At 34.2% G+C, this 70,534-nt stretch overlaps 1 protein-coding gene and 1 long non-coding RNA gene across 2 annotated transcripts; both read left to right on the top strand.

The window, feature by feature from the left end:
- The first annotated feature begins 1,701 nt into the window (after positions 1 to 1,701).
- On the top strand, positions 1,702 to 6,010 carry LOC130054374 (uncharacterized). Its single transcript, XR_008802684.1, has 3 exons — positions 1,702 to 1,790; positions 2,369 to 2,420; positions 5,827 to 6,010. It is a non-coding gene; the product is annotated as an uncharacterized LOC130054374 (long non-coding RNA).
- A 16,183-nt stretch (positions 6,011 to 22,193) lies between these two features.
- Positions 22,194 to 52,708, top strand: LOC125669351 (receptor-type tyrosine-protein phosphatase epsilon-like). The gene is made up of 26 exons (XM_056161495.1): positions 22,194 to 22,314; positions 28,483 to 28,701; positions 28,783 to 28,920; positions 29,139 to 29,279; positions 29,453 to 29,593; positions 29,910 to 30,050; positions 30,344 to 30,487; positions 34,491 to 34,628; positions 36,700 to 36,832; positions 37,026 to 37,105; positions 37,695 to 37,873; positions 38,290 to 38,377; positions 38,458 to 38,528; positions 38,751 to 38,787; positions 38,994 to 39,091; positions 39,282 to 39,410; positions 41,471 to 41,619; positions 42,122 to 42,257; positions 44,708 to 44,866; positions 45,012 to 45,105; positions 45,622 to 45,692; positions 46,243 to 46,377; positions 49,825 to 49,944; positions 50,051 to 50,202; positions 50,463 to 50,598; positions 50,700 to 52,708. The coding sequence occupies exons 1-26, from the start codon at positions 22,209 to 22,211 to the stop codon at positions 50,769 to 50,771; spliced, it is 3,207 nt and encodes a 1,068-aa protein (XP_056017470.1). The 5' UTR covers positions 22,194 to 22,208; the 3' UTR covers positions 50,772 to 52,708.
- The last annotated feature ends 17,826 nt before the right edge of the window (positions 52,709 to 70,534 follow it).

The raw sequence follows: 70,534 nt of genomic DNA, 5'->3' as shown, positions 1-70,534 counted from the left end.
TCTCTTTCATGGTTGAGGCATATGTGTACGTGAATGTACCTGTTACAAGCAAAAAAAGATGCATTGCAAGTATCTTAAAACTTCTAAACTTAACATTTCTTTGGTGGAAACATAATCGTTTTCCTGATTTAGCAGTATAAACATGATAATTAAATAAAGTGAATTTATTTTATGAAGAAAGTAAATCTTATTCATTGGATCTATTGGGGTGGGGGTGTATACTAACCATTCATAATTTTTTGAAACGTAAATATTTTCTTAATTAAACGCATTGATGCATGCAGCACACCTAAGAAGATTAGAATTAATGAAAAGTACATAACATATATTTGTATGATAATCAGTTGGTATATATGTAATGAAAAATTTCAACTTTTTCTTATACGATATGATTTGATGATAATTATGGATTATAAGTGGAGGGAAAGCAATAATAAAAGGAAATTCCAACATGACTAGATGTAGTACAATGCATGTATACCATTGGCATAGCATATTATACAAATATGTACCAGTAATAATTTAAAAAGTTGATCACAAAACTGCAAAGAACATCAAGAGACAGTGCATTGTATTTAATTGGATCATCCCTCTATTTTGTATTGCTTGTAGGAGTTATGAGATTGATCACTGTTCGTTATCTTCACCTTGCATGCAATACAGGATTGTATCATACATTATAGGACGACCTGTAGAAAAATTGAAATCTTAAATCAAATATTAAATCCACCATATTAGGATTATATTGCATTACACTGTAATTAACTATTGTTTTTTAAAAATACATCAGCTATATTTTGTCTTTAAGAAAGTTTTGGTGTTTCATTTATAGTATTACATTTCTCAACATAATTGAACAGTTATGTCTCAGAAATCAAAATTGACCCATGAGCCAAAAACAGTTCTAGAAATCTAGTAGAAGATTTTTTTTTTTGCATGGTCATACACGGATTGTTTTCTCAAGTTTGGTCAAGTTAGGACTCAATGTCGGCATTCAGTATTATTTAACCTAAAGTAAAGATTTTTTAAGCTCTCTTAAATGAAAAGCTGTGTACAATGTTAATTATTTTACATGTTTTAGTTTGTGCTATATTTTATTGAATATCTTTGTGAAAAGAATTGTGAATTAAATACAATTGTAACTGATCAAATATATTACATATTGATGGAGTTTTAAAAATTTAAAAACATTATAGTTAAGGCCTCAAATAAATATTGTTGTGTTTCTGACCCTAAATTAAACACACGACACCTAGTTTTTAAAACAAATATTGTTGAAGAAATCATTGAAGAAACATTGTTTGAGGGACTTGACATCTATAATTCAATTCATCTATAATAAGTAATTTTGATCAAACTTACTTTAAAAGTTTCATTGACAATAAGTGAAAAATGAGCCCCTCATCTTCAATAAAACATTATAATATGTTTAAATGGAGATTGTGATCAGAATGTTAAAACTTTGTTCATAGTTAAAGACCAAAATATGAATTATAAATCCTAATCTGAATTTAGGCTGGTATATTCGACTCGTTTACGGTACAACTTAATACGAGGAAGTGTATCGTAAAGAAGCAAATTTTTTTTAATCCTTAATCAACTTGCCATTATTTTCACTTAAATGTTTTAGGAAACATAACAATTTATATTTTTAGCCTAAATTTCAAATCACATTACATATATATGCATGTGTCTGTTTTCAGTATACTTTTTGGGGAATTTGAGTGATTCACCTGACCCTTTGAACAAGGCTATATTGAGGTCTTCAAAGGAATCCTAGATTTGTCAAGGTATCATATTTTCCTATAATTTAATGTAATGATTATGTTTTCAAGATTTTATTGTAGATTATTCTGTGACCCACAAAGCAAGATCATCTATCTGTCCTTAAAGTTTTGGCCAAGCTATATACACTGCATGCAGATAATTATATATTTCTTTAAAATGTTATAGTATTTAAACATCTTTATATGGTTGTATATGTACATGTAACAGAAGTTATGAAATCTGTGTTCAGTGTTTTATCATGCAAAATCTAATTAGGAGTACAACTATACATTTACAAACTATGTACAAGACACAAACACAATTTCTACCACAAAACTTTCATCAGATACAAGTCAAAAGATTTAAGATTATAAAAATAAAGCTAATAATTGTACATATAGCAGATCTTAGAAATATTTTCATGAAGCACGAATCCTAAGATAATAAGAGATGCATTATTGTTTATGCTATCACTTTGCCTGTATTTCTGTCTTGGTTGAGTACAGTACACTTGCAGATGACACACACTGTTTCATGGAATTTCATGATATCACATTTTGTTACATACTGAATAACTGCATGATTTTTTTCCTTTGAGAAGCCATATATGTTTCAATTGCTGCCCAACAAATACCAGTGTCTTAAAGTAATTTGTAAGTATTCAGTATCTTAGTATAAATCGAAAGTATTTTGAAGCATGATGTTACAGTTAGTTTATTTTGTCTCCTCTCTTCCAGAGGGAGACATTCTGTTTTTGTACTTTCTGTCTGTCCGTCTGTCTGTCACAAATTATTGTGAACGCTTCTCCTCCTATATGGCTTATAAAACAGACTTGAAACTTTGTACAATGCTTCATTGCAATCTGTAGATGTGCATTTTGTTGGGATGGGGGGATCTAATTTTTGCCCTAAAAGTTATAGTGGATCTAAGAGGAGTAGAAGATGTTTAAATAGCTTGTGGATGCTTCTTCTCCGATATGGATTATCGGATAGACTTGAATTTTTTTTTTACAAGACTTCAATGCCATTTGCAAAGAGGCAAATTATAGGGACAGGGGGTCCAATTGTTTTCTTAAAAGTTATAGTGGGTCTGAGGGGTGGAGGGTATAAAATAGTTTGTGAACACTTATATATGGCTTATGGGAGTTCATAATGTCTATGCTCCTGCTCATGCTTTCTCCTCCATACCATGCAGTACACTAAGGGTATTTTCACAAGGAGAATTTCCAATTTAGGGAGCAGGGATGACATGTGTTTTTCCTAAAAAAAAACAACAAAAAAAAAACAATCTCTAGTTTCAAATTATGATTGTGGTATTTTTGTTTCTCTTCTATAAAATGTTAATTATATCAAAAATATATGTTTTGAAAAAAATATATAATATGTATGTAAAGTTATAATCAAGACTTTTCTTTCTGGTAAATTAGGCATAGTGTATATACAGCGTAGATAGAAATGAATCACATCACATAGAAAAATTCTAAATCCATTTTAGCGCACATGAGCTGAATGCTCGAAAAGGCAATTCTGATCACTTTTTGCTGTCATCAGTCCATCTGTGCAACAGTTTCGACTTCCCTCTCCAGAACCATAGTGTTAATTTCAGCCAAACTTGTCACCCTTCAAAGAGGAGATAATCAGAAAAATAGAGTGGGATCATTGAAAAATCTTCTCAAGAACCACTGAGCCAGAAAAACTGAAATTTACATGGAATCATCCTGGCATAGTGTAGATTAATGTTCAATAAAATCATGGTCCCTGGGGATAGGATTGGGCCACAATATGGGATCAAAATTTTACACACTGATTTATATATAGAAAAAAATCTGCTTTTGTGATTCGACACATTTAGTCAATTCTTCTAATCATAATTTTTACAAGTGTCCCTACATCCAACCTGACGAGCTGGTATGGTGACTCAATGCTATTTACACAGACTTTCACACGTATGATAGAATTTCATACAAAGGATAAAATTAAAGAGAAAGAAGATACATGGGAAAATTACTCTAGCTGCTGAACAAAAACATAAAAATAAGGAAAAACTTTAAAAAAAAAATAAATAAATAAAAAATTGCTAACAATGGCTATGTTGTTTTGTTCACTCTGTGAACAATATAAAAGTCTTAACGTTTTGGTCACAAAATCAGTACAAATATATATTCATGTACAAATTACATGCTGATGTAGCATTTATGCCTATAATCTTCTTATACATGCACATTGTGATATATAATCATTTATTCAGTTTTTAAACAATTTCCATTTTTCATCAAATTGTTCTATGCAGTTCTTTCTAAGAGCTATGTGTCTAGCAATGCGAGGCGAAGATAACGAACAGTGATCAATCTCATAACTCCTATAAGCAATACAAAATAGATAGTTGGGCAAATACGGACCCCTGGACACACCAGAGGTGGGATCAGGTGCCGACGAGGAATAAGCATCCCTGTTGACCGGTCACACCCGCCGTGAGCCCTACATACTGATCAGGTAAACGGAGTTATCCGCAGTCAAAATCAGTGTGCCAAAAACGGTTTAACAATCGGTATGAAACACGTCAGACAGCATTTGACCCAATGATAGGTAGTATTGACGAACTAGATCGTTATAACGACCTAGAATTTGCAAAATGCTGACTTCAATCGAGACTGTTGAAACCCCTGTACCATCAACTTGTTTGTCAGTAGCTTACCTCGATTTAAAAACTGACCATATGCAGAAAAAGGTCTTGCATATCAAATCAGTTGAGATATATAAACACCATATGCAGGTGATCATGGAATATTGCTACATGAATATGGGAAATTGACGATGGAGAAGCTGAAATCATCCCGTTTGTCTTACAGTTGAGTTGTCAGTTTGCCGTCAATGTCTACTTTCAATAAAATATCTAAGTATGAAGCAGAAGTGGACGAATCTGTGGTGCCCTTTATTTCGAGCTCACGGGGATATATCAAATCGACATATGAATGAAAGATATTATTGTTAATAGACAAAACGTCATCGATATATCTAAATGTCGAATTGAAAGCCAAAGCGAGATATTTTTTCTTCTTGCGTAGAAGTTTTTGAATAAATTCTGCTTCATATGAATATAGAAACAAAAGAGCAAAATTCGTACCCATGGGAATTTATATATTTTTATCGCTCACCTGAGTTTTCAATTTTCATCTTCTCCAGAACCACCGGACCAATTTCAATCAAACTTGGTGGCCTTGAGTGAAGGGGATTCACGTTTATACAAATGAAGGTTCATACTACCTTCAAAGGGGAGATAAACACAAATATACAAAAATAGGGTAGGGTCATTTAAAAATCTTCTTCTCAAGAACCACTGGGCCAGAAGAGAGGAAATTTATATGAAAGCTTCCGGGCATAGTGCAGATTCAAGTTTGTAAAATCATGGTTACGGGGGTAGATTGGGGTCACAAACGGGAACAAAGCTTTACATGAAAATATACTAGAACAATATCTAAATATGGGCCAAGGTAATTCAGGTTAGCAATATGGCCCATGGGCTCTTGTCTTTAATGCTATTGATACTAAATTGAAACTGAATAAATATTTACAAGGAGTAATTAAGGCAGGTCTTTACCAAATAGGAATTATTTTCATGATTTCAGGGGTAGGGATTTTGGTTCCAAGGTGATTATTGTCCTTATCATTTTTTTAAAGCTTTCTTTAAGTTCGCTGATACAGTATAAAAATTCCGTGCATAATTAGGAAAAGCAGAAGCGGATGCACCAAAATTGTGAATTTTGCTACCCGAAGGTTTTGACTTTAGGACGGGTCCAAATTAGTATATCATGTGTTGATTTCCATAGATTATATCACACAAAGTCTTTTATGTTGGTACTATAGAGAACCCTCACTGCTACGACCCTTAGCACTAAGCATATATCTAAATTTGTGGTACCTCACCTACAGCCGGTGAAACCTCAATATGAGTGAAAAATTCTCGACGGACGTAAAAACAATCAATCAGTCTTCATATTTCATACTGGAAAATAAATTTTAGATACCTTATATTGATCGTTGTAATTTTTTTGTCTTTCAGAGATTCATTTTGAGGAAATATCTGATGTGCAGTGCACATTCCAAAATGAATTCATCAGTTTACACCATGATCTACCTTCAAATCCTGTATATAATCTGACCAGGGATACTCTAAAGTGCAAGTCACAGACAAAAAGTTATAAGGATAACTTCCAAAATTTTTAAGAACTTGTTATAACTTTAAAATGTATATATGTAGATATACTGATATTGAATTAAATTTTAGAAAATTTCAGCATCTGTTGTTTTATATATATAGGCATACTGTAGAGATTTTCCACTCTAAATGTTCAGTTTCTTTAATGCTTATGGCTAAAAAGAACTTTTATACAGATACATTGGTGTAACATTGTCCTAATATCTGATCAATACATATAGATAAGAAAACTATGTATATTTCAATATATGTGGGACATTTTCAACCATTATATTTCCATTTATGAGCAGTATAACTTGTACATGGTACTTCTTAACCAACTTTAATACTGAATAACTATAACTACCTGCTTGCATGCATTGCAGAGCACAGCCGTAGTAATGATTCACATTTGCTGACGAATTACTTTAGTATGAAGAGTACAATTGGTACGTGAAGTTTTAAATTTATGAAAACAGACAAGAAAATGCATAATAGGCTTTTCACAGATATTTCTTAAGATATGTAGAAAATATGTATGCAAGGTGAAGATAACGAACAGTGATCAATCTGATAACTCCTACAAGCAATACAAAATAGATAGTTGGGCAAACACGGACCCCTGGACACACCAGAGGTGGGATCAGGTGCCTAGGAGGAATAAGCATCCCCTGTTGACAGGTCACACCCGCCGTGAGCCCCATATCCTGATCAGGTAAACGGAGTTATCCGCAGTCAAATCAGTGTGCCAAGAACGGCTTAACAATCGGTATGAAACACGTCAGACAGCATTTGACCCAATGCGAAGTTGTATTGACGAACTAGATCGTTATAACGACCATAGAATTTGCGAAATGCTGACTTCAATCGAGACTGTTGAAATCCCTGTACCACCAACTTGTTTGTCAGTAGCTTACCTCGATTTAAAAACTGACTATACCCAGAACAAGCTCATTCATATAATTTGTATAAATCCTGCTAATCTACCTTCTTCCTAAGTGAGGTGTATGGTACGTCATATTTATATCTATTCCTATAAGGATTTCGTATATAATTTATGAAATACTCCTATATTTGATAAGATATCTAATAAATCTGATAAGATATCTCATACAATTTACAGTTTATAAAATATCTAAGATATATTATAAATTATGTAAAATTTCTCATAAGATTTATAAGATTTCTTGTATATCAAACATGATATCTTATAATGATTATGAGATATCTTATAAAAATAGAAGATATCTTAAATATATTTTAATTTGATATCTTATAAAACAAAAGATATCTTAAATGTTTTATAAGATTTCTCATAAACTTTATAAATTATCTTGCATATCTTATAAGATAAACAATTTAAAAAAAAAAATCTCATAACTTTATAATACATGCAAGATATCTGATGTGTTTTATGAGCTACCTTATTAAAGTAATTTCATATGATACATTATAAAGTTTACAAGATATCTTATAAAAACTCGTTTTTTAGATATCTTATAAAATATATAAGATATCTTTTTAAGTTTGAGATATCTTATAATATATTACATATGTTTTATAAGATATCTTATAACATATATGACATATATTGTTAGGAAATAAATATAAAATATATCCGATCTTTTATCAAACATCCAATTATAAAGGATACAATTAAGATATTTCATAAACTTTAGAGGATATCTTATACGATTTATAAGAAGTCTTGTAAGTTTTATAAGATATCTTATAAAATCTATGTGATATCTTTAAAGAGGAAGAAAACGACAGCCATAGAAGCGTAGTAATAATGTCTAACAATAATATCAATTTCATTTTTTTTCTGTGACATTGACTATTTACTGATAATGTGTTACATTATTTTGTGCAGTTTATATGAGTCGCAATTATATTGTAAGTGGGGGAATCACACATATTTTCTTCACCAATTTTATTTTCAATCCAAAATATTCAGTTTTTGTAACCAATGCTAAAGATGATTTAATTTTTTTAAAATCCTTGACAAGAAAAAAATTCTTTTGTCCTGTGACTTGCCTATTCTCCTGTGTTCGAAAAAAATTCTTCATTTCTTACTTCGGGGGGAAGGGGGACTTAATTACTACTTACTACCAAACCTTACCTTTGATTTCGTAATTCGGGGAGGAAGGAGGTTGATATATATACAAATTATCCATCGATACATGTTTGCAGTTCTGTCTTTACCCTAACTAGCATTATAAATGAAAGTGGAAGAGAGCAGTCATCCCAATTTCTCTATTTGCTTATGTTATAAACAAGTGAATTTTACCCCCCCCCCCCTCCCCAAAGACAAGAGAAGAAAAGACCCCCATGGCACGACAGTAAGACTTTAAATGACTCTAACTTCTTGAACTTTTCACCATTTCACAATATCGCCAGTAATGACAGTACTTAATTGGATTTTCTACGTAATTGCAAGGTATCAGGACAACTCGCCCCCTCTTCGGGACAACTCACCCCTAAGAAAACTCGCCCTCAAGACAACTCGCCCTCTCTCATGAGATAACTCTCCCCTTCATATCATACATGTTTACAATTATTATATTTGGTCTAAATCCAAGAGGTGTATCAGCAAAAATTAATAAATTTCTTATAGATAGTATATACATCACAGACAAAAAAGATATGTTCACATCAACACACATTTTTATGCCAGACGAAATACTTTAGTGAAAATCAAGTGTTTGGGATCAAATTCATCATCAGCTTTATGTACATGTAAAATATATAATGTCAGCGGAAACAAGTAAGCGTTTGGTAGGAAGAGTATTAGCTTGGTCTACGGCTGACGTACTATAATTATCTATAATCTGCGTCTGTTGTTAATTCTAATTGTTTGATTTCTCCCAAGCTATTATCAATTTACTTCAAACGTTAAGGTACTCACCATCAGGGTACTTTTCACTTTGAAATCGCAGCGTAAAAAGAATCAGTAAAACAAAGCCGTTATAAAATTTCTAACATGGGGATTTTATGATTTGTCAACGGGAATTAGTTGAGAAACACATTAAAAGATAATTACATGTATCAGAATATTCATGTAAAAGTCTTCGTCATGAAATGGTTCATTACAATGTATGATCCTGCCTTAACGTCCATTGTCATTGTAAATTCTCCGGAAGGAAATGTTGAAAAACATTAACTCATCACGGTCATTCAATGCCTCTACAATTACAAATATGACAACTGTTGATCACCTTATTTTCTTCAGTTTAGAATAACACTTCCTTGTTGTTTTAAGAATTCTAACACGCAGGCACTTGTCTTTTTGATATTATTGAGACTGACTTTGTCATCTGAATACCGTAAGTAAACAATTTTCATACCATCTCTATCTACGTGTATCTTATTAGTAACTCTCTGGTTTGTGAAGTCGACTAAGTACTGATGATAAGGCACAGATACACTGTGCTAACAATCATATCGAAACAAGGAGCGTTTCTGTGAATGGTATCTCCAAATCAGATTTTTTCCAGATATATTATCGAAGTGGATTTAAGTTTAACATATCCTTATTTACCATCATGCATCAAACTACAGTTTACATTTTGTAAATATTTCCAATCAATTGGTTTTCATTTTGAATTATGAATTGTACTGGACAGTAAACACCCGGAATAATCCACAAAACGTTACATGTCTTTTACTGTTTTAATTAATTAAATATTTCCTCAATCAAATTTTAATAATCAATTTGATGACAAATATCAAACAGTCGTGTTCACACAAACGTGCCAAAACTGCCTCCTAGGGATAACCAAAGCGAATAGTTAAGTGACTCACGTACCCCTATGGCGATCCATGAAGGATACTGCCTCTGCGGGAATTCCTTAGCGAGGTTTCTCATTCCTCTACCGAAAAAGACAAGCTCGAATCCATCCGTTATAGCGTTAGACCCCTCATACAGACTCTGCTTGCAAACTGTGAAAAGCTTATATTGATCCCAAAATATTCATCACAGGCCATTTCCTGCTATACTAAGCAGTGCTAGTCCGTTATATCCGCTGATCCACTACACCCCAACTTACAGCACTTCACAAATTCATATAATCAGAGAGAGAGAGAGAGAGAGAGAGAGAGAGAGAGAGAGAGAGAGACAGACAGAGAGAGACAGAGAGAGAGAGAGAATATATATAAAGCACTAAAATGACCAACAACACAAACAGTGTGGAGTTGTCTAATTTTCGGGACGAACAAATAAAATCCACTGTATTTACATAGATATGAAATGTAAATTAATGTAATTATAACGAAGACAAACTATCATTAAAGCTAAACTACTAAACATGGCGTTTTCATATTGAAATCGTAAGGTTGTTCATGTAAGTATCATATGAATGCTTCTTCAATATTAAGTCAACGAAAACTGTCGAAGGTATGGTCAATAAAAGCGTATATTGGGGTACTTGATGAAAATATTCTATGAATTAGATCAAATTTGTATTTTATAATATGTTGGGGTTAACCCAAGTGTATGTGAGTAATTTGCCATACTATTTTATTTCCATGAATTAAATTGTTAACATCATGAAGTAAATGTAAATATATAAGTTCTACATGTATATGGTATGATTCTATTTTGAACAATAAACGATTTTCTACCGCTAACATGCATAAAATCTCATGCACTCCAGAAGTCGTAAGGCTTGGCAAAAAACTCTGACTTCAGAATTTCGTAAGTTTTACATTAAGATACGATGCTTCTGTTTTACTAACGTGTTCTTAAGTTTCCATCGTAAACTTAACTTGCGAACTATTCGTAACTTAGGATCTGACGCTGTGAAAGCACACTTGTCATGTTCCCTTTCAATATTTCATAGCACTTGTATGTTCAATATGGACGTTCAGCAGCTGATGAAATTAGAGAATTAACAATTTTAAGGCAAATAAAGTTCAATATAGATAATTACTAGAATCTACGAATATTTTTGTACAAAAATGTATTCGTTTTTTATTATTGCATTTGAAATATCAATCGTTTTCATATATTCTTTAAATACATTTCAAACTATTGTAAATGACTACATACACTGTACAATACACTGGAATTATCCTCTTAATCTAGATACTTCACATAACAAAATGTATACATATGTACGAACAGAAAAATCTGCAAATTTTCCGTCTCACCATTTTTCAGTCATATTGAATTTTTCAATATTCATATTTAATTTTTCGAGGCATTTACCAACACATGCCCTGTACATGGTGTATTAGGTGCACACCACAAAGTGTATAAATTTGCTCTTGATTACGGAATGATGTACACTTTGTTGTCGGTATAGACAAATCAAACGCGCCTTGGGTTTTTAAAAGTAGAAATAGGCAAATATATGTTCTACCAACTCGTGGGGAGGGGGGGGGGGAGAAAGAAGTTTGGATAGCATTTTCTTTCAAGCTCTGGAGACGGTCGTTCGGACCCTCGCCTACCCATTGTTGAATCGGTATAGCATAATATTGCAGAATAGGATATATTGGAAAACATTGTTACAATCTCTGTTAAACAGCAAGACTGTGATAATCCTGAAATTTTATAAATGTATAATAATTCCAGTGTAGCGTTGGTGTATTGTGCAAAGAAAAACTTAGAACAACACAATATTGTACAAAATCCAAACATATAATACTAGGGTTAAATTTATATTACAGCATTCGCGTATAATAAAATGCTTTGCAGACCTAGTACATGCTTTTCTGATTTTTGTAAGGATACACTCAGACTCAGTCAAAAGCCTAGAATTTCTTTACTTAGTCTGTCAACTGAAGATTATACGTGTTTTTGAAAACTTATAGCGTTCAATGAGTTCGACATATGACACAGGGTAAGAACTTTGCTTCCGTCGCGAAAGTTTCAATGAGGACACAGCGGTATCTTTTCATTTTTTCTAAAAATGTTCCGAAACATTGAACAGCATTAGGGCAGCCATTTTTATCTAGTTGACAACAACTTACAATGTACGAAAAGAAATCTTAACTTAAGATAGCCCATAGAGTGTCGTAGAGTTACGATGATTTTTTTAACATAACTTAAGTTAAGAAGTTTTATAAGACGGATATTTCTTAAGGTTACGACAAAATTTTAAACTTACGAAGTTTAGTAAAACTCAGTCCTGGATTTTACCAGAATGGCAAATAAACGTAATATTTAGTTTTTTGGTGGAAAGATGGAATAATTGTCTATAACTATGAGTTCGACACTTACTTTCACAACAATTAGGGGACCCTGTGCATCCAGAGAAACGCATGCAGGATCCGTCAACAAAATCACAAATATCGAGGCATTTCTGACAACAATTCTGGGAGTAGTTGAGTCCATACGTTTCTTCGTCACATGCTTGAATATATATGATACAGATAGTCTAAGGCAATGCAAGAAATGAGCAATATTAAGTGTTAGGACCAATATTGGGTAATACGGATGTTATTGGTTTGTTTTAGACATGTTTTTGGCTTCTGTTTGCATTTCTGCATGCGATTTTCGACCATAGAGTAGCGTCCACCATATTTTGGGAGAACTACCTGTGTTACGCAACTTGGTTTAATTTGCCTTGCAAATAACTTCCTTTTTTATGTTTAGAACTTTATTTGATAGCGAACGTTTTTAGGCAATACTTATATGGAAACAGTGATATATGATTGTTTCTGATGGACTATCAACATATTTCCTATTGTGGTTCCACCTCAAACATCTAAAGATGTTTGTTTGCAGTGACTAATCATGGCCCTCGTATGTTGAGATGAAGATTTTTAAATCTGTTTGTCTTTGCATTCCTATGTAAAATTTTCATTCCCTATTGTGGCTCCACCTTACTCCCGGGGACCACAATAAGAACAAACTTGAATCTGAACTACCAGGAATTGCTTGTACATCTAGATCTGTATGGACACTTCAAAAACACATTTTTTACCAATAGAGGACAATATACACCCATATTTTACTACTGTACTGTGCGACGCACGTTGATTAATTTCGGAGAGGACATTCTATGACTAATTCTAAAGCACATCGCATAGTAAGTCTCATTTTTAATTTATTGTAAAATGAAAACTACCGAAAATTATATAACACAAATTAAAGCTGTTTTTACAGGATGAATTTACCTTTCCATATTATCACATACTTTACACGACCATTCTGCCCGATGAATAAAGGCTAGATATTTTGACATCACAGATAGTTGCTTCTTCAACAAAAATGGAAAACAAAATTATTCATATCTAGTGATCAAGTTCAACTCGAACCCATAAGAATTCCAACATACTGTTGGGAGACCTGATCACCAAAGACTACGAAGGTATTGTCAGTGAGGAACTCGAGGACATTTTTTATTTTAATTTCAAGTTCAGAGTACTGTGGAATCAAAGTTTTTTTTTGGATGAGTGATCACTTGATGCAAGGTGAAGATAACGAACAGTGATCAATCTGATAACTCCTACAAGCAATACAAAATAGATAGTTGGGCAAACACGGACCCCTGGACACACCAGAGGTGGGATCAGGTGCCTAGGAGGAGTAAGCATCCCCCGTCGACCGGTCACACCCGCCGTGAGCCCTATGTACAGTGTAGCTTTACAGGGGCATGGACACGATTTGAGCTGAAAGTTTTCAAATTTTATTTTTCCATTTTTAATTCTTACAATGCTTAACTAAGCTACATGTATTTCTAATGACCAGCAAAACTTTGAATGTCAATTGTCGAGTTATATAGAGATACAGAGCTTACAATTCTTTGCTATGTAAATAAGGCTCCTGTCATGTTAATGTTTACATAGTTTAAATATACAAGTTAAAGCAGATTTGTTCAACTTAAAAGTTAATTCTGAACACAATTAAACAGTTTTCAGTGTTTGTCACATTTCATTTTCTAACAAGCAATCTACTGTAACAATGTATATGTAAACAAAAAAAAAAAATTACTAAAGCCTTGTTTACATAACAAAGCACTGCGAGTGCTGTATCTCGCATGCAGGGTGAAGATAACGAACAGTGATCAATCTCATAACTCCTATAAGCAATACAAAATAGACAGTTGGGCAAACACGGACCCCTGGACACACCAGAGGTGAGATCAGGTGCCTAGGAAGAGTAAACATCCCCTGTTGACCTGTCACACCCGCCGTAAGCCCCATATCCTGATCAGGTAAACGGAGTTATCCGCAGTCAAAATCAGTGTACCAAGAACGGCTTAACAATCGGTATGAAACACGTCAGACAGCATTTGACCCAATGCGAAGTTGTATTGACGAACTAGATCGTTATAACGACCATAGAATTTGCGAAATGCTGACTTCAATCGAGACTGTTGAAATCCCTGTACCATCAACTTGTTTGTCAGTAGCTTACCTCGATTTAAAAACTGACTATACCCAGAACAAGCTCTTGTATATCGAATCAGTTGAGATATATAAACACCATATGCAGGTGATAATGGAATATTGCTACATAAATGTGGGAAGTTGACGATGGAGAAGCTGAAATCATCCCGTTTGTCATACAGTTGAGTTGTTAGTTTGCCGTTAATGTCTACTTTCAATAAAATATATGAATAATGATCAACTGGATTATTTCAGCTACTCCATCGTCAACGTCCCATTTTTATGTAGCAATATTCCATTCTCACCTGCATATGTTTATGTCTCTCAACTGATTTGATACGTAATAGGAGCTTGTTCTGCGTATAGTAAGTTTTTAAATCAAGGCAGGTTACTGACAAGCAAGTTTATGATGTAAGGATTTCAGCAGTCTCGTTTAAAGTTAGAATTTCGCAAATTCTATAGTAGTTATAAGGATTTCATTTGCGAATACAACCTATCATTTGGCCAAATGCTGTCCGAGTTTTTTCTTAGCATTTGTTCGAGTGTTCCACGCACAATGAATTTAACAACAGATTACTCCGTTGACCTCATCAAGACAGGGCGTATGGCGGGTGTGGCTGGTCGACGATGGTGCTTGCCCCTCCTGGGCATTTGCGTTTGCTCAACTCTTTATTTTGTATTCCTTGGGGGAGTTATATGTACGAAATTGATCACTGGTCATTATCCTCACCTTTCATATATGCCAATATATTTAAACATTTAGAATAAACGTACGAAATGCACATGTGTAAGAATCTACTGTTTTCTTTTAACATTACAATGGCATTAAAAACCATTCGTTATTTATTTTGAAAGCAGAGAATATATGTTTTTCAAATGAAAGGTGAAGATAAAGATATAAATCTCATATATCATACCTGTAATTTCAAAGATTTAGAGACATTACTTTTACATAATCTTGTTTTGCGCGTTATCGGTAAAATTTGAGCGGTGCGATGTAAAGAGGTTTAATATGTCATTCCACTCATACACAATCATGCGAATAGACACCAGCATTAAAACGTAAGCTAACTCATGCCTGAAGACTGCACAACTTCCTGCCAACTTTAAAGGGGCATGGACACGGTTTAGCCGAACATTTTATTTTTCCAGTTTTATTGTTGACTATGCTTAATGTAAAACTTATACGGTACCAATTTTGATGCACCAGATGTGCATTTCGACAAATAATGTCTCTTCAGTGATGCTCAACCGAAATGTTTGAAATCCGAAATAACTATGAAGTTTTAGAGCTAAATATAGCCAAAAACAGCGTGCCAAAAAGTGGAGCCAAATTCGTCCAAGGATAAGAGCTATGCATGAGGGAGATAATCCTTAATTTTGAAATGAATTTCTAAATTTTATAACAGCAATTAAATATACATCCGTATTTTCAAGCTAGTAACGAATTACTTAGCTACTGGGCTGTAGAGACCCTCGGGGACTAATAGTCCACCAGCAGAGGCCTCGACCCAGGGGTCATAATGTAAAACTTATACGGTACAAATTTTGATGCACCAGATGCGCATTTCGACAAATAATGTCTCTTCAGTGATGCTCAACCGAAATGTTTGAAATCCGAAATAACTAAGATTTAGAGCTAAATATAGCCAAAAACAGGGTGCCAAAAAAGTGACTAAAGTATTTCTGATGGTCAACCAAAATTCGAATATCAAATATTGAGTTACAAGTGAGACACCGCACTCACAATTCTTTCTTATGTAAACAAGGCTCGCGTCATGTTTTTTTTACATGTAGATTGCTTGATAGAAAATGGCATGTTTAAAACAAAATGAGATGTGCTGAACACTAGAAACTATTCATTGATTGTCAGAATTAAGTTTGAAATTAGAAAATCTGCTTTACACGAACTTTTACTAGTAAATATAACTTATATGTAAACCAAAAAAGCTCTGTATCTTCCATGTACCTCGACAACTGACATTCAAAATTTTGCTGACCATTAGAAATACCTTAGTTAAGCATTTTAAACTTTAAAAATCGAGTCCATGTCCCTCTTAGGATGGATTCTTCTCATATTAATTTGTCATGTTGGGGTACATATTGTTTGCAACAACTATAAATTGTATGCATTCTTTTGAGACACGACAGGAGATGTTTACTCCTCCTAGTCACCTGATCCCACCTCTGGTATATCCAGGGTTCCGTGTTTGCCTAACTCTCTATTTTGCATTACTTATAGGAATTATGAGATTGATCACTGTTCGTTATCTTCACCTTTCAAGCAGAACATTGAAATTCCATCACAGCAGATATCAAATATATTTTCATAATACATAATTATGAATAATTTCAAATGTTCTCTTAATTTACAGCAATATCACCATTTATTTAAAGAAATTCCTGTCTGTTTTCACAGCAGAACTGTACAGATTGTCAAACTCAATAAGATATGAGATGCCAAATTTCTTTTGAAAATGTAAGATTTTTGCACATTAATACTACTACTATACTTCAATACTTCTACTATTAAGATTTTGTGAAAGCTGGTATGATAAGGTATCTAATGACATTCAATGAAATTGGCTTATCGGGTCGAATTAGAAGAGAAATTGATTTTCTCTATATTTTACTTAACAAAACATTAGGAATAGGACATTTAACATGTTCCCAGGGATAGCAAGGTCAAGATTTCATACAAATACCCAATCTCATTAAAACCAGATCCTGAGAACCGCTCACTTAGATCGCTACACTAGTGTAGCGATCTAAGTGAGCGGATCTCAGGATCTGGTTTTAATCAGATTGACAAATACCCTGTTGCATTTGTCAGTTACTACCTGTTTCTATAGTTTCACAAAATATTTTTTTTATGTTGTTCAACTGGAAACAAAATTCAGTACTATTGATTTTTTATTGAGGGATTAAAGGGATATTTTAGTAGGCCTTTGATTAACTGAAAATATAGTCCCCTTTAATGTGGATCCCTCAGACCCAATTTTAGCATCGAATGTTGCATCTATAAGTAAGAACAAGTCATGTGACTCAATGACCCACACAAAGAAAATAAAGCCACATACCCGGTGTGATCTAATTTGTCTGAATGATTACATAATCCATTTTAATCAAGCCCATTGAGATTCCAAACCAGGTCTGTAACGTAGTCAAATGCAAATATACATTATCGTACCAAAGTTACTCCCGAAGGTAGCAACAGCTATTAAGATCATCTGATTGTCTTCGTACATATTCCTACTTACCCCAAGGCTGTGTCCACTAGTTGCGAGTCATGTCCTTACATAAGGTAGGAATACCCTAGCTATGAACTACCCTTGTACAGAAAATTTAAAAGTAGTCCGGTTAAAGACTGTAAAATATTTTGAGTAATATCTTTGTTGTTAGAAATAACAAATCATGCAACTGATAGACTATCCAACTTATGTTTTAAGATGCTGATGTGTCGATTATCAGTGTAAATCACCAAACCCAGGAACCAATACCTGGCTCCGGGATCATGAAACTGTCTTAAAGTTAAGTCAAAATTTTGACTTTAAATTAAGATTTGAACTTAGCTAAGATTGCCGACTTAAATGGATCACAAAACGAACTTAAGCAAATCCTAACTAAGATTGTCTTAACTTAAGTCTAAGTCTAGAATCTTAAATTGCTATAGCAACAAGGAACTCTTTTGCGTAGAGGTAACAAAAAGATATAAAAAATAAATGACTTAAACAACATAGTCAGTGTCTGAAACGTCTAGTTTATGATCACTAATGCTGACTCAGGCACATACATGTACCAACACCCCCCCCCCCCTAAATTAATTAAAAAGAAACTTATTTTCGTTATTACATACATGTGCATACAAATTTTGATGTATTGACCCCGTCGCCTCCCTCTTTCTAAAAGTAGTAATGAATGAAAGTGGAAATGTAAGAGTGATTGAAGCGATAATTTTATTAAATTCAATGCCTTTATTTATTTTGTCGACTGTGTACGGACATGTAGCAAAGAAGGATAACTCTAATTAATTTCAAATTCGGGCTCGGACTGCACATTATTCGTGTGCAAATGCAGACTGCAAGTAATGATTGTTTTCTTCTTCCACATTGTCAACAAACTCAATCAGGTAAATACATGTACTTTTGTAGTCGTAAGTTTTTAGTGAAACGGTCGTATGTGTACGTGCTACTTTCACATTTACATCTACTTTACGAACTACGATCAGGCAGTGAAACGCGGACAATCGGGTGATCAATTCTGCGATATTTTGATCACATAAGAAGTCATATTTATGCTTATATATTTGAAAACGCCTGGTCTCAATTTTTCTGGGCTAGCGGTGTTACTTTTCGATTACATGGATTTGACTTCTTTTCCTGTAAACAAACTTTTTATGTCAATACTCTGCTTAAAGAAAAACATTTTTTTTTTCATTATATGATTTTCAACGTCAAGATCCTGTTTTCGATCTACCGACAGTCTATTGTTTCTTAAATAAATGATTTGTCCGCTTCATGGTAGGGACAGACATCTTCAACGACGGACATCACGTTAATTTTCTCTTACTCGCCTCAAAAATGCAACCAGCGCGACCATTTTGAACGAACTTAGCGATAGTCTTAGAAAGTTAAGACAGCTCCAAGGCAGTCTTAAAAATTAAGACAAAATACCAATCTTAAGCCTAAGTGATTTTTTTGTGATCCACTTTAAGACCAGTCTTAAGATTTAAGTGCAACTTTATTGATTTAAGACAATCTTAAAGTTTAAGACAGTTTCATGATCCCGGAGCCAGGTGTTTTGCTGTATGAAGCATGTTAAAAATCAAAATATAGTATAGAAATACAGCTGCCGAGGTTGTCCATCTGTAGGGCGAACTATTTCTCTATGTGACATACTGACTAAAAGTATAAACTACTGCTGTGATCATTTTGTCTTATCTATTGTCCTGAAACTATCTGCATACATCAAAGACGCATCGCATTTTATGATCCTTAGCTCAAAACCACTTGCCAAATGAACTGCGCTCGTTTCTTGCTGAAAGCAGGCAAATCAAAAGAAGTTTGGGAATAGAAAATGTCATTTATTTAGTAAATGAGGAAAAGTATATAAAGTACAGGGGGTCATTAAAACCAAGTATACATGTAAATCAAGATCATATGCTGCAAATGATTAGATGACCCCCTGTTACATACATCTATAAAATTAACATTAAGAAAAAAAACATATATACACAAAATAAAAACATTCGATAGGGGATATAACAAGATAACCCCTTATTGCATTTACAGATGTAAAAAGACTAGCATAAAAATATTGCCTGTCCACAAAAAAGAGTGGGTAGCAATAACATTTTATACAAACATTGGGTACATTTCCCGAACGTCTACTCGCCAAACAAACCTAATCTAATTATGCAATTTGTAAGGGGATTAAGGGTTATCTAAGGGGAACACAGGTAGAGTTTAACAGTATTTTACTAAGATAATGAAGAATTAATAAAGTTGCAAAACATCTTAAAAATAAATTGTATTCATATTCTTTTCAATGCTTTACTTCTTTGTATTGCAAGGAAATAAAACATTGATTGGTTGCATCATGATTAAATGGTGATTTTGTTTTAGATTTTAACAAATTCTGTAATGAAGAATTAGCAGAATAGCAAAACATTATCAATTTTCCCGTTTTTAAGCGATCTGATGACGTACACAGATTCAGCATCAAACTTCCACATTTTGGGCAGTGGTGTTATATGACTTAAGGGAAACTCTGAAAACAGTGAAAGTGACTCACAATAAGGAAAAATTGTGATTCAATGCCTCAAATGAAATTTGTTCTGAGACTGAAAAATATAAATGTATATAAATCAGTGCCAGTGTCGGACGGTGAACAAATGCTAAAACTTTTGTAAAACAATACTTTGAATGAAAATAAATTGTGAAAGTTTCATATCTAAACAGCGCCCTATATGCTGAAATGAATTGTGTAAAATGAATGAATATGCATTGCATTATCAGTGCTTTTTGAAATGTATTGTGCATTCATGAAAATTATCAGTGCTTCATGACTACACATCGTGTCATTGATTATATTTAATGATGCATAAGCATGTTTTTCTACTTTGTTTATATTTATATTTATGCAGTTAAACTTTACCTGCGTTTCCGTTAGAAGGTCCTTTAATCCACCTTCATAATGATATATTGTTTTTGACGGGTAAACGTTTAGGGAATGAACCAAACATTTTTCTTTTTATCTACCAATATAACTCTAGTCCGTTACGACGTTACAATCAGGTATACAAACATGGAATCCTTGCCTTTATCTACCAATATAACTCTAGTCCGTTACGACGTTACAAGCAGGTATACTAACATGGAATTATAGCATGTGTATCACAATTGTATTTTGGACACTATTTCCCGGTCGTGGCAGCTCAGTGGTAGATCGTTCGCTTCATTACAAGCATGTATTTTGATAATGATGTTGGTGGGTACAGCTGCGATAATATCTGGAGTGCTATTGAGTACATATGATAGCAAAGTGCCATAATTCATTTGTAACCCCTAATTGACATTTTTAATTTATTTTACAATGTATATGATTAAGATTTGCAATTTATCTGATGCTTTGCCTGAATAAACATAATAATAATAATGTCATGAGGTCGAGGCCCGCTCGTGCTGTGGCTGCGACAAACCTAAGACATAAACACAGGTAGTGACCCCTCCTTCTCCAAACGCTCGGCATTTAGAAGTGAGAATCACGGGTCTTCCGGATATGACCTATAAATCGGAGGTCCGGTGTCGCGACAGGCGTTGTCACGTTAAAGAACCTTTACCTTGAGCGCTAAGCATAGGTCTAGATTTGTGGTAATTCACCCTTACAGTTGGTGATGTCTCACTATAAGTGGAAAATTCTCAATGGAATGTAATATTTCTTTTCCAAACATTTGTTTTCTTATTCTCCAAAGGGTAAATGTTGGAAAACATTATACTTATTAAATGTCTCAACAATTAGAATTATGACAACTGTTGATCACCTTATTTTCTCAGATTTAAAAATAAAACTTCCTTGTTGTTTTAGGACTTTGAATATGCAGACATTTGTTGTTCTTATATCAATGATACTGACTTCGACATATGGATACCGTAAGTAAGCAATATATTATTTATGTATATCGTACGATTAACTTCGCGTTCGCATTACGGTCTGGTAAGATTAACTTCGCGTTCGCATTACGGTCTGGTACAGTGTTGTTACCAATAAATACATTGTTCTAACAATCAAATCGAAACAAGGGACCTATCCAAGGAAGATATCCCTACAGTTTACAGTTCAGAGCACCACTTACTCAAGTATTCGTTTGCCATCATCCAATTAACTTGTATAGCAAGGTGCAGCATAACTATTGTTTTAGTTGCCTTGTAAAATAGAAATGATATTCACTTTGTTATAGAATCAAACTTGACACCGAAACGCTGGGAAACCCCTATAAATTCAATACATCAATTTCAATTTTGATTAATTATAACGATACATTTAGTGGGTACATGTAGTATTACTTGGTCTGTGTAGAATTATGTTTATGTGCGAACGTAATTTTGGTAATCAGTTATTATTTCTACAATCAGGTAGCAATATAATAGGTTTCTTTCAATTAAAGAGATCATATCTCAGAAAGAAGGGACCGAGCAGGCCACGGAAATAGACGCCTGTCATGCACATAGAACAATAGATACAATCAGGTGTTTCTTTTAATTAAAGAGATCATCTCTCAGAAAAGTGGGACCGAGCAGGCTACGAAACTAAACGGCTACCCAGGAGCTGGAACGTGTCATTTATATCAATCCAGTAATGCTGTAGATGGAGACATTAACACGTGTACAAGGACAAAAGAAATAGGACCAATGTCTCCAGATAAACAGACATGGTGGTATGTTGACCTTGAGAACGTACTCAGCATCTACAGCATCAGAATACAGTTCAAAGACTATGGAGAACAATATGGTATTGGTTTTTATAGTTTAATGATTTATGATTTGATATATAAATGTTTTTATTATCCTTTCATGTCCAGTTCGCTTAAATATTCTCTCCCTTCTTGATTATCATTAATAAAAGTTTAACGAGCTTCCTGATGGTCAGCAATTAGAAATTCCTCGAATGTTTCTTAATTTCCTGGCGGCATGCTAAATCCAGTCCTCAATTATATACAGACATATCCTTTCAATTTTTCTTTATTCAAAACATAGATTGTATGCCAGTCTCTACAATTATACATGTTTTCAGGACCACAAGGTAAACTACTTTTTTAAACTGGTTGTGTTATCCTGTTCAAATAAAGGGCATTATTATTATTATCATCAATATAGTGGTCCATGCTATCAAATTACAGAAACTACTCTACAAGCAGCACATTCGAAACGTCATTGCTTTAGCATTACATAGATAAAAAGGGTCCGTTATATTTTATAAATTAATGCAAATTTATTGGATGTGTATTTTGTAGATTATTACAGTGAAAGCATTTATAAAAACTACAATTCTATATATACTTTAGATTGAGAACTGACAATTACTGTCTTGTAAATGGAAATAGATAATAAGATATTCAATGGAATGATAAATTAAAGACTAGGCTTTTTGACATCATAGACAGTTGCTTCTTCAACAAAAATAAAACGGAAATATTCATATCTAGTGATCAGTCATCAAAAAATTACTTTGTTTAACACAAATTTCTGATTCCACGCACAAGTACTCTGAAGTTGAAATGTAAAAAAAATATGATAGAGTTCCTCATTGACAATATCTTCGTGGTCTTTGCTGATGAGGTCTGTTGGAGTTCGCATTGGCACGAAATGTGTTCCTTTGTTACCTGATCTAGTTTTATATTCCTATGAAGCAGAACTTATTCAAAAACTTCTACGTGAGAAGTAAAAATCTCTTGCTGCGGCCTTCAATTTTACAATTAGATATATCGACGACGTTTTGTCTATAAACAATAATAATTTTCATTCATATGTGGATTCGATATATCCCTGTAAGCTAGAAATAAAAGACACCACATAGTCGTCCAATTCCCCTTCATACTTAGATATTTTATTGACAGTAGACATTAACAGCAAACTGACAACTCAACTGTGTGACAAACGGGATGATTTCAACTTCTCCATCGTCAACTTCCCATATATATATAGCAATATTCCATTATCACCTGCATATGGTGTTTGTATCTCTCAACTGATTCGATACGCAAGACCTTGTTCTGCGTACGGTCAATTATTAAATCAAGGAAAGCTACTGACAAACAAGTTGATGGTACAAGGGGTTGATTATACACAGAACAAGTTCTTGCATATCGAATCGAATAATATCCATCAGCTAATGTAATCCTGATTACGTTAATGGTTCCGAATACACCTGCCAATATAACCCCTTTCCAATGAATCTCACAAGTAGTTGATGATGTAGATATCAACCAATCCACTAAACTATGTTTTGAGACATACTTTGTTTACTACGTTTCTTTTGATTGAGATTCGCATTATAATGGTTGCTATTCTTATCATTGATATTTACTGTATAAATAAACTTTTGTTGTTTTGGGCACAAAAGTATGCTGATAATTTTCTCGGACATGGAAGAGCTATATCTCTTGCAAATACTGAAGTCGTAAATTGGGTGCATATTTGCCGAGTGAAATTTTCTCGGAATGCTATCTAACCGCTAAAATAAGCCAACTGTATCACCCCGAAGGGGAAAACGCTAAACGGGATCAGGGTCTCCAGTTTTCACCTCCTTCCTATTGCTGTTAGGATTCTTTTCTTAAATATAAATTTTTGTAACAGTGATAGCGCTAGAATTACCCACTTGATTTTTATGAAAATGTCATAGATTTTTAACCATATGAACTTTAATTTGTTCAAAAATTTGATTTTTTCTAAGTCATAAGGCCATTTCGTGCACACAACTCCTCCAAAATTAATGATGATATGTAACTGAAACGACTATGGTACACAGTTCAATGATCAAACAGCAGTCATATCTCACCGGATAAAGATGACGGACGTCCAACGGATAACAAAATTGTCAATCCGTTACTCTCCATTCCTTTGAATTTTGTGTTGGTTTCTCTTTCGGCCAACGCGTTTCTATCCAGTGGAAAGTTTTGAGCATGTTAAAAACTTGAAATGGACATCATCGGACTATGGACTCCTGCCGGACATACAGCGGGTCAACTAAAGATGTAATGGACACTAACCACATGTTTACGAAGAAGAAAAGCGTGAAACTGGTGAATAACACGGTTGTCAAACATTACAATGAACACGGGACCGGTGTTTTATAGTAGTCTTTCCTTCTAGCCATGCCCCCTCTCTCCGGAATAATGGTTATATAGCAGTTTTTCTCCCCGGAAATATGGCTTCATAGTAGATTTTCCACAACCAAAATTGGGCTATGTAGTAGGATTTTCCCCCTTTTATAGCAATCCTCCCGGAAACGTACTATATAGTAGATTTATCCCCTCTCATTTCATTCGGATTACGCTAACGGCGGATCTTTCCCATACACATTTTTTCAATTCTGAAATTCTTTTATTCTAAATATCCTTAATGGAGAGTTAATTTCCGAATTCCCCTGATTTGCTTCGTGCGTTAACAACTTTTCAATAACTGCTGGGCCAATCTTTACCAGTTTGATATACAGCATATATAAGAGAAGGCAATGATTGATTGATTTTATATTGTTTAACGTCCCACTTGAGAATGTTTCACTCATATGGAGACGTCATCACTGCCGGTGAAGGGCTGCAAAATTTAGGTCTATGCTCGGCGCTTATGGCCTTTGAGCAGGGAGGGATCTTTATCGTGCCACACCTGCTGTGACACGGGACCTCGGTTTCTGCGGTCTCATCCGAAGGGCCGCCCCATTTAGTCGCCTCTTACGACAAGCAAGGGGTACTGAGGACCTATTCTAACCCGGATGAGCCTGAAAACCACTACTAAAATTGTAAATTTCATGACCCCCGTAGCAGGGGTTCCTGTGTTAGGGCGTGACCATATTAGTCCTGTAGTGAAAATGCATTATTCCTTTAAAAATCTTCTTTACTTTTAGGCCAATAACAGACACACTGAGTAAATAGTAATGATGGGCAAGGAATGCTCTGCCAATTCTACAAATTCCATGATCCCTGGGGTGGGGGTGGGGGATGAGGGTGGGGGGCTGTAGTAATGCCTGGTTGCAGGGAGGCCGGCTAAAATGCTTACATAGTTAAAATAATTTTAGTATTTACAAGTTCAAAACATTTCTTTATTCTGAATGAGATTAAACACATACGAGTAAATAGAAAACCACAGGTTATCTAACGAAATTGTTTATTTTGTAAACAAAGTTGCAGGGTTTCAGGATAGAGAGGGGATAGATGGTCAAAGAGAGTTAATGTATATGATGCTTAAAATGTTACATTTAGTTCCTTTAATTGATATAAGATGAATGCTTAATGGTAATCAAGATGCTGTCTACCCGAGTAATACATTGGTGAAAGACTTTGGAGGGGATGTCTAAAATTCCATCTATCAATCTTCCAAAATGTGTTGATATATTGAACACTGGATGCTTTTTTTAAAGAGGTTTGAATGCATTCTCCCAAATATTTCAATTATAAAAGCTTCGGGGGATTATGCAAATAAAAGTCTTTCAGACAGGTCCATGCATGGGCTCAGGTGACCATCAATACCTGTGGGCCTCTTGTTAAATCAAGTAATCGATGCAATCAAGACTGCAGAATACTGTTGAACATTTATTCTGATACATTGTGAGCGGGCTTACTCTATGTTTCCCATAAAACGCTTTATATATTCCGTCAAAAAGACAACAGGCCACGACGACTTTCATTATCAATACTTTTTTTTTCAATTAGACTGAAAAAATAATAGCTCATGTGTATTAGGTTAGAAATGCTTATCAATCATTATAAGAGGTAGACAGCCCATGTCCACAACACTCACCTGGGTTTCATTTCCTAACTTTGAACAAATCATTGAGCCATTGCTTTTAGTGTTTGTTTCACTATAAAAGGGAATTAAATAGAAATAAATATTTTGAAAAGTTCCGAGAATCTGTAAACCTCTACTACTAGTTCTAGTAGCCTATTATAGTACGTGTATAAGAAAGTTTGAGCAAAGTTGAATTATACCGTAATTGTTGTTCTGGTGAAGAAGAATGTGGGTGGGTGGGTGGGTTCGTGCGTGTGCTTAATGATATTATGGGATGATCCTTTTTTTAAAAACATAATTTTGTATGTTTTATACTTTCTCATCAATATCGTAAAGCATATCTCTAAAAATTTATCTCTCTGAAAATACATGTACATGTATCTACATTCATCCACACTATCAGCAACATACACTTTTCGAGACTCAGATTTATGGAATATCAATATTTATTGTACAAATCCCGACTATCTTTCCATAATATGTGTTCTATAATCAAAACTATACAATACCGGTATATTCTTGTTTAGCCAGTTTGACTTTTCACCTATTGCAAGTGCAATCGTACTTGTACATTGCTCTTCCAATATTCCAGCTGTGCCTGTACTATTGATTCCATTAATGTTATTTTGAAAAATACATAGCATATAGATAGAAGGAAAACGTTGGTACAAAGAGGCACACCCCTTTCCTCTCTTTTTGAATGATTGTGTACATTACTTATGCTATATCTATTGATATCATACACACAGTAAATAAAACTTGATTATTAGGAAGTCACTTGGAGCTCCAAATTAAATGTTCCTTATGTAACGTAAATTATCTCTCTCCGTATCAAATTAGATAATGATTTTACGATTGCAATTGTAATCCATCATGCTTAATAGTTGACCAAAGACAAAATGATCGATCGGTTATAATTTTAAATTTTTAAACTCAGTATTGCAAATGTATTTCTAATGGTAGTTTTTGTCCAGTGCGACAATTTAAGGGCAAAATTATGAATACACGTCGTTTCTTCTCATCAAACGAAATAATTGAAAATATAATTCACAATATGAATGACAAACAGAAAAACTGCTATATCATAAACAGTGGCCTGATTTCTTGGACATTGTCAAGTAGTGTACAACCTAATTTCGGTAAAATGTTCTAACTTTAAAGTTATAAGGCGAAAACTTCCCAGAACAGTCCTAGGCCATTCGATATGTGACATATTGGACAGTGTTTGACGTTTTACTTACTTTCAAGATTTGTGCCATTACATTACATGTTCAACCAAAATAAAAAACCTTTATTTCTTTGTACTCGTACATATCAGTAACTGTTAATATCATTACAAAAAACACGAAACATTCACTCTATAATCACGGGGAGAATTTTAATAATGTCGAAAATGTAAGACGAATATTGATATTGAGGGGCAGATCCAGGAATTTTGAAGAGGCGGGCGGGGGAGGGGGTGGCTCTACCATTAACTTTGGTTTTCAAAGGAGGAGTTCCACCCTCAAAAAGCATGCGTTATTTTTACCTTTTTTAAACACAATTGTCTTACGAAAGGAGGTTCAGGGGGTCGGATCTCCCCCCTCTGGTTCTGTCACTGTATCAAAAAATCTTTTGACGTCTCAGATCGTTGGTCTCAAGAGGGGGATGTTCTATTGTTGAATGAGATACTTCGTTCTGAAAAATTTCACAAGGCTGATTCAAGACTAAAATCACGGATTGAAGAAACCAACAAGCATTTTTTATCTATTCAACAATTATTAAACCTAATTTCTTCTGTAAAATGAAAATCAAGCATCGATAAACAACGGATTTACTTCATATCGTATTATCTGAAGTTGTAATTTAATTTTTTTTTTTTTATAGAAAACTGACTTAGATCAACCAAAGCGTGTCCCGCTACTATATTCTCATTTTTGCTATTTCAGGGAAGTTTGTGAAAGACGAAAGTCGGATTTTAATTAACTTTACGATGTTTACTAATCATGTAAGATTCTAATATAGGTTATGGACTTCACCTCACATATGAAACAATATCAAAGGTGCAAGCAGTAACTCTGGAGCAAGTGTTTCGGAGTTTATTGGCAAACATTGTTAATTTATAATCATAGATAATTATTGAAGAGAACGCAATTCTCTTCAACTTACATAACTGTTTGATATCTTTAATTCATAATTTCAGTCATGAGACAAAGAGGGCGTTTTGCTGGTTTTTCACTCTATGTGTCAAATACAACTGTAAAGGAGGATGGGTATCTATGTTATAAGAACGGACAGGAGTTACCGACCTTGGATTTCAATACAACTTGCGTCAAACATGGACGTTACGTTATATTTTACAATGAAAGACTTGACGGAACAGAAATAGTTTACACTGAATTGTGTGAAGTAACCGTGACAGGTAATATTGTGCTACTTCATTATACAGTTTAACCCATATAGTGTGTATATATAAAGTGCTATATTTTCTCTGTATCTTTAGGTTGTAAAGAATTCGGTGTGTATGGACATGACTGTAATCTACCATGTCCAAACAACTGTCAGGAATTGAGATGTGACATTGTCAACGGAACATGTTTGGGTTGTACTGCAGGATGGGTGGGAGAGTTTTGTAACAAATGTAAGATTACATGTGTGATATCATGCAAATAGTATTAATACTTTAATGTAGTATATACATTTAATATAAAATGAAATATGACAAGTGTATGATGTAACAAATGTAATAGTACGGTTAAAGCTTTATTCCTATATCATTGACACTCTAATGCAAACGAGTTTAATTGAAAATCGGACATAAAACGGAAAAACTTATCAATATAATGAAGTTTTTCGTAGCATGTCCAGCTGGATATTACGGTCTATGGTGTAGATCTAAGTGTACTGGACACTGCAGAGACAACCTGTCCTGTAATCGCACCACTGGACAATGTGACTATGGCTGTGGTAATGGATGGACAGGGATACATTGTAACACAGGTAATTCATTTGTTATTATCTTAAAGTGTTAAGTATCTACGTTTACTAACCGTTAAATATCAATATATTTTAAATTTGATGAATACGGCAAGAAAGTAGCAATGGATAAGAAACTGAAATGTGAATCTTTGTTGAAAATTTATAAATTGTTGGATAAAATCATATTTTACCAGAGTGTCCTGCAGAATCATACGGCCCTGATTGTATGTATAACTGTAGTGGACAGTGTCTGAGTTACCTCCCCTGTAACAGGACAACAGGAATATGTGACGAAGGCTGTAATCCAGGATATACCGGGGAACTCTGTGACAAAGGTGAGATGTTGTAAAGGCATTCTTGTATTTGTCAAAATACGAGTTATTTCTAGGTTTGATAGAGTAAATTCTAAACAGTGATTGTGCACTCGTATTTGTATGAACATGTACGTTTGTTTGTTTACTCAGCCTTATCCTGTAAACCCATTAATTCTTCAATCAGATCGGCGACACTTATTGCGTTAAATAAACAATTTCGTTTGAAATGCATTTGCATGTTTATGTATACATATATATGTATGTGTATGTTTAGATGATTGTATGTATGTATGTATGTATGTACTAGTAATAGTCTGATAAAATCATGTTTTATCAGAGTGTCCAGCAGAATCATACGGCCCTGATTGTGTGTATAACTGTAGTGGACAGTGTCTGAGTTACCTCCCCTGTAACAGGATAACAGGAAGGTGTGACAGTGGCTGTAATCTAGGATATGCCGGGGAACTCTGCGATAAAGGTGAGATGTTTAAATTGTAGTTTAGAAGCATTCTTGTACATTCTGATAATTCATGTAAATGTTTTGTTTCTCTGTTGTGTTCTTTTCTACTATAACATTAAAAACTTCTCAGTTATATATTAAGATCCGAATGTAATTTATCACTTTTAATACAATCATTGCATAGGCAGGGTAATAATTTGAAATTGTTATCATGAAATGATTTTGTATTTACATATGGCAATACTTTGCAATCTGTTAAGAATATTTTTTGATATTAAGAAATTATAAATAATTATGTTTTACATTGACAGTATGTTCAGATGGCCGGTACGGATTGAATTGTTCAGAAAAGTGCAGTCTCCATTGCCGATCTGAAAGTAATCATTGTAACCATAGAGACGGACATTGTGAACATGGATGTGACGATGGATTCCAAGGAAGTAAATGTGAAGAAAGTAGGTATCCAGTTATTGATGAACAAAGTAATTTGACAGTCTTTAACGAATTTCATATAATTTTTTTTACCCAAAAATAGTATTCATATACATTTGTCTATTTTCTATCTTCGATGGGTTGTTTCATGTACAGTTACCAAACATTTTGCAAGCATAATTACGCTAGTCAGTATTCCATTATCAGTTGAATATATATATGCCTGTTTTGGTGCCCGTATTTTGTATTTCGTGGTGTTACAGGTAATATGTACATATCGCTTTCTAAATGTGTAATTGACATGTGCCTATTTTATCTGTTTTTTATCTGTTCGTCTGTTATAATTGTTAAATTTCGGGTGATACACAATACATCATAAATAGTACAGAACGGTATGTTCTTCGTTGTTTGGTTTCTGCGTGGCGTCAATTGCATCTACGTTCCTGCTAGTAGTCATGCTTTGTAGGTCTATATCCTGAGTTTGTTTCCTGTTTTGGTCATGAGGTATCGGGTTGGGGCCAAAATGGCCATTGATTAAATTTGTTAATAATTAAGCATTTTTAACTTCTTGATAACTACCACTCCAATTCTTTTCAATTTTTCTATGAAGTAGCTTTGGGACAAGGGACATAAATTGTAAATTTCAGGACCCCTGCACTCCTTGGGCCTTCGAGGCAGGGCAAAATTAACCAAGTTTTAAAACTCTTTATAACCACAAATCTGTAAGAAAAACTGAATAAATAGCTTAATGATGTAAAGCAGGAAGGTGTCGACCAATATTGTAAATTTCATGACCCCTTGGGTAGAAGTTCTGACTACAGGGCGGGACCAAACTTGGTATATAATGTTTGTGATAAACATCTTCTTTAGTGTTATTGATTCGAAATTGAAACTAAGTGAACATTTAGAAGTGTAGGTAGTAGAGCAGAAAGGCCTTCAACAAATTGTAAATTTCGTGATCCCTGGGGTAGAGGTTCTGACTCCAGGGCGGGGACAAACTTGGCATCTATAATATATATGTCTAAAACATCGAAACAATATCTTATTTAATGTTATTGATACTAAATTGAAACTAAATACATATTTTTGAAAGAGTAGGTAGTCCTTTACCAAAATTGTAAATTTCTTGATCCCAGGGAGTAACGGCTTTGATTTTGGTTCCGGGTTGGAGTAATCATTATTATAGTGATTATTGTCTTTATCATTTGAAAGAGATCTTTAGGTTTGTTTATACGGTATAAAAACTAAACGCATATTTTGGAAAAGCAGACAAGGATGTACCGAAATTGTGAATTTCACAACCCCAGGGTTTCATCATTATAGGCACTATGGGGGGGATTTAAGTTTTGAGAACATATCTTTTCTTATAACGTTGCTGAATATCAGAATTTAGCTTAGATATACAGAATAGAATTTTTTCCTACAGTTCATAGCCCTCGAGACTAGTGATACTTTTAACTAACGCTTAGAGGACCGATAAGGTCTGTGAGTCTCTTGTTGTTTGCGCGTTCACTGCTAAAGCTCTGTCTGTGAGGGAATGCTGAAAATCGTGACATCCCTCACGTACAGCTTGACATTTAGATGAATGCTGATGAATCAATTTACAAACGCTCTCGGATCAGAAAGTTAGTGAGTAACCATCGTAATTATTAGCATAGTAATACTGTGTCAGGTGTTTTACATTAATTTATTATGATTGTAAGTTAAATATTTGGTTCTAGTTGTGTTTTGTCACGACCAAGACCAAATGAGACAATGAAATCGCCCTTTTACAGGATTACCTGTTAAGGGTATCCTTGAACGAAAGGAGTCTGCACATGTTAATTTAAAAAAGACTAAACCTTTTAGGAGAAGTAGTACTTTTCGATAGCCTGTCATAACCAAACTTTGATTGATGTTAACCCCCCCCCCCCCCCCCCCCCCTCCCCGACCTTTTGTCCCGAACACACATTTCGTTTTTATTTCTGTTACAATATGAAGAAAAAACTCAAATTACGGTAATGAAGTCTATTATTACGATAATACAATAATGTAATATGTGCTTTCCTAACAGATTGTGTTTTCTTTTTATAGAAAGATAGTCTTTTTATAAACATAGACAAATCTTGGAAGGAAGTCTCCGCACAAACGGTCATGAATGCCCAGTCTGATTAAAACCACCCCACCCCCTTCTCATCGACACTAAATCTGACCTCTTCTTACACTCGCACGCCAGGTAAGGAGAGAACAAAAATGGCGGGGGGGGGGGGGTGGTAATCAGACTGATTAATGCCGTGGCAGGACATATTAATTGATGTCAGCTCCTAATAAACAATTGGTTTAGATATCATAAAATATAAACATTTTCTTTCATTAAACGACAAATTATGGCATCAAATCGCGGTTAATATGTTAGGCCTTATCGTGAATTTTTCATAACATGGCATAACCACGAACTTTTTTTTTCTAGTCGTCCTATGTGGCCACATCAACTTACATGTTTATACTGAATGCATGATCGTTTGGGTCATCCTGCAACAAGAGATCCACGGCATCTTCTTCATCTGATATCAGGTCGTTTTCAAGATGTAAAATACATTACAAGCGTTCGCTGTGTTGTTTCGTTGAAACGGAAACACGTGTTCTGCCCGTGCATACTTTTAGAAAACCACGCCGGCGCGATCCGGATAACGGAAAAAAGTATAGAAAATATGCAGACTGGTTTTTTTTTTCTTTGTTTGGCAGAAAAAAAATTATTACTATTCCGAGCAAATATTACATAACGTTTATATCTGAATTTGAAGTATTTTATTGTTTTTTAATTCACACTACCGATGTAACATTCTCATTAGGTGTTTTGTGGAGTTAGAAGTAGCTGTGGTGTAACTGTTATTTACCAATAATGGTTTTATACTTTTTTTTTAAAAAGCAGAGAATACCTGATTGATTATTTCATACATATGTGTATGTTGTTGTAGTGTATCCAAAAGTATTCAATTACCAATAGAGGATATACAAATAGTTTTCACTACTTTATTGTTCGACGCACGTCGATCGCTTTCAGCGACAGCATTTTGCTGCTAATTTTAAAAAAAACCGCGCAGCATGTCCCAATTTCATTTTATCGTAATATAAAAACTACCAAGAATTATAACACGAATAACGCCCATCAAAAGTAATATTTCCTCTTCTTTTACATGCTGTATTTACTTTTCCCTATTTCCATATATGAATATCGGTAAAACGCCGATCTGTGTAAACATTGAGAAATAAAATCGTAAGAAAGCGTACAAGTGCAAAAAATTGCTATTTTCTGATAACTTTGCCAGGCATTAAGAATAAATTGTATATGTTCTAAAAGCAGGGAATATATGCTTTTCGAAAATATAAAAAAAAAATAGTGCATTCATACGGAAAATTAAAAAATCATATCGGGGGGGGGGGGGGGGGGGGATGGCCTTGCGACAAAGCGTTGCGTCATATTTAGACGAAGTCATCTTTCAACTTAAATGCTTGTATTAATTTAATGCCTTTATTTACTTAACTGATTTTTATATAGTTAACAAATAGAGTAAATTTTCAAAAATATGATATATATATCATATATCTTATGACCGTAGTTTCAAAGATTTAGAGGCACTCCTTTTGCGTTGCCCTGTTTTACGCGCCACCGGTCAAATTGACCGGTACCGTAGAGAAGAGGTTAAGGAAAAAATAAAACATGGCAAAGTAACATTTTTAAACATGTATTATGAAAATTTGTTTTGAATTCACAGAGAGAGAATACTAGTACGATATTCATCATTTATTATTAAAGGAAAATGATCTGTAAAGAGGTAATTTTTCCTCTTGTAATTTTACAAACATAATTTGCACCGTTTTAAATTCGCGCAAAACCATTTATTGCTACTTTAGAATTATGTGTAAATTTAGTCAACTTTTGATCACCCTTTTAGGAGTTTGACGAAAATAAGGTGAAATACTGTAGTAAAAGTTTCGACGTTTTGAAATAATTATCATATAGTCAATTTTAGTCCATTTCTATAGTTTGTGATGATGGCTGGTATGGAGAAAACTGTTCTACACGATGTAAGGAGAACTGTGTCAATCAGTCATGTGACCATATCACAGGCAGCTGTACATACGGATGTAAACCGGGATGGAGGACTTCCAACTGCGAACAGAGTAATTTTAAATTTGACGTTTCTTACTATTGCGTTGTATAATTAAATATTAGCTTTAATATTCTTAATGTTCTTCGTATTTTATAGCTTTGAAATATCAAATAATAATACATGTAATAAATGCATATCAAGTGACTTTTATGGTTACCAGTATAATCCCTATTGATCTCTATTTGCAAAATTGAAAGCAATATAAGTAATTTGGGTTATTACATTGCATATCAACACAAGAAAAACAGACATGCGAGTATGCACATGACTTTCATGCAGAAATTGGTATCTTTAACATCTCTCATTCAAACATTACATGCGCATGTTTATCAAAAAGTCAGTACATAGTACAAAAAGAACAAGATAGAGCAGAGATACTTTTCCATAAAAACTGTCAAGTTGTAGAACACATATACATTATTTTGCAGTAAAAGCTTAAGATATAAATATATAATTTGATATTGTTAATCATCTTTTAGAATGATCAGCAGGAACCTACGGCAAAGATTGTGGAAAACACTGCAGCAGTCATTGCAGAAACATGACATGTAATCCTAGCGGCAAATTCTCTTTGAATCGCTAGCGCGATTCACATAAATTGCATCAATCCAAATCCGTTCATATTGACCATGAACAGCTAAAAAGTGATGTTCATTCTTTTAATGTTTAGCACTCAGGGAACCTCCGTTTTTAAGGCCAAAAGAAGCAGAAACAATTATCACTTCTTGATACCGAATGTTGGAGAAGGAGCAATCACTACCTATTTTGAAGTCTAAGGTTTGACGCGACCGTGGCACGAGTGAGGCTCGAACTCACGACCCTCCGGTTACGACGCGAACAATCTACCACTAAGCTATCGCGATCGGTTGTATCGATCGAAGTATAATCAGGGGTCAAATGCTGTCTGAGGTATTTGATACCGATTGTTAAGCCGTTCTTGGCACACTGATTTTTGCTACGGATAACTCCGTTTACCTGATAAGGATATAGGGCTCACGGCGGGTGTGACCGGTTGACAGGGGATGCTTACTTTTCCTAGGCACCTGATTCTCCTCTGGTGTGTCCAGGGGTCCGTGTTTACCCAACTATCTATTTTGTATTGCGTATAGGAGTTATGAGATTGATCACTGTTCGTTATATTCACCTTTCATGTATTTAGATTACATGTATATATAACCTCTTAATCGAATCATGAACATTGCCTCAAGCTTCGAAGAACAAACGTAGAGGAAAGAAATTGATAACCTTGCTACAGAAAAATGGCTTATCATTTCTAACAATATATTATTTTGTTCGTATTGACATCTTTTCCCATATATTTTACAATGTATCTATTTTAAGAATCGAAACCTTTGAAGGTGAAATATTTTCATAACTTTAACTGCAGGCTTCGTATATGTAACAAGAATCCCCCATAGATTTATTGGTCTGATATTTCCCAAAATAAAAAAAATATAAAAGTAAGGTTTTTGCTTCAGTTTTTTCTTCAGCATCCGTATTCTACCTGTTCTCAATTTTATATTATTTATTGAATTTATAAAATCATTGTACCTTATCTTCACTTCTTAAATGTATATGTGCTGTAATTATTAAACAGTATTTTGTTCGCTGTTAAAAACCAGAACAATTTTTTTTCAGCATAATAAACTATTAAAAAAAAAATAAAACGATTTGACATTTTTGACAAATTATATACATGTATTAAAGGAGTGTTAGTCTACTCAATGTCAAGGGGATGTTTTTCTAATGCATATTTATGAAGGAATGGCGTTTATGGTGGTTGTGTGAAAACGAGCGAAAAAAAATATTATTAAAAACACCATGCATGCCATGGGAGATGTGGATTTACAGTATGTAGTCTTACTGAATGGTGATGGCATGTCAAAACATGTAATTTAACTCCCCTTCATTGCTCAAAGTGGTTCTCTCTACCCTGTTTAAATGTAAATTCGTTTTTGAGATATATGCATTTTCCCAAGTTTTCTCTTGTACTACAGATATATATAGGCGATGCAACCAAAGTGATCTACTGTATTTGTTCTCCCGTTATCATGTGTTTGAGAGAATATTTTCATTATCAGAATTTTCGGGGTCAGGAGGTTCTGCTGCACAGTCCGATACGACAGATTCTGGAGCAGTAACAGGAGCTGTGGGAGGGGCGGTGGGTGCCATGTGTCTTACTGTCGTCCTCATCACAGGCATACTGTTTATACGGTATTAGTACTTCATCTATTGGTGGATGTTAACAAATTACATAATGTTCGTTTTAACTATTTTCCTTTGTAAACATTAAGCACGTAGTCGAATAACTCCATTTTAATGGATAGGTCAAAATGAATTTGTTAAGACATTACGACTTAAATATAGACAAAACGTACATTCAAAACGTTATTTTTTATTTATGTAGATGGAGAAGAAAGAAGGAGAGAAAGCATGAAGATACGGAGACGATAACATTTTCTTCTCTCCCAGAAACGTTAACAATAGGTAATTCTGCTGCTGTAAAAGATACCTACATGTTAATGATATCAGGTGCATCTTGTACAACTTATACGGTACCAATTTTGATGCATGAGACGCGCATTTCGACAAATAATGTCTCTTCAGTAATGCTCAACCGACATGTTTGAAATCCGAAATCACAATAAACGTGTAAGAGCTATTTTAGGGGAAATCAGAGTGCCAAAACGTGAAGTCGAATTCGTTTATGAATAAGAGCTATGCATGAGGGAGATAATCCTTAATTTTGAAATGAATTTCTAAATGTTATCACCGCAATTAAATATACATCCGTATTTTCATTCTAGTAATTAAGTACTTCGCTACTGGCCTGTAAAGACCTTCGGGGACTAACAATCTACCAGCAGAGGCCTCGACCCAGGGGTCATATCATTTCAGAGACAAACAATCAATATTAATGTAATTATGTTGTAAATCTTTGTGTTTTGTAAATCAAAGATTTTAAGGAGAAGAAATTTTGAGCACAGACAAAAGTAAATCTTGTTGGAAAATGTTCTGTTGACTTACATTATATCAGCACCACATGTCGTAATTCAATTGTCATGATATTTTACAGGTGATAAAAGACATGAAGAGAAGGAAATGCGTGGAGTCGGAAACCCAGGCTTAGAATTAAAAACTGAAGGGGGAGTGCTAACGACGAATACTAAAATAGACATATCCGTCGCGGATTTTGATAAAGCAATAGTTATTTTGTCTGAAAATCAGAATGCCAAGTTTAAAGAAGAATACATGGTACGTGTCTATTAATTGATAAAATTATGTACATGTAACAGGTAAACCGTGTATATGAATGGTTCAATTGAAATTAAGTAAATATTGTGCTTAATTGTCTATAATTTCCTGATATCTGAATGTGGTGTAGTAAACATTTTAGAGTTATTTCTTTTGAGGATTTTTAAAAATTGGTGGTCTATTTGTTTGTTTTGAAAATATAACTCCTGTCTTAGGTGTTTCGTTGTAAGTGTGGAATCAAGTCATTCAAAATATCTGACGAAGGCTTATAATAAAGATTAAGAATCAGTTCTCACAATTCTGTACAGAAATAAAAATTTTAATATTTTCTGTTAATGTTACAAATAGACTTTTATTGTATTAACATTATTTCTCTACGAATACAATTTTATCGTTTCATTCACTGGTGTGTGTAGACAATTCCAAGAGGAGAACTACACCCATGTAATGAAGGAAAGAAACAGGAAAACGCTGCCAAAAATCGATACACCACGATTTTCCCATGTAAGTGTCTTAATTTGACGTTCTTTGAACTAGTAATAAGTGTTGTGATAAATAAATACTGTATATTTTGTTTTGAGTAGATGACCATTCACGTGTTGTTCTGGAAACATCGCCAAAAGAGTCAGACTACATGAACGCGAATTATATTGAGGTCAGTGATTTAAATCCATTCTTATAGTGGTTAATGTTAATGAAATTACCTGTTTGTTCTCCACAAGTACACAAATAAAACTCTGTATCCCAAAAGAAATAAAATCTACATATATATTGCAAATGAGTAGTTATCATAGAGTTTTTATACAACAAAGACAGTTTAAAATTGCTGAAAAATCAATGAGTAATTTTATTCATGATATTAATATTCAATTCACAGGATGTGCAAGGAAAGAAATCGTATATTGCAACGCAAGGTAAATATACAATGTATATCTTCATATATCGATTTTCAAGTGTGCGTTATTATCCCAACATATTTTGTGAATTTGTAAAAATTGAAAAAGAAGACTGGACTTGTCATTTATTGATGATTTGTTAACTCTTATTCCATGTCATTTATTGATGGTTTGTTAACTCTTATTCCTTGGTGTGTTCCAATATGCCTGTTTATATTTATCAGGACCAACATCAAAGACAGTTGTTGATTTCTGGAAAATGGTCTGGCAGGAAGACATTAGTGTAATTGTTTGTCTGACAAATCTCAAAGAAGGAAATAAGGTTAGAAAGAGACTTGATATTATAGATTCAAAATCATTGATTAATAGCATGCATACAAGGGATACAAATTGTACGTATGCAATAAGGTGATAATAAACTGATCACATGGCTCTACATGTATGTAATGTGTTCTTTCTCGCAATTAATTTGTATTATGATAATAACCTTACTTGGATCCTATCTTTATCAGAACAAATGTGCCCAATACTGGCCAAATTCCAGTGACAAGATAAAGAAAGGCAACATCAGCATACGAAACCAAAAAGAAAACGTATACGCGGACTACGTCATCAGACACTTCCGCTTGCAAAACAGTACCGTGAGTCTCGCAAGTTATTAAATATTATACGTCAGCTGATAAAATGGGTTATGCTATGACCATGATTATATGAAAGTATTTGAAGCAGAACTATCTGTAATATAAAATCAAAATTGTAGAAAATGTACACCTACATCACTGACGAAAAAAGGATTACGAAGACAATTAGTTCTAGCGCACCAAAGCAACGTCATGTATCAAAATTGCGCCAAAAACATCTGAAAAATTGATACATGACGTTGCCTTTCAGATGTATGTACATTGTGACGTCATAATACGTTGTTCAACGTTAGTTGCTATGCATTTTAATAAACACGACTGATGAAGGCTGGTGAAACGGCTGAAATATTTCGAAAAGCGTTTTAATGTTTTTTTAGTATATATATATATATATATATATATATATATATATATATATATATATATATATATATATTTGTTGCTGCCTAATTTTGTGTCTGGATAGTTCAAGATTTTGGATTGTACAATATACGACGAAGATAAATTACACTACATTACTAAAGCTAATTTGGTAAAGCTGAAATTGTTTCATATTCCACCTTTCCCATTCTAATTGTGACATTAAAAAGTAACAATTAACAATTTCCACCTTCATCGCAAATGCATATATAAACACATTACTAACTTTCAAACAAAAATGTTTTTAGTGGTACGTTTCGTTTTTACATGCCTCAGTTTCAATGTTGGAATTTTGGAATATGAGAGTACCATAATATCATTAATCTGCATGACTGCTGCCATAAATGTTTGAAGGCTATAAATCGTCATTTGATTAGTATAGTGAGATTGGTATACACATGTAGTTGAATTATAAGAGTTATATTTAGTATTTACTTTAGTACACATGTACATATGTAGTTGAATTCTAAGAGGTACATTTCATAGTGAGTTTGGTATACAAATATAGTTGAATTCTAAGAGGTATATTAAGTAATGAGTTTAGTATACATGTAGTTGAATTTTAGGAAGTACATTTAGTAGTGAGTTTGGTATACATGTACATACATATGTAGTTGAATTCTATATTAGTGGTGAGTTTCGTATACATATGTAGTTGAATTCTAGGAGATATATTTAGTACTTTAATTGCTTACTGGAAATTGTTTCGCACCGGCAGCATTGATCAGGAAAAATGTATGCACGTTTTACCGTAATTAGCATTATATAATGTAATTTTGATAAGTACAAAAACATAAGGGACTTGTGAATTTTCTATCATGCTCAAATGTTGAATTATATTACCCTTTCCTATATTTAATTGAGAAATCATGGGAATAGATTGCATTCCATCTGGTAAATGTATTCATTTTACCTGTAAAAACATTCGGTTTTCATTTTCATCATTCTTTAGAAAAGTGTCTAGCAAGATTCAATCGAGTATACCAAAATCTTAAAAATTGGAAGATTACCCTCTCGCACGAGTCATGTAACTACTGATGATTGAAGAGCTTACAACTTGCATATCTTCCTTCAAAACTGTTACATTATAGTGGAGGTGATTTGCGATATTTATATTTATTTAGCGATATCATTTTAACATAAGAATACCGAATAAATGACCTGCACAATGGTGTTTATTTTTCTAGGATCACAGGGTTAAACTATAAAGTCGTTATATGCAGCAATTCTATAGAAGGTCTCTTAACACTAAGGTAGATCTTGTAGATTATTACAACTAAGACGGAAATACATCCTAAAAAGTTTCTTAACTTCCATGGCTTTGGAAGACCCATGGAATATTACTTTCACTTTACGTAATGGTTAAAAACAAATCCTTGAAAATACTTTAATAACATACCCACTCGTCATAATTGTAGTGAAATATAATGAGATTAATTCATTTTGTAAATAATTAAGATTCAAAGAATATGATGGAGGTGCTAAAATCCAGAATTTTTGAAGTCGAATTCTGATTATGAAACGTCAGAAAATAATTTGTTCAATTTATATGAATTATAATAGTTTGGTACGTATCTGCAACAGATACATTTACTATTTCTAATTCTTCATATAGGTGATTATTAACTGTTTAATTTTAGGATAAAGCTGAGCGTGACGTGTGTATGTTCCACTATACGCAATGGCCGGACCACGGTGTCCCAGAACCGTTGGCTCTCGTGGTATTCCATCGACACGTTCTGAAAACTTCTGTCGAACAGCCAGGGAAGTACACTCTCGTCCACTGCAGGTGCGTTTTACTATTTATTCTTTTTTTCAGTAGCAATATAGTATAATTCATACACTGAATATTTTCCCACTGTCAAAGTCATAACAGTGATATTTTCAGTGTGAAGATAACATCACTTCATGATAGGAATGAGAAAATGTTGGGAATGTACAAGCTAAGACACAGAATATATTCAAAATTCTGAAATTGGATTTTAAAAATGTCGCGCAACAGATAGGATTTAGTGAACTTTGATTACCTTCAATATAATTTACCATGCTAATGATGTCACTGTTGTTGAAGGTTCTTTTCCCCCAAATAATCCTATTTATCAAATATTTTTACTATACATGACTAATTGAGATCCATGTCTAATATACTAGAATGTTAACCATTGATAATATCAACTACTTCTATTTTAACCGTTGATTATATTAATGATTTCTATTTTAACCATTGATTATATTAATGATTTCTAATTTAACCGTTGATTATATCAATGATTTCTAATTTAACAATACAGCGCAGGGATTGGTAGGACTGGGACGTACATAGCATTGGACGCGCTTAATAAAGGAGGGGAGATAACTGGGAAAGTAAATGTGCAGCAGTATGTAGAAGCTATGAGAAACAGCCGTGCTAACATGATCCAGGGTGACGTAAGTTTGAGTTTTACTCCATTTCATTCCTAGTGGATAATTTTACTGGATACTTGCAGCACTGAAAAGAGCTATTATAAGAATAATTCATGTTTAGTATATCCATTATAATTAAGCGTAGCTGTGATAAATAGTATTCAATTTTTTTCTTCAAGTCTTTGGTCAACATATTTCATTATATTGATGTAATAATCCTGTGTGTGTATGATAGAGCAGTGCATCTGTTATCAAAATTTTTGTACAAATTAGCGACTGGAATTGCAATTGCATTCCAATTTCACACATACTCCACTTTCTACTATGTCTTTATCAAAAATCAATCCCCATATACACGTTCAATATGTCATAAGATATTACGAATTACGAATTACCGTTCCAACTTCCCTTTAGGGTAATTGTGTTGATAATATAAGACGCTACATAAATGTATAATAATGAAAGGTGAAGATAACGAACAGTGATCAATTTCATAACTCCTATAAGCAATACAAATAGAGAGTTGGGCAACATGGACCCCCAGACACACCAGAGGTGGGATCAGGTGCCTAGGAGGAGTAAGAATCCCCTGTCGACCGGTCACACCCGTCATGAGCGCAGTATCCTGATCAGGTAAACGGAGTTATCCGTAGTCAAAATCAGTGTGTGCCAAAAACAGCCTAACAATCAGTATGAAACACGTCAGATAGCATTTGACCCAATGATAGGTGTATTGACGAATTAGATCGTTATAACGACCATAGAATTTGTGAAATGCTGACTTCAATCGAGACTGTTGAAATCCCTGTACCATTAACTTGTATGTCAGTAGCTTGCCTCGATTTCAAAACTGACCTAACGCTGAACAATCCCATGCATCTTGAATCAGTTCAGAGATATAAACACTATTGCTGCATAAATATGGGAAGTTGACGATGGAGAAGCTGAAATCATCCCGTTTGTCATACAGCTGAGTTGTCAGTTTGCCATTGATGTCTACTTTCAATAAAATATCTGTTAGTTTGACATTAATGTCTACTTTCAATAAAATACCAGGGTGAATATAACGAACAGTGATCAATCTCATAACTCCTGTAAGCAATACAAAATAGAGAGTTAGGCAAACACGTACCCCTGGACACATCAGAGCTGGGGTCAGTTGCCTAGGAGTAGTAAGGATATCATGTCGACCGGTTACTCCTGCCATGATCCCTATATCTTGGTCAGGTAAATGGAGTTATCCGTAGTCAAAATAACTGTGCTAAGAACGATCTAACATTTGATATGAAACAAGTCAGACAACATTTGGCCCAATGATAGGTTATAGATAATGAAATTCTGTCAAAAAGGTGAAATGGTAATTGTTACGTGTGTGTGCTCGTTTATCGCTGTTCAGGTGTTTTCAAACAATTCTCATTCAGACGGAACTTCGAAATCAAAGTCGTAGATCTGGTTAGTAGCATTAAATTCTCTGTAAAGAATTGTTGGTAGATGTGCTATATCATGCATGTGTTCCTTGATATGTCACATATCATATTCCCATGGACACGAATTATGCTCCTTTGTTAGGTGACATGTTTTTATATTCATATGCAGCAGAATTTATTCAAAAACTTCTACACGAGAAGAAAAAATATTTTGCTGTGGCCTTCAGTTCGATATTTAGATATATCGACGACGTTTTGTCTATTACCAATAATAACTTTCATTCATATGTCGAATCGATATATCCACGTGAGCCCGAAATAAAAGACACCACAGAGTCGTCCACTTCTGCCTCATACTTAGATATTTTATTGAAAGTAGACACTAACGGCAAACTGACAACTCAACTGTATGACAAATGGGATGATTTCAGCTTCTCCATCGTCAATTTCCCATATTTATGTAGCAATATTCCATTATCACCAACAAATGGTGTTTATATCTCTCAACTGATTCGGTACGCAAGAGTTTGTTCTGCGTATAGTCAGTTTTTAAATCGATTCAAGCGACTGACAAACAAGTTGATGGTACAGGGATTTCAACAGTCTCGATTGAAGTCAGCATTTCGCAAATTCTATGGTCGTTATAACGATCTAGTTTGTCAATACAACCTGTCATTGCGTCAGGTCCTGTCTGACGGGTTTCATACCAATAATTAGACCGTTCTTGGCACACTGATTTTGACTACGGATCTCTGCGTTTGCCTGATCGGGATATGGGGCTCATGGGGGGTGTGGTCAGTCGAAAGGAGATGCTGGTTCCTCCTGGATGCCTGGTCCCACCTCTGGTGTGTCTGGGGGTCCGTGTATACCCAACTATCTATTTTGTATTGCTTGTGGGAGTTATGAAATTGATCGCTATTCGTTGTCTTCACCTTTCATATAGATATGTGTATTGAGTTAGTTTAGAATGTTAGATCATTACAAATAATATAAAGAGAGAAAATCAGCTTTTTTAAATACCCATTTATAATACAATTCATATTTAAGGATCAATACAGAGTTGTTTACTTGTCATTACTTGAATCATTCCGAGGAAAAGGAAGGTCTGTATCAACCAGGACATTTCTACGAGAATTCCAGGATCATTCCTGTTATATCAATCTCGGAGAAGTAGCCAATAAATCACCACTTTCTGCTGAATTTCAGGTGATTCTATATATGAATCTCTAATAAAATATCCGCATATCTTAGCCTGAATGATTTGAACAGTTTGTCGGATATTCTAGAACGATATTTGTGATTTTGTACAGTAACATGTGACACGAGAATGATCTTCAGTTTTTGTTTCTAGGCCCTGTTGTCCAGAAGACGAGAATACACACAAGAAGACTACCAAACAGGGCGTCAAAACGTATCGTCCAATTACACAGCCAGTGTTCTGCCTGGTAAACAAGTTTGTATAATACATGAATACCTTGGTGCTACAAAACGCAGTTCAGCCATCTTGCAATAATGATAGAATATTACCGATTAATGATTAATCCCCACCACAGTTGAATATTTACATTTCATGAATGGTACCACACTTTTAATATAGAGAGTTTAGAATGCACTTTCACTTTAAACTAGTAACATATACATGTAGATACATTCTTACTGATGTCTGCCGACAAGAGATCTCCAGGTGGCTCGATCCTAGGCCTCCTGCATTCCATTTTGATATAATTGCACATTAGCTATCCACCCTTTAAGTTTGACTAAATCAACTGTCATTATATGCAAGGTGAAGATAACGAACAATGATCAATCTCATAACTCCTACGAGCAATACAAAATAGATAGTTGGGCAAACACGGACCCCTGGACACACCAGAGGTGGGATATATATATATAGGGTACCCAGAGACATAAAACCCGTCTGACTGATGAATTGTATATATTTTTTCTTGAAACCATTTCAGTTGAAAGTTACATGTGTCCATTATCAAACACTAAAGGGAAGAACACCTACTACAACGCAGTTTCTTTACAGGTTTGTCTACTGTGTAATATATACAATTGTGAATAGAACATGAGGGCGGTATGTTTATCAGACCGCCCTTTTTTATAGCAAGGGGTTTATGATATACTTCTATCCTCACAAAGTAGAGTAAATCCATTCGCTGGTGAAAATGGTCAGACCTAAGAACAATCAAAAGTACAAAATGTACTCCTAGGAGCTTCAAAGATTCCATGATAAATATTAATTTCTGTATAGATAAAAACAATTCTGTCATTGTTGTTCTTTATTTTACAGACCTTATCAATTGATAACGTTCATATGCTTAAATGTTTTATGGATCTCCTTACGGGAACAGTTTATGATTTTTATGTAAGATTAATGATTGTTATTCTTATATATATATATATAGGTATACAACATTTGAATATGAAAACTACAAGATTGTTTTAAATAACCATAATTTACTACTACAAATGTATAAATCATTTACATTGAATTCAACTATTAGATACAACAATACGTACAGTGTACGTGATGGATACATTCTGCATGCTGTCTTTCATTTCATTTTCATTTTCAGTCTTTCACAAGAAATGACCATTTCATCAGTGCTCAATATCCTCTCCCAGATTACACAGAGGACTTCCTGAGACTTGTGAAGGCTTATTATGCACCTACAATTGTATCCCTGAGCCCTTTGGTGGAAATCGAATCGGTATGGTCGAGAGAGAATCCTGCAATTTGTATAATGAACAGTCTTGTATCTTTTCATTTACCAATCATTTGTCAGGTCACTGCGCATGATTCTGATGTCATAATGACGCCATGTGTAATATTTTTAGTTATATGATGTTGGACACAAGCATCAACATTATATATTGCGAGATTAGAATTAATGTGCACTTTTAAATCATGGAACATTTATATAATTATTTGATTTTAATCTTCATGACAAATGGGATGACTTCAGCTTCTTCATTGTGAACTTCCCATATTTATGTATTAATATTCCTTTATCACCTGCATATGAGGTTTGTCTCGCAACTGATTCAAGATGCGAGAACGTATTCTGCCTATGAACAATTTTTAAATCGAGACAATCTACTGGCAAATATGTTGCTGTTAGTGAGTTTCAACAGTCTCGTTTAAAGTCAGGATTTTGTAAATTCTATAGTCATGATAATGATCTAATTTGCAAATATTGCACAACCCGTTATTAGGTGGAAAGTTGTCTAGAGTCGTTCTTTACATACTGATTTTGACTACGGATTACTCCGTTTACTTGATCAAAATGGCGGATGTGACTGGTCAAAATGAAATGCTTCCTTGGCATCCGATATCACTTCTGACCAGTGTGTCCAGGTGAACGTGTTTGTCCTCTTCTTAAATATTATTTTCTTTATAGGATTTATTACATTGGTCACTCTTCTTTATTTTCACTTTTTCATTAGTCTATTTACTGAATTCAAACAAGAAAGAAATTGGCCTTGTAAATTGTACCAACGATGTTTCAATAGCAACATCATTGAACATGACTATTAATTATGTAGAAAAAAATAATGTATATCACAAAGTTGTACAGTGATGCCGTAGGTGAGGGTATTTTGGGTAGAGTGACCTCAATCGCTAAATTGGAGTAAGAAAAGGAATGTTGTATCATTGTATGCATACCAATTTAACGAATTCCGATATTTAAACTGTTGAAATTTCTACGATATGTGATTTATTAAACTTTTATTGATATGATGACAATGCTCATATAGCAGTCTACTGATAGGTATGAAATAGAAAGATTTGGTGGAGTTCGTAGTATCGAGTAAGTACATTTTCTAGGTCTTCAAACTATCCTTTCTATGTAGTTTGAATGAGTGAGTACATTTTCTAGGTCTACAAACTATACTTTCTATGTAGTTTGAATGAGTGAGTACATTTTCTAGGTCTACGAACTATCCTTTCTATGTAGTTTGAATGAGTGAGTACATTTTCTAGGTCTACAAACTATCCTTTCTATGTAGTTTGAATGAATGAGTACATTTTCTAGGTCTACATACTATCCTTTCTATGTAGTTTGAATGAGTGAGTACATTTTCTAGATCTACAAACTATCCTTTCTATGTAGTGTGAATGAGTGAGTACATTTTCTTGGTCTATCCTTTCTATGTAGTTTGAATGAGTGAGTACATTTTCTAGGTCTACAAACTATCCGTTCTATGTAGTTTGAATGAGTGATTACATTTTCTACGTCAAAAAAATATCCTCTCTATATAGTTTGAATGAGTGAGTACATTTTCTAGGTTTACAAAATATCCTTTCTATATAGTTTGAATGAGTTTCTCAGAATTGCAACAGAGATAATCATAGTTTTTAAAGAAATTTTTGAAATTTTACTTTCTATTTGTGTTATCCATTTGTATTGATTTCGGTTGTAAACCTCACAGTAAACTTTCAAAACTGTCCCGGATTTCATTTTAGAGTGATTGTTACGTTCGGTAACATAAATATTGTGTATAACTTTGTAAATGTTCAAGTAATAAAGAGGGTGTTGCACTGAAGCGGGAATTTTCCCTAATCGGAGCTCTGTGCAAGCACTCGTGACGTAGAACTGACCTTCATTCATATTTATACTCATTGCGTATTTGCCATTCAAATGCCTGAAGGTTCCCCAGTACTAGGGACAAACCTAATACATTTTATGTATCAATACATTATACATGAAGTCTAAAGATAATTTTTGAAATCGTGAGAATTAGATTGTCTTCTTTTTTCTGAGTATCTGATACAATGTATACGGTGACATGCTACGAGTGTATCAAATGTTTAATATTATATACAACTACAGTCCAAAAGCTCTTATACTCGTATGTATTATTTTCTACAACCAACAAATGGCAACTATATATGACTCTGAACATAAAACAAAATATGGGAAGTTTAATACGCATAAAGTTCAACATTATTCGAAGTACATGCACCTGTAAAACTTGATTCAACATAGCAATTTCCAACTGGAATACATATAAACTAAAACTGTTTAACGGTTATTTACCTTGTATGGCCTTAAAGTTTTTCTTCCAAAGCTTTGCATAGTTCACAACGGGTTTTCGTAAAAGACACCATGCCTTTGTCAACAACTTTCATTCGGAAAAACATACAACTTCTCTTTAGCAGCCTTAACTAATAAAACACAGGTATTGCATGCTGTATTCGGCATGTTTCTTGAGAGTCCTATTCACAAACTAAACAGTGTCCAGATTGGTGCTTATTTCAAACTCGGAACATGGTAATAAACAGAGATTTGGCATGAAACATTTATAAAAACTAGAAGCGTGTTTCAATTGAGAAAAAAACTTTAGATGGAAAACGTAATATGAAAAAAAAAATGTGTTCGTGAGGGTGACGAACCCGGTCGTTTTAAAAATAGAAAACATCTTTTCAAATAAGAGTCGACAACTTTACCATTGGACCACGCAGTAGACCATATATTACTAAGGAAAATTAACGTACATGTAAAGTTGAATATAATACCAGTGAGTTCGTTTCGATTTTTATTTAATTTACAAAAAATGCCCTCGTGAAACAAAATTTCAAAGGGATAGTTTTTAGAGGAAAACTCGAAGAACATGTTCATGCTAAATTTATTTTGTTTCACGGAGGCAGATTTTCTGAAATTCGGGGATACCCCTCTATTTTAACGCTAACAATCATATATATCGCTTATTGTTTGATTGAAACTCGAAATATTTTGGCTAATTTTGTCAATACATGTCATTTAAACTTATTTTCGAAAATTATTGAATCAAGACATACGTTCCAATTGGTTTTATCATATATTTGAATAACTTAATTTTTTCGAACTTTCATGCAACACATTTAGGGAAATTAACATGAGACGTGCAACACCTTCTTTGTGCTGTTTCATTGTACTCTATTTCTGAATTAATATCTACGATCTTTCAACTCGACATAAACACATGTAATTACAAAATGCAAGCAGTCTAGACGAAAATACCCTACGCTCCTTGTGCAACCTCAAAAACCAATCAGTCATTGCAGTTACATACATGCTTAAAGAGGATTTACGATTAGCATGAGCTTCAAATTTTGTATTGTATAATCCTTTCGTTATTGTAGCCATGCCCACAGTTTGTGTTTTCTTTTTCAGTCTTCACTTTGGCTTCCTGCTAAAAATGAAAGCAAAACGGTTGGAGCATTCACGACTAAATTGACAGATTGTACACAAACAACCACAGTCACCAAGACTAGCATTACTTTACACCAAAAGGTGTCCATTTACAAAGTTTTCTGATGATTTTTTCTTTTTACATTTCATGAAGTACTGTTTGATATCTAAAATCCAAGATTCGTTTCGTTTCAAACACGTGATGCAGGGAGCTAGTGGCATGCGCGTTTGCGTACTGGAATGTAGAAGATGGAAAGGAGAAAGCGACTCCTCAAACCGAAGAGTTTTACTTGATCTCATCAACGAAGCAAGGGTGGAGGAAATGACCCACCCCGAGGGAAGGATTCTGGTTCTGTCGAGGTTTGATTTCATTATGTTTTGCAAACATATGTAATATCTTAAGAATTATTTGAAGATCCAGACATGGGGATTAAAGGAAGACTAATTTGTTCTAGAAATAACACAAATTTACCCGGTATAACACTTGTGAAAATTATACATCGCTTCTAATAAAAAAAATCTTCCAGAAAACGAAGAGTAATTTTGTCGCAGAGCAAATGAATTCAATTCATCAATTCTATTATCATCAGAGTAATGTGATAAAATTGTATATTACTTAGTGATGGGGCCAAGCGATGTGGACAATTCTTGGTTGTATTCAATGCTCTGGAACAACTTACCATGGATACAGATGTGGACATATTTACAATCACAAGACAACTCCAAATCCGACGGCCAGAGTTCATATCTTCTTTGGTATGATTGAAATACTTTCATTTTCCACTAAATTTGTAAATACGATTTCTTTTCCTTTGCACATCAAATGTACAGAGAACTCCGTGTTTTTCTAATTTCAGGAAGAATATCAATTTTGTTACGAGTCCATTGCTGATCATCTCCAAAATGACACAGTGTACGCGAATTGCTGAGGACCAAAGAGACTGTGACATTAAACGCAATGAATTACATCAACCACCATCCCTCCTATATAATAACAATGGAAACACATTGAAGAATTTTTTCATTCACTGGAGACCAGTGTTATATATGTAGTGGTATTATTAACTCACCCACACTTCACTTATTGTATTTGCTTGTTTCTTATTAACTATTCTTCCGCTTCTTGTTCTTCTGCCTTAAAATGTCCGCAGCCGTTGTCCGTAACCAGTAGATGAAAGTATTAGAAATTCAAGGATGTGATAAGCAATATATCTAGTTGTGTAGAAATGTTTTTGTTTTCAGATTAAATGGGGTTAAATTATATTTTGGGGGTGGGTCCAACATAGAACTATGTGTGGAAAAATTAGTTCCAAAATTCAACAGATATAACGTTTTTTTTTCAGTTTTAACAACATTTATTCAGGTATATAGTCAGGCTTTTACACAACCCTTACAACCCAACCTGACCAGGGGGTACAGGGTTTTAAGAATTGCAACTCTTTCGCTCACACATTCACACGGACAGACATTCATACTAAACGAAGGCTAGAAGTACAGAAAATAGAAAAAAATGACAATGTACTCTGGCTGAGTTCATAAATATCATACTATAATAATTAACAATAAGATATATGATGTAATACCAAGGTTGTTATTTAAAAAATACTACTTTAAACACACTATTGATTGAATATACATTTACCTCACCTCTTACGAAGAAATAGAAAAAAATATAACAAATGTATATAATACTAAAAAAGAAGCATTCTAGGATATTTTTGTTTTAACATAGTTTCCGTTATACTTGAGCTAATGTTTCACATAATTTCTATTTCTTTTCAAACTGATCTGTATAATTATATTTAATTGCAATTTGTTTTTCTACTCTGTATACATTAGTCCAAGTGGCTTTAAATTTACTCAATGACAAACAATATCCTGTTCATTTGGTTAAGTATATATAATGTTTCAAATGATAATTTACAAAGTTTACCATTTTTATTTTCGAACATCCAAGGATAAAAGTTTTCTTATCAGTTATAATATCGAATGAAAAGGTTTCAGTAAACCAACATTGCACATTTCTTTTAAAAATGCTGACTTTTCCACAACCATACATAATGTGTTCCAATGATTCTTTCTCCTCTAAACAAAAAGTACATAAATCGTTGTCTGATTTCCCAATCATTTTCAAAAACGTGTTTGTAGTTAAAATTCTATGATTTACTCGATATTGTAGCCATTGTAATTTACTATCTTTTGTGTTCATAAAAACACCCTTATGAATTCCTCTCCATTCTTCACTAGATATTTCAAATTGTTTATCCCATTTTTTGGTCCAGTTGGTTTTTCTTTGCTAGAATCAAATATTTTGTAAATTTTTCTATTGTTGGTTTTATCATCTAGTAAAGGTAAAATGTGTAAGGGAATAGTTGGTTCTTGTTCGTTAATCAGATGATCAACATTAAAATCTTTCATAATTTTTTTACTGCTTGTTTTACTCCAAAAAAATAGTTTTGATATCAAACATTGTTTTGAATTGAGCATAAGTCATTATATTTCCTTCCTCATACAGAAACGAATTTGCTAAGTAAATATTGCTTTTAATCCATTCCTTCAAAGACATTGATTTTTTATCTACTCTAAGTTTTTCATTGTACCAGAGAACAGTTCTACCCATTTTTTCTTGTGTCAATGCATTTTCAAAACAGTTCTCCAGTTTTTCCCCCAAGAATTAAAAACATATCGCCAATTTTTATTTTTTTTTTTATTTTTCAATATTCTTTAATGCATATGTTGGGTCATATCTAATGACCTGACTAATATTGATATCTTCGCCTATGACAAATTGCCATTTTGCTGAACTCTCCAGCAATTTTTTAACCCAAGATATTTTTATACTTGCAATAAAATTTTCTATATTTATCATGTTTAAACCACCCTTTTCATATTCCTGGGTAACTATAGACTTTTTTACTTTATGAACAGGACTTTTCCACAGGAATTCAAAAAATAGACAGTTTAACTGGTCAATAGTGTCTTTCGATGGATTCGGTAAGGAAATAAACAAATGTACAATTTTTTAAGATTGCTAGAGATTTTATAACAGTTATGCGGCCAATTGGAGTCAGATTTCTTCTTTTCCATTGTTTTAATAAATTCTTAATAGAAGCAGAGATATAACTTGAAAAATATGATAACGTCCTGGGGTCTTCGGAAATGAGAAGAAGATGACAAGGCATACAAACTAGTATCAAGGTCAAAGGATCCCAGTGACCTTGACTTCTGACCATGAATATCAATCCTGATATAACTTTGGAACCGATATTGATAGAGGCATGAAATTTCTCAGATATGATAAGACTAATAAGCAACAAACTAGCATCAAGGTCAAACTACTCTTATGACCTTCATCTTGTTTATAAAACGCATTGCATTATGGGACCAACAAAGACATGGAATCGATAAAGATTTGATACTTAAATCGAGCTGAGTCGAATCACACCGTTCCCACGACACAAACAGTATTCAACGTCTCCTCCAATACAATGCAGCATACATGAAAGGTGAAGATAACGAACAGTGATCAATCTCATAACTCCCATAATGTAAAACTTATACGGTACCAATTTTGATGCACCAGATGCGCATTTCGACAAATAATGTCTCTTCAGTGATGCTCAACCGAAATGTTTGAAATCCGAAATAACTATGAAGTTTTAGAGCTAAATATAGCCAAAAACAGCGTGCCAAAAAAGTGGAGCCAAATTCGTCCAAGGATAAGAGCTATGCATGAGGGAGATAATCCTTAATTTTGAAATGAATTTCTAAATTTTATAACAGCAATTAAATATACATCCGTATTTTCAAGCTAGTAACGAAGTACTTAGCTACTGGGCTGTAGAGACCCTCGGGGCAATTCAAAATAGATAGTTGAGCAAACACGGATCCCCGGACACACCAGAGGTGGGATCAGGTGCATAGGAGGAGTAAGCATCCAGTCACCGCTTGCTTTCTTCCATTATATTTAATTCAGCTTTTTAAAACCATTGCACCTATCATTCGGCATCTAATCTATTTGATTCCGCGCTGTAACTCTACCTGACCTGAACGCAATCCGTCAGCCATTTTTGTTGCTGTTTTCATTCGTACTTTCATGTATTCCTACGCGCCATTTCATAAAAGTTAATTTAAGCTTGTTGGTGAGAGAAACTCTTTGTTTTACTATTTAAAAACACACATATTTAAATGATAAGAAAATGAAACTTACAGCGCATTGATGAAAAAGTTGTCCGTCCAATTTTTCCTTTGGTACCTGCATCAAGAAAATAATTATAGGTTTCATTTCTTAAATTGATTATATGTTTCATTTCTTAAAATCAAGGTCTTTTTGGGAAAATAGTAGTACTAGGAGAAAGCCCACTTTTAAACAGCCAGTACTTCATTTGGGATAATTTTTAAACGGCAGGTTATAAAAAACCTATTTTGTCTTGCCTTGATCCTAAAATACATTCTCCTAACCCTTAGTACTGTTTAGATTTGGTTTTGTTTAGTTCCAAGTGTGCATGTGCGTGCAAGAGAGAGAGGGAGAGAGAAAGAGCGACGATCCATCAGGGTAATGAGTGAAATCTAGGCTGCTGTTTGTTACACCTCTTCGTCCCTTGGATACGGAGTCATCCGTAGTCAAAATCAGTGTGCCAAGATAGGCCTAACAATCAGTATGATACGCAAGAGCTTGTTCTGCGTATGGTAAGATTTTAGATAGAGGCAAGCTACTGACGACAAGTTGATGGTGCAGGGGTTTCAACAGCCTCGTTTAAAGTCAGTATTTTTCTAATTCTATGGTCGTTATAACGATCTAGTTTACCAATACAACCTATCATTGGATCAAATGCTGTCTGCCCTGTTTCATACCGATTGTTAGGCCGTTCTTGTCACACTGATTTTGACTACGGATACCTCCGTTCACCTGATCAAGATATAGGGCTACCGGTGGTTGTGACCGGTCGGCAGGCGATGCTTACTCCTCCTAGGCACCTAATCCCACCTCTGGTGTGTCCAATGGTCTGTGTTTGCCCAACTCTCTATTTTGTATTGCTTGTCGGATTTATGAGATTGATCACTTTTATCTTCACCTTTCATGAAACACGTCGTACAGGATTTGGCCGAATGATAGGTTGTATTGGTAAATTGGATCGTTATAACGACAATAGAATTTGCGAAATGCCGACTTTAAATGAGACTGTTGAATCCCTTGCACCATCAACTTGTTTGTCAGTCGCCTGTCTCGATTTTAGAACTGATCATACGCAGGACAGTCTCTTGTGTATAGGATCCGTTGAGATATATACACACCATATGCAGGTGATCATGGAATATTGGTACATAAATATGGGAAGTTGACGAGAGAGGAGCTGAAATCATCCCGTTTATCATAAAGTTGAGTTATTATTTTGCTGTCGTTCTAAGTATGAAGCATTATTAGGTGGTAGCTCCCATAATCACCGAGACCAGTTGCGTAATATGAAATCGAATGAGTATAGCTTGTTTGTACATGAATATAGAGTGAAACAAATATATGTTAAAAAGTGTGCAATGCACCATGAGTTTGAGATCAAATGTATATATACATTGATATGTGGTGAAGTATGAAACACTTAATGAAGACTTTCGTACCAATGGTATTTGAATATTGAGACGCCTTAATTAAGGAGACCCGATATTATCACCGAATTTTCGGCAGTAAACTAATGTCTGGTAAATGTAGATTCACTGTGTGTTTTCTCCTTAATTTCTATTGATGTCCATCGCATTTTACAACGATGAAGACACAGTTTGTTTCAATTCAGTTAGATCCAGCTTTTCATTGATGTATGTCAGCGTATGAATACATGTATATTCATTCAACGAGCTAATTTTTCAACTACTGAAAAATAAACCAAGGTGGTAAGGCGGTGTGCATTGATATGTAGATCAACTTGCAAATCAATAAAGAAAAATAGATACCATTCTTGTTATGGACTAGTTTTATTTGCCATCGCTTGAATGTGGATATCATTACCAAATATGGAAACAAGTCAAAGTCAGGTGATTTAACCGTTGCTTTTAAATAACTTACAGGTCAATAATATTTATACTTTACTAACTTGAAAGTGTATCGATATTTTTAAAAAAAGATGCAGAAAAATGTCTTTGGTTTGTTGAAGGGGAGACGGAGATCACAAACATTATAGAGATAATTTACATAACCCATAAACAAATCACAGAAATATCATTCAAATGTTGCTCAAGTATATATGATAATGAAATGAAACACCAAACTAAAGAGAGGGTATCTTTGTTGGTGTTCGAGAGACACAAAACCTGTAGAATTTAGATTTTGCAGAGTAGAAGATAAAAGAAATGTAAAAGTCTCCGGTATATTTCGAACCTTCTCAAACAAGAGTCTCTGTCGTTATGAAATTCTGGTTGGTAACACCTCTTGACTACCAATGAGTAAACCGATTTGAAAAGAAACGTGAATCAGGCTGAGATCACTCAAAATGCTAAACAGTCGTCTGGATTTCCAGTTAACAGTGTATCATGTCACCTTAAGGATTTTGATGTGACAATTTGTCCCAGGTCCACGCCCTAACTTCTAAACAAACAAAAAATCGAATGTACACCATATGATAATGCTTGTAGATTATTAAAAAAAAAACATGCAAAGAATTGTTCTTGGAAAGCGTTATCACTACATGTGTCATCCTTAAAATGTTGAACCCGGATATGACACATCCTGCCCAAGATGGTATGGATTGAATATATATAATACTACAGACCAAAGAGATGGGAGAAATATGCTTTGAACACAACTGAACCTGCACTACATGGGGAATCTTGGATATTAATTTTACAAAGTGCTATAATGGCATTGAGACAGGAATGTTTCAAAATCCACTACATGTTGCACAGCCGTTGATAATTCTGTACTCTACTGAAAACCCACAACTTGTGCCTAGATTACTACAATGGTACTAGTTCATCACTTTATAAAGATACAAATTGTGTCTCCTTACTTTTAATAACAGTACTTCTAACAGTATATGGGCTCTAAATTTTTCCCTTAAGAAATAAATTCCCTATTCGTGTTTGAGGTAAATTCAAACATTCCGTCCGCCTACAGACGTACAAGTGACTGACTGAGTTGGTTTATTGAACTGAACATTTTTTGTTAAATTAATTCTAGTTTAACAACCGGTTTAAAATTCAAAACTTACTAGGGAAGAAAAGCATTAACAAACAGGTTTCAAAAAAAGCATTTATGAATTAAGATTCATCTACACGTATTTTCAGAAATCTGAAACAATGAATACATATCATTAAGTTTTAGACCTTTAGATCATTCAAAACAAAACTGTTCTGTTTCAACAGATCAATTCAAGTTCTAGTCAATGGCTGTATAAATAGCTCAAATTTTGTTGTTAAAGTAAAAACTTAATTGTAACTGATAATCTATTTAAGAATTTTTTTTACGATTAACAAACTGGGATTGTACGTGAACCTACACAGGCGTGTAGTGTTAATCTTCACTTTACGTTAAACGCATAATTAATTCAGGAAAACCCTATTTTACTCTGAAAATCTAAGCTACATATTTTAGAAATGGCTATTACTATATTTAAGAGTTTATGATTATTCTCATCATAATGTTTCTGCCAAAAGAGTTTAGGCAGTAATCAACCAAAACCGATTTTTATTAAACGACATTAATCTATACCAGTCACATTCCTTAAACTTTGCTTTAGATGGCAGTTAGGATGATGTTTCTTTGTTGCATTTTACTCAATATTTTTCATGTAACGTTTTCAAGTCCAAAAAATGCTTCATTGTCAGATTTCAGCATTTCACAAATTCTATGGTCATTATAACGATTTAGTTTGCCAATACAACCTGTCAAATGCTTCTGACTTCTTACCCAACTCTCTATTTTGTGTTGCTTACAGGAGTTATGTGATTGATCACTGTTCGTTATCTTCAGGTGTCATGTTTCATATCAATGGTTAGGCCATTTTTTGTACTCTGATTTTTATTACGGATTATTGTGTTTACCTGATCAAGATATAGGGCTCAGGGTGGGCGTGACCGGTCGATAGGAGTCCTTATTCCTCCCAGATCGTTGATCGCACCTCTGGTATATCCAAGGGTCTGCGTTTTTCCCAACTCTTTATTTTTTATTCCTAATAGGAGTTACTGTTCGTTATCTTCCCATTTCTTATGTCACGTTGGACATATTTACTGTATTTTAGACACTTCGAGATACATAGATTGTTATTTTCCTGGTTGTTTAGGTATTGGGTAAATGAGCAAAGAGTTTTCGAAAGAATTACCTCGTTCATTTAGTATTACCAGTGCTAATATTTCATTTTTTTTATTCAACACATTGATTCAATTCCTTTAGTCAGGAGTTTTACAAGTGTCCCTACATTCCAACCTAAGCAACAGTTATGGGAACTCAATGCTATTTACACAAACACTCACTTTCACACTTAGGATAAACTTTTATAAAGAAGATAACAGAGAGAGAGAGAGAGAGAGAGAGAGAGAGAGAGAGAGAGAGAGAGAGGATAGAGGGTAAAATTATTCTAACTGCTAAACAAAAACATAAAGATAAGGGGGAACATGCCAACATAGGCTACGTTGTTTTCTTCACTCTGTGCACAATATAAAAGTCTTAAGATTTTGGTCACAAAATCAGTACAAATATGTATTCATGTAAAATTACATTGGTATTGTAGCATGAAAGGTGAAAATAACGAACAGTGATCAATCTCATAACTCCCACAAGCAATACAAAATAGATAGTTGGGCAAACACGGACCCCTCGACACACCAGAGGTAGGATCAGGTGCCTGGGAGGAGTAATCATCCCCTGACGACCAGTCACACCCGCCATGAGCCCTATATCCTGATCAGGTAAACGGAGTTATCCGTAGTTAAAATTAGTGTGCCAAGAACGGCCTAACAATCAGTATGAAACACGTCAGACAGCATTTGACCCAATGATAGGTTGTATTGACGAATTGAATCGTTATAACGACCATAGAATTTGCGAAATGGCTGACTTCAATCGAGAGTGTTGAAACCCTTGTACCATCAACTTGTTTGGCAGTAGCTTGAATCGATTTAAAAACTGAATATACGCAGAACGTGCTCATGTGTATCAAATCAGTTGAGATATATAAACACCATATGCAGGTTATAATGGAATGTTGCTACATAAATATAGGAAGTTGACGATGGAGAAGCTGAAATCATCCCGTTTGTTATACAGTTGAGTTGTCAATTTGCAGTTAATGTCTACTTTCAATAACATATCTAAGTATGAAGCAGAAGTGGACGACTCTGTGGTGTCCTTTATTTCGAGCTCACAGGGATATATCAAATCGACGTATGTATCCCTATAATCTTGTTATACATTAATGAAAGGCGAAGATAACGAACAATGATCAATCTCAACTCCTATACGCAGTACAAAAAAGAGCTGGGAAAACACGAACCCCTGGATATACTAGAAGTGGGATCAGGTGACTAGGAATTAGCATCCCTGTTGACGGGTCACACCCGCCCTGAGCCCTATATCTTGATCAGGTAAACCAAGTTATCCTTAGTCAAAATCAGTGTGCCAAGAACGGCCTAACAATCAATATGAAACACGTCAGACAGCAGACAATGTGATATAAAATGATGCATTCAGTTTTTGTAATCAATGTCCTCAACTTCCTCTTTGCAGTTCTTTCTAAGAGCTTTGCAAGGTGAAGATAACGAACAGTGATCAATCTCATCACTTCTATAAGCACTACAAAATAGATAGTTTGGCAAACAAGGACCCCTGGGCACACCAGAGGTGGGATCAGGTGCCTAGGATGAGTAAGCATCCCCTGTCGACCGGTCAATCCCGCTAAGAGCCCAATATTCTATTCAGGTAAACGGAGTTATTCGTAGTCAAAATCATTGTGCCACGAACGACCTAACAATCGGTATGAAACACATGAGACAGCAGTTTACCCAATGATAGGTTGTATTGACGAACTAGATCGTTATAACGACAATAGAATTTGCGAATAGCTGACTTCATTCGAGACTGTTGAAACTCCTGTACCATATGTCTTTCAATGAAAGGTGTAGATAACGAACAGTGATTAATCTCATAACTCCTACAAGCAATACAAAATAGATAGTTGGGCGAACACGGACCAATGGACACACAAGAGTTGGGATCAGGTGCCTAGGAGGAGTAACTATCGCCTGTCGACCGGTCACACCCGCCGTGAGCCCTATATCCTGATCAGGTAAACGGAGTTATCCGTAGTCAAAATCAGTGTGCCATGAACGGCCTAACAATCGGTATGAAACACGCCAGAGAGCATTCGACCCAATGATAGGTTGTATTGACGAACTAGATCGTTATAACAACCATAGAATTTACGAAATGCTGACTTCAATCGAGACTGTTGAAACCCCTGTACCATCAACTTGTTTGTCAGTAGCTTGCGCGATATACATTTATCCAGATATTCTTAAATCTTACTAGAAATAGTGGATTTTCTTTACATGGAGAAGAATATATATAATGTTTCAAATAAAAATCTAGGATATTAATCAATTCATTCTCTGGACAACCAAGTAAAAATGCTTTCTTATCTATGACTATTTTAAATGTAAAAGATTCACAAAACGATGTAAAAGTCATACGTAAACAATTCTGCACTTTTTCACACTCATATAAAATGTGCTCTAGTTTTTCTTTTTCTCTAACACAGAAACTGCACATGTCATGATTGATTATTTTAAGTTTTTTCAAAAACGTATTTGTAGTTAATATTCTTTGGTTCATTCTATATTGTAACTACTGTATTTTTCAATCATTTGTAAATTTAAAATTATTTTCCCCCATTGTTTGTCTGTAATTGAAAATTTTTCGTTCCCTTTGATCTGTTCGTGTTTCACGAATATGATTCAAAATATTCTATATTTTCTTATTTCCAGCAAAGGCAAGTGGTAAGATATATGATGGCATGAAAAGCGAAGATAACAAACAGCGATTAATCTCATAACTCCCATAAGCAATAAAAGACATAGTTGGGCAAACACGAACCCAATAATAGGTTCATCCTTTTTGCTCAAATAATTCAGAGCAACACGTCTAAAAAGTTTGTATGCACCACAACATAAATATTCGTATATTGATTATCTGATAAAAATGACCCATCCTCATTTATCAACGAGTTTACCAAAAACAGTCAATTTCGTACCATGCTTTAAAAAAAAAACACGTTTATTTTCTACTCGTATATTCATAATATACCATATTGCACTTTTACATATTTCTTCATTAGCATTGTTTTGATCAAACATATGCAGTTTTTACCAGGATTTAAAGACATCCATCAAGAAATGATTGTTGTAGGTTTTCATACTTTTAATGCAAAATTTGGTCCTATATTAATTATTTTGTAAATATCTATGTTTGCTCCCAATATCTTCTGCCACTTTGGTGCACTTGTAGTTTATAGCAATTTTTTGACCTATATTTAAAACACTTCGACATACATAGATCGTTATTTTCCTGGTTTTTTAGGTATTGAGTGAATGATCAAAGAATTTTCGAGAGAATTACGTCGTTCAATTAGTATTACCAGTAGTAATATCTTATTTTGATAAACATGTCATCTAATGTGACTTCAGAAAGTTGTTTTGTTGTTGACTCAGTTCCTTGATATACTCATATTTCTTGCGAACCGCAGCGGTGGCCTAGAGGTTAGAGCATTCGTCCCGCAAGCGGGGGGCCTGGTGTTTGAATCCCAGCCGCGACAGACCTTAGTCGTTAAAACAGATAGTGGTAGTTCCATGGCAAACGCTCGGCATCAAGTGTGAATGCCACAGGTCCTCGGAGATGTTCTTAAAAAAGGATGTCCCGTGTTGCAGTAGGTGTGGCATGTTAAAGTATCATCATCCACGAAATCGTGCAAAGCGTTATCGCGTTGTGGGACAATGTACAATACATATTGTACAGCCCTCGTATTTAGTGCAAAAGTAATAACACAGAAAGTCATGATAAATAAATGATGGGAGGCGTTGACTTAATTAAATCCTTTGAAGGCAGAAGGGCAAAGGATTTCATCAAGGAGCGTGTACCGTCACACTTCATAGTCAAGCGAAGATTTTAGAATAGTTATGTATTACTTATATAAGCGTTTGAGATGGACGAGCAATTTTTAAATACGACACGAACCACCCGCCGTACGTTGACAAACAACGCGTTAACCCGAAGGAATACAAATGTATGCATTGATCTTTGACAGCAATGGGTATGTATTGAAGTGAACTGTCAACCGTGTCATGAAGTCTGTAAAGTTATCTAAATAAACATTTAATATTCATACTTCCTGGTTGTCGTCTACAACGGTAAACACGACATGCATACACTTGTCTTTCTCATACATGTAGCAGTGGGATTGATCTCGTCATCTGGATACCGTGAGTAAACAGTAAATTTCACATTCATCACATCATTAGTTTTATGACTTGGTATCACTTATTTTTAAAGTGATGGAAAGATTAAGCTATGTTTATGAACACGTATGCTTACTAGTTGGTTCAATTCTGTGAAACTTATAACAGATTTTGATAATTTGTAGGTGTTAGCTAATCTTTGTTCACATTGCTTAACTCGTTCGATATTCATTAAATTAGAATTGCTTTAAGTATTGGTAAAGAAGGTAGATTATTCCTTGCATTTATACAGTATCAAAGAAGATACAAACTCTCAGCTGTTGATTAGTGAGATCGATGATTTCATTTTGCTTTACAGAAATCCTATCTCAGAACAAGGATACCGAGCAGGCTAAGGAGGTACCCGGCTGCCAAAATACTAGAACATGTCAGCAGTATCAATCCAGTCGTGCAGTGGATGGATACATTAACACGTGTACAAGGACAGCACCTATTGGAGCACTAGCCCCAGATAAATGAACATGGTGGTATGTTGACCTTGAGAAAGTACTCAGCATCTACAGCATAGAAATACAATTCAAAGGCTATTTAGAACAAAATGGTAATAGTTATCAATAAAAGGATTATGAATGATATGGTTACACAGTGATTAATCAGTACCTTTTCCGGAGGCCGATATTCAGCCCCATTCCCACTGAAAGAAGGTTAATTTATTTATAGTGAACGATATTTTCCAACTTAGTGAACTGTACCTTTGTATGGTCTCTCTACTGAATAATACGAGGAGCATGGTCCTTATGTCCATAAACTCCTTCTACACAGATTATGTGAGAGTACTATATCAAACACTCTCAAACATTGCCAATTTTCCCGTAAATCCGAGTTTCCTCTATTATCGTTTTATGGTAACATGTGTTATAATGAATATTCATCCATGATGTTCACTTACTACGACTTCAGAGTTATTATGTAATGATTACAGGTTTTTTTATAAAGACAAAATGAATATATTTTCAGTGCATTTTGAGTGGAAATAATTCTTTGAAACTGTTCACTTAATTTGTAGAGTCGAATCACCAGAAATAGGAATGTTGTATACTCCATTATATAATTGAATAGTAAAATACTCTATTCAAATAAAATTTACTTTCCAATTTTCAATAAATTGAAGAAATAAACTTGAATTCATTTAACAAAAAAATTCTGATCTTCAAAACCTTTTTTTTTTTTAGGTTTTACTAAAACAAATCTATTTTCCTTTCTTTTTAATATGTTTATCTTTAGTTTCCTTTACACTATCTAGTTTGATCACATGTATTGATACACTTTGATGTAGAGTTGCTGTCTCAATTGCTTTGAAAGTTAGTTTATGTTGTCACAGTTGTTCAACCTGATATACAATTACAGTGAAACTTCTCTAAACCGGCCGGCTCTCGGACCGAAAAAAACGGCCGGTTTAGAGGGATGGCCGGTATACCGAGAATTTAGCAATTATAGACGTTTTATCTCAATATTCACAAAGTAGGTACTGTTGAATTTGATCTGGTGATCTATGGTCAATTATCGGTGGAGATTAAATTAGTCCGATTGTACCTAATGGTAATTATGAATTACAAGAAATATTCTCGCTGAAATCATCAAATTTTAAACTGAAAATCTATAACAGGATACATAAAGAAAACACAGAGACCTGTTATTGGAATTCCTCTTACCAATAAATATTCTGTTTACATTTATCGCTTATGTCATTAACAATTTTGTTTTGATGTTTTTAAAAAGTACAGTAGTAAATATAAAATTGTAATTTTAATATTTCTTTGGAATTTGAAGCCTATAGAGACCAAAAAAAAAAATCTATCTTTTAATAATTATCATTAACAGTCATGGGTTTGTTCTTTATTAAATACAGCTTATATCCATACGATACATGTAGTATGGTGAAACAATATGGCGTTTGGTACTGTATTCATTCAATATGTTCCTAACTGTTTTTTACATTTTCTACAGAATTTGGAAGGTTCTCTTGGATTAGCTAAGTGTCAATTAACACACTTGACAGCACAGGTAAACAATAGAAATTAAAGAGGCCACTAGTGTTTTTCACACCTTCGGTGGATAATTTCTCACCTGGCGGTTCCTTCAGTCAATTTGCACACCTGGACAATCTTGATCAACTTCTGGCCAAAATTTTATTGTATTCAAAAAGTGGCCGGTATGTTAAGGGTAAATTACACATGTTTGTTAACAAATGTACTTTAAAAAGTGGCCGATGTCCGGTTTTCAGAGGTGGCCGGTTTTGTAAGACTTTCTTTGTAAGGAAATGTTAAAATTTCTGTCGGGACTTTGAAAATCGGCCGATATTCAGGGAGAACCGGTTTTCTGAGGGGCCGGTTTGGAGAAGTTTCACTGTATATCTAAAAGCAACATACATTTCCCCAATTTTCATCAAATTGTTTATTAAAAGTTCCAAGCTCCCCAAAGTTTGCGTTTCCAAATATGGACTGATAAATCCCTGTGGTAATTGAAAACTTTTCCACCCCTCATCCTGTCCATCATCTTCTCATATATTGTTGATTTCAGTCATGAGACAAAGAGGGCGTTTTGCTGGTTTTTCGCTCTATGTGTCAAACACAATTATAAAGGAGGATGGGTATCCATGTTACAAGAACCGACCAGAGTTACCGACCTTGGATTTCAGTACACCTTGTGTTAAACATGGACGTTACGTTATATTCTACAATGAAAGACTTGACGGGATAACTTATCCTACTGGATATCAAACAGCCACTGAATTGTGTGAAGTAACTGTGATAGGTAAATGTAACAGGTAAGGTCATGCTGCTTCATTATACAGTTTGAAGTCCGTTTAATGCATGCTAAATCAGGTGCTCTATTTTCTCATCCTTAGGTTGTAAAGAATCGGGTGTGTATGGATATAACTGTGATGTACCTTGTCCAAACAACTGTCAGGAAATGAGATGTGACATTGTGACACGGAACGTGTTTGGGTTGTATTAGAGGATGGGTGGGAGAATTTTGTAATGAATGTAAGATTGCGTTTGTTATATCAATCAACTATTATTGATACTTTAAAGTAGATATATTCTATTTGAAATCATATATGAAAAGGTACAATTTGTCAAAAGAATAACTTTTCCGTAGCATACCCAGCTGGATATTACGGTCTACGGTGTGGATCAACATGTACTGGACACTGCAGAGACAACCTGTCCTGTAATCACACCACTGGACAATGTGACTATGGATGTGGTAATGGATGGACAGGGATACATTGTAACACACGTAAGTAATTTGCCATTATCTTAAAGATTTGTAAAGCAAATAGAATACATCTTCAAACTTTAGTGGAATATTTGATAGAGAAGAAAACGGAATATCAAGACATACATTTAGACGTATGAAAACAGCAACAGATTAGTAAAGTTGCCTCGGGTGTGTAAAGGAAAAGTATATGCTCGTTCAAGATATTAAATATTGAAATAAAATCATGTTTTATCAGAGTGTTCTGCAGAATCATACGGCCCTGACTGTATGTATAACTGTAGTGGACAGTACCTGAGTTACCTCCCCTGTAACAGAACAACAGGAAGATGTGACGAAGGCTGTAATCCAGGATATGCCGGGGAACTCTGTGACAAGGGTGAGATGCATAGATTGTGGTTTTGGAAACATACTTGTACGTTTTGATCATGCATGTTTATATTGGTGCGTTTTTTCTTTGTCTACTGGGAATGTGAATATAACCAATGTTTGGTGATGATATTTTTTTGTTTTCCCAGAGTGTCCTCCAGAAACATATGGTCCAAATTGTCTATATATCTGTGGTGAACGTTGTCTTAGTGATTTACCTTGTAACAGGACAACGGGGATACATGATGGTTGTTGTAATTCGGGATATACCTGGGAACCCACTGAAAAAGGTGTGTTTTTATTGCACTAACATTTACAGTACTTAGGTTATAATTTGTTACTTTTTATAGCACTTCAATGCAAGGTGAAGATAAGGAACAGTGATCAATCTCATAACTCCTACAAGCAATACAAAATAGATAGTTGGGCAAACACGGACCCCTCGACACACCACAGGTGGGATCAGGTGCCTAGGAGGAGTAAGTATCCCCTGTTGACCGGTCACACCCGCCGTGAGCACCATATCCTGATCAGGTAAACGGAGTTATCCGCAGTCAAAATCAGTGTGCCAAGAACAGCTTAACAATCGGTATGAAACACGTCAGACAGCATTTGACCCAATGCGAGGTTGTATTGACGAACTAGATCGTTATAACGACCATAGAATTTGCGAAATGCTGACTTCAATCGAGACTGTTGAAATCCCTGTACCATCAACTTGTTTGTCAGTAGCTTACCTCGATTTAAAAACTGACTATACCCAGAACAAGCTCTTGCATATCGAATCAGTTGAGATATATAAACACCATATGCAGGTGATAATGGAATATTGCTACATAAATGTGGCAAGTTGACGATGGAGAAGCTGAAATCATCCCGTTTGTCATACAGTTGAGTTGTTAGTTTGCCGTTAATGTCTACTTTCTATAAAATATCTAAGTATGAAGCAGAAGTGGACGACTCAATATCAGTCCTTTTCGTATATTCTATCCACCAATAAAGCTCTAGAGTTTTCGAGGGAAGTCGAAGCGGAACTAGCTTTACAGCTGTATTACCAACTAATTTTATCTGCTGGCCTCTTTCATTTTCAGTTGAAAAGTACGTCATAGTACTTCAAAATATAAATCAATATTTACACTAATATCTTCACATTTATTCACATGACCGGAAATAAGAACGAAAAGAAGCTGCTGCCCTTTACAACGTGAATGAATGACTTGTCTTCTTAACAGAAACTTGGTATTCTAAATTGAAATGAAAATGTGTTTTAAAAACAGATTGTTAAGTCTTGAATCATGCAAGTGTGTCATTATAAATCATTGTTAGGACTGTAATGATATTCAATTAATTTGTTTAAATGCTATAGAAATTTAGAAAAGTTATTGTCAACATGTTTTTCATAGAAAACCCAAAATGCTTGGTAAATGGGCATTGTATGATAATATAATGGACAAGTAGTTTGTTGAGAATCACAATACATTTATAGGAAAAATAAAATAATTAAAGTATATGTGTTTATATGCATGTTTATGTATGTATATATTTTATATATACTGTTACAATTCATTGTTATTGTTGATACAGAATGTACACAGAGTAATTGAAAGTGTGAATGAGCGAGTGTATATTTTGTATATACAGTTGAAAATACAAAAATAAAACATTAAAAAGTAATGATATACAATGGATATGTATGGAAAGCCGTAGGGTACCCCCACATTATTATTATTTTTCCCTATATAAAATACCAAAATTATAATATCTTCCAAAAATAAAAATTTCCCCCTATTTGCCCGATATTATTATTATATCGCAGCGATAATAATAATCTGTCCCGATTCTCAGATACCAAATTATAATTTCATCCCCCAAATAAAAATATTCTTCATTTATGACATTATTATAATTATAAATACTGCCGCAATAATAATAAAAACTGACCCGATTTAAAGTCACACTTTATCTTTATAAATATAATATTTCCACTACAATAATAATTACTGAACATCGCAAACAATAATTATCTTTTTTTTATTTGAACGCTACAAAATATAATCTGTACTGACAATAATAAGTCTGGACCAGCCAAAAAGACAAGATTATTATTTGGACGCTTGAAACAGAAAACGTTTGTCTGACTCGGATTCACAATAATAATCTCCGACTTCAGATTGGCAGATATTATATGAAGCGTGAAGGCAGATATTATTTGAAGCGTGAAGGCAGATATTATTTCATGCGTGACTGTAAGCAAGCGTCTGAGTGATAGGGAAATCACATGATTTAGTGTCGTTATATGATCTGAGTAGAGAGCAGTGCAACTTGAACTTACTAAGCCTTACGATCGATCTATCATCTAATATAATACGTTCATCCATCTGTCAAAAAGGTATGTGTACAGTATATTTTAGTGGGTGATAGAATGTGAATAATACAGTGTGTATTATTATCCATGTAGATCTATAGCATTTTTCTGCCCCCCCCCCCATTTTTTATCTTGGGCACGATGTATATATTTACACAACCAGCATGCAGTAATTTTTCTTGGCTATTTGCACATTAACCGTCTGTCATTTAACTTTCCTTGACCATTTCCATTACTGTGATTGACTGAATTTGACATATATAACTTACTAGACATATATCTGTATGTGCGTGTTTTAATAATGAAAGATGAAGGTAACGAACAGTGATCAATCTCATAACTCCTATAAGCAATACAAAATAGAGTGTTGGTCAAACACGGACCCCCGGACACACCAGAGGTGGGATCAGGTGCCTAGGAGGAGTAACCAATTGAATTTGTTTTCATGGATTGAAATTTGTATATATAAAATGCTTGGCGTTTGTTAAAAAAATCATTTATTTTCCATCCACTATCTGAGAAATGTTTGTGTAGATTGCATGATGTGTTTGAAGGCATACAACTTAAGAAATCACTTTTTAAAATTTTTGGAGGCCACATTAGTCCATGATTCTGTATGAAAATCCCACAGATATGCTTGCAGCATGGCAAGGTAGATACGGCTATGCAGGTTTAGGACACGATATGGTGGTACTTTATATAGCCTACAGAAACTAATTTGCAGGACGGTCCTATATATAGCCTACATAAACTAAGCTGTATGGTTTCTTGTACATAGTCAATGTCTATTTACTCACTAATGGACTACTCGTGGCCATTAAGAAAATGTTTGTAAATGTATGGACTTTTAAAATTTGAAACTGTATTATTTGCCTGTATAAGAAGATGCAAGTATTGTGTATGTAATATATTTCTTTGCAGATGTTTTGTATGGAATGTGGTTCGAAGCTTGACGCAAAGTCAAAATTTTGTGCTAATTGTGGTACCAAATGTACCAAGGTACCTTTGGCCTCTGAAGAAACATATCCTGGTTAGTACTTACTATCATGGTTTTACAGAAAAAGAAACAATAAATTATATAACATCCATCCTTGACAATGAAAGTATTGAACAGAAATTGCAAAAAGAAGGTTTAAGTGTGTTATGAAATGAATTTGCAGGTACTGAAGTTCTCGCATGTGATGTTGAGGAAACTTTGTCCCAAGGTAATAAATGGTAAAATTGACTAGTGAATAATATTTAAAAGGTGTAAGAGAAATTTCACAGAAATCTGAATGGATTAAATGTTCTATTGTTTGATGAATTTGTTTTTGGCATAGAAATAATGGAGAACCAAATTAACATAAACTTATTATTATAAGAGATATTTTTCATTATTTGAAGATATCAATTCAGTTATTGCACTCTTCAATTGAATTGATGCAAGCAATAATTGAATTGATGACAGTGATAATTGAAAGCACTAATTGATGTGTGGCATTGTGTGCATCAATTCAGTGGATGCATGCATCAATGTGAGGGAATTAGTGCATTTGAAGATAGTCGAATAATTTTATGATCTCTTTAATTTAATTGAAGATATCTTTAATTATTTGCAACGCTTTTGTATAAGAAATTAAAGCACACATCAGTTCAAGAGAGCAACAAGTCAGTCATTAAGAGATCATTAATCCAATTGTGGATATGTTGAATTGAAGATATCACTAACCATATAGTTGCTCTCATAAAAAGAATTATTGCATGCATCAATTGAATTAATGATATCATAATTCAATTTAAAAGATCAATAATTACAATTATTACATGCATAAATTAATACGCAACTTCCGAGATATCAGCTCCTCTGTGAAAGAGGTACGTTAAGTGTTCTGTTGAACGCTTGAGTGGGTACAAGATATATACATATACTATAGGTTAGCTATATAAATTCGGTTAAGTAATGAAAGTGTACATTTTGTTTATACCAACTGTTGGTATACATTAAACTGACCATATCAAGAATAATATTTGTTTGAATTAGGCCATTAAATTAAATATGAAAAAAAAAAGTTATTTCCTTTTCTGTACAAGTGATATTTTAATCAAAGAAGAAAGTGATTATCGATTTTTGTTTGAACTATTTCATTATTGAAAACCAATAAACTTACTAATAGTGTGTGTCCCTGCAGTTAGGGTGGTTACATGATTTCTGATAATCGGCCTTTAGTGATAAGCATTTGTACCCACCGCGTGTGGACAATA

The sequence above is a fragment of the Ostrea edulis genome, chromosome 4, assembly GCF_947568905.1.
Source record: "Ostrea edulis chromosome 4, xbOstEdul1.1, whole genome shotgun sequence".
Taxonomy (NCBI): Eukaryota; Metazoa; Mollusca; class Bivalvia; order Ostreida; family Ostreidae; genus Ostrea; species Ostrea edulis.
Note: the sequence above shows the minus strand (reverse complement) of the source record. Positions and strands in the feature narration are given on the sequence as shown.

Excerpts from the sequence above, each read along its gene's own strand:
- LOC125669351 (XM_056161495.1), top strand. The coding sequence starts at position 22,209 with ATGTCTCCAGATAAACAGACATGGTGGTATGTTGACCTTGAGAACGTA. Across the intron at positions 28,702-28,782 it reads GTGTGAAGTAACCGTGACAG|GTTGTAAAGAATTCGGTGTG; the intron begins GTAATATTGTGC and ends CTGTATCTTTAG. Across the intron at positions 28,921-29,138 it reads GGGAGAGTTTTGTAACAAAT|CATGTCCAGCTGGATATTAC; the intron begins GTAAGATTACAT and ends AGTTTTTCGTAG.